Genomic DNA, 72,089 nt, shown 5'->3' with positions numbered 1-72,089 from the left:
AGCATGCTCTTCTTCACTCTTGGAGTACACCAGAATGTCGTCAATGAATACAATGATGAACTTGTCTAACACGTCATGGACTACTCTATTCATCATGTCCATAAACGTTGCCGGGGCATTGGTTAACCCGAACGATAAAACCAAGAATTCATAATGTCCGTATCGGGTTCTAAACGCCATTTTGTGGATATCACCACTCTTGATCTTCAATTGATGGTATCCGGACCTAAGATCAATCTTGGAGAAAACTCTCGCTCCTTACAGTTGGTCAAATAGGTTGTCGATACACGGCAACGGATATCGATTCTTGATGGTCAGCTTATTCAGCTCGCAGTAGTCGATACACAGCCGCATGCTACCATCCTTCTTCTTTATGAACAGCACGGGTGCTCCCCAGGGTGATACGCTGGGTCGTATAAAGCCTTTCTTCAGCAGGTCTTGCACTTAAACCTGCAACTCCTTCAATTCAATAGGTGCCATTCGATATGGTGCCTTGGACACCGGTGTTGCACTAGGAATTTGGTCAATCGCGAGTTCTATCTTGCGATCAGGCGATAGTTGAGTCAAATCTTCTGGAAAAACATCAGGAAATTCCCTGACGATGTCAAGTTCCTCCAAAGGCTTTATCTTTGCCTCGGTATCTATTACTGTGGCCAGAAAGCCTTGACATCCTTCGTCTAGCAACTTTTGAGCCTGGAAGGCGGATAAGGTTATCCTTTTGGGTTTCCTCGTTGGCTCACTTTGACAGGTAAAAACTGACCCATCATCCAACTTGAATATTATCTTCTTTTCTGCACACATGACATTTGCTCCATAGGTAGACAGCCAATCCATGCCTGATATCACGTTAAAATCCTTCATATCGAGCTTTATTAGTCGTGCGGTTAAGTTCTTCCCATAAATTTCTACCTGGCAGGGGTCATAGACTTCTTTCAAGCTAACAACACTACTCGTCGGTGTGTTGACTACTAAGTCATGCCCGATATCTCTCGGTTGATCTTCCATCCTACTCGCAAAGGTGGTAGAAATGAAAGAGTGGGATGCGCCAGAGTCGAACAGTACTCGTGCAGAAATGGTTAAGACACTCAGGGTACCTAGGGTTTGTATACAACTTGAGTTATGAATACATACTGATTATTCCCTACAACTTAGCAGTGTTTAGTAGACTTACCTGTCAATACATCGGGATTCACCTCAACCTCCTCATTTGTCATTGTGAACATCTTTCCTCGTGTTCGATTGTCTCGTGGCTAAAAGGGTCTAGCGTAGGGCTGGTTCAGTGAGTTATTGCTGTACCCACACGATCTACATTCTTTGGCCATATGCCCTTCTTTGTTGCACACGTAACACTTATAAGGTGGAACAATAGGTGTTGAGGCTTGGCTCACTTGACTTGTAGTTGGTCGGGCTGGCGAAGCTGTTGTTGTAGCTTGACTCGTAGCTGGTTGAGCAGGTCGATTGATAGTAGGACGGAAAAGATTCTGACCCACTTGTGGCCTAAGGTATGGAGTCAGATTAGGGCTTGAACTTGTTCCTCGATACACTTTATTTAGCCATCCAAAGGCCTAAAAGTTGTTCGGCCTTTTGTTCAGCCAAGGCGACATCGTAGCCTTCTCTTTTTCCTTCTCTTTAAATTGTCTTCCATGGTCTTTGCCTTGTCGACCATTTGAGCATAATCCCGGATGTCCATACTTGATAATACTGACCCGATCTCGAGTTTAACTCCTTTCTCAAACTTCTTCGTCTTACTAACTTCCCCTTTCAAGTGTTTAGGAGCGAAATGGAACAGATCTTCAAATCATTGTTGATAATCAAGCACTGACTTGGTCCCCTGTACCAGTGCAGAGAATTCAGCTTCCTTCCTGTCCCTAAAGCTCTCTGGGAAGTAGTTCTTGAAGAAGACTTCTTTAAATTGCTCCCACGTGGGATTCGGATGAGTGGCTTCCAAATTTGGCTTTGTGGCCTTCCACCAAGCTTCAGCCTCATTCTGTAGTTGATAACTCGCACATATCAACTTTTGCACATCTGTGCACTCGAGTACATCAAATGCCTTTTCTAATGCACTAATCCACCGCTCTAGCTGCATTGCCTCAGAGTTCAATTTGGAAAACACGGGTGGTTGGAGTTTCTTGAATCTCTCCATCACCTTAGCGGTAGAATTTTCCACCAAGTGTTGAGGCCCAGGTGGTGGAAATAGTACAGGCCGGTTGGGTGGTGGAGGTGGTGCTGCACGCTCATGTATCATGGTTGCAAATTATGTAGACATCTGGCCTAGCAATTCTTGTTGTTGCTGCATGGTTCACATCATAGTGGTCATGAACGCAGTTACCTCGTCAACTGCCATGCTTGGCTGAGGTGCAGCAGCAGTGGCTTGTGCAGCCGCTGGTGCCTCTGACGAAGTAGCCGATGCTTCAGAATTTTAAGCCTCAGTTCCATTCGGCAGTTTAACTTTTTCTTTGAAGTGTTTCTCTTTTTTTTTTTTTTTTTTTCTTTAGGTAGTTTATGCGATGACAAACTATGCATGACACTATATGATAGATTTTAAAATTTTAATCATAAAGCTTTTAAATATTATTTGAGTCTAATTGGCAAGTAATTCCAGCTTCTTTTCAAGCATAAATTTTAGTACGTGCAGGTATTCTATGTCACTCCTAACTCCGTCAGCCAAGGATAGGTATATAACTCGGTCCTCTACTCCACTATTTGCTACGAGTCCTAAGAGGAAAGCCAAGTGGTTCTCCGTACGAGGCAATATCTTTTGTATCCTAAATAGCCTCCTCCATAATTGGGTAATGTAGATCATGCTGCCAGGGTCTCCAGGCTTGGATGGGGTAATATCGTCCTGTCATGAAGAGATTATAAGCATCAAGTCACTATAAATACTTAATTAAAAGAATTAAGTACATGGCTGTAGGTATAACTGATGAGCAAGAGAAAATAAATGGGTTGGCTCGAGGCATCTTAGCATCTAGGGTTTCAACTTGACTGGACAACCTATTGAACCCTATTCTTGGTTAGTCTAGGTTGTGGGTAGGGTAAGATCTACGTTCCCTAACCTCATAGATACGTATTACAACATACCTAAATATCTAAGTTCAGTTTTGCATAGCATCAAACCACTCGGTTCGTACACGCACAGTGTTAAGCACATAATATTAAATATCCATGCACACTAATTTCATATAGGCGTAGGCATATTTATCTATCAATATTTATTCACATACAAAAAGAAAATTCTTAAATCCCCAAGCATTGGCTAGACTTCCCTAGATAGATTATTAGGTAATATTTGGATTCATTTAATTAATTAAATTAAATGATTAATTATATATATGTTTAATTCCCTGATATGAATATTTTATAAAAATTCATGTTTTTTATGTTTATTTGAGTATTTTTGGCAAAGTACCAAAGTTCCATAAGCTGTTATGCAAAAACAGCAGCAAATTAATCTCTGGGCGATGTCTCTGGGCATTAGATGCATCGCCCAGTGCTATCACCCAGAGAATCGGGGCTCAGATATAATAGTCTGAGAGGGCCCCATTTCATTCCATATCTTTTCTAAACTTTTCTAAACACCTAGGGCAGAGCTTTGGAGGTTAGTGTGACCTTTTCCACACCAAATCCTTCCACTTTCACGGGTCCCCTGCAATTCTACGCAAGCTTAGGTAAGATTCTTTACTCTTTTTCCTTACATTAGGTCATTTCCTTTGTTTTTCTTGTTTTGGCTAGGGTTTTATCAATTTCCTTTGCCCTAACCACTTCTTTTCTTTCCTTTTTGCAGCCTAATGCCTACTAGTCACCGAATGGCAAGGAAATCCGTAGCACGCAAGAGGCTATGGTCCGAGAGTGAGCATTCTTCTTCTTCTTCAGTGCCACCTACTTCTCCTAGGGATGATTCATCATCAGAGGAGCCGGAGTTCGATTGGTTTCTATTCTCTAGGTATGATGAGCATGCTAAGGATTGGGACAAGTTTAGGTCCCTAAAGATTGTGAATGGCTGGGTAGTACAGGTGGATGACTTCCATCAGTACAATTTGTTCACTAGGTTCAACATCTTAGGTTGGGCCTCTATGCTATCACCTATAGAACCATGTCATCCTAACTTGGTTCGTTACTTTTACTATAACCTAGTGCCATCTGGGGCATGGGAAATTTGGGTTGGAGAGCAGGGTCAAGGGGGTAAACATTAGACTGACCATTGCTACCTTAGCAAGAACCTAGGGCTACCAGATACTGGTGAGAGGTGTTACTACAAGCCCAGGGTCGACATTTCTGATATGTTCTCTTTGGAGACCAGGAGGAGGGTCTTCAAAGCATTGACTGGTTCTGAGAGTACTCCTAAATCTGAGGCTTCCTATAAGCCCAGTGCTCGAGTCATTAGTAGATGTGTCTCATATAATATCTACCCAAAGGGTGAAAACAGAGGCAGTATTTCTATGCTGAGAGCCTATATTACCTATTGCCTACTGGGAGTGGGCAAGGGGGGGTCCAATTATAAACCTCCCATACTTATTGCTTCAGGCTATGTTATATCATGCCCAGAACCCTTCAGATGGGAACCTTCCATATGGGAAGTTCCTTACTTAGGTTTTTCGACACTTCGAGGTTCCCTTAGGCGGTGAGTATATGGAGAAAGATAGGTCTAGGCCCATCAACAAGCCCTCGATACTGAAGATGAAAGTGCCAGGGGAGCCAGGTGATGATCCAGAGGAGGAGGATCAAATGGAGATGCAGGGAGATGAGCAGGGTGATGAGCAGAGAGATGAGCAGAGAGGTGGGCGACTTTGAGGGGATTGATACACAGTTTGTAGATTTGCCCTCATTTGAGGCGACAGGTGCCACTAGCTCACATGTGTCAGAGTCATTTGAGTGGGCACAGGTGATGTCTTAGTTCCAGGGCCTCAGCACTCAGCTCACTGATATGGCGACCAGGATGGATCGGGGCTTCTCATCCCTTGAGAGTAGAGTGGTATCTGTAGAGTAGCGTTTAGACTTTTGGGATACCTTTTACCGAGTTGACTTGCACCAGTCTCAGCCTCTATCGGGTGACCTACCATCGACAGAGAAGTACTCCAGACAGTTCCTACATGTTCAGCCTATCTTGACATTATATAGTTCTGATTATTATCTCACTTTTTTTTTATAGTTTATGTATTTTCTTTTGGGTGTGGTGTATATATTTTTTTTAGCTTATGTAAACTTGAAGGTAGTACCTTCAGTCAAACTTCTTGTAGTGGTTTGGCCACAGTTATCTTTAAATTAATGTAATTATTGCATCTTTATCTTTTAATTACATCTACCTCCCCTGTAGCTTTTACTTTATGACATGTTTTAATGTTAGTAGCTTATTATTCCCATTCTGCATCCCGTGAATGTAAGAAGAGCCTCACGCTCTGATACCAAGCTCTGTTACATCCCAAACCACCCCCTGGGAGGATTAGATAGGTGACCCCAATTGCATAACGGCAATCTGCCAAACCCCACGGATCTAGAAGCAGTTAATACATTCATGGTCCCACATTCATCACATTACTACAAGTAAGATCAGAGTGCTACAGATAAACTACAATTATAATAACAAAAGAGGAAACGTAGCGATACAGGAATGATGGTGATATATATATACATATATAAGTTCCAAAACATTCCCCAGTACAACCCACAACTGAAAGTAAGATTGGCATATACATAAGCAAAAAAAAAAAATACATATATATATACAGGGTGAGATAACTCAGCCCCAAAACGAAAAAAAAATACTACACCAGAAACAGAAAAGGGGATAAACTCCTATCAAAAGCAAAAAGGAGTCCCTAAGATAAAAAGCATTAGAAGCGCCCCTCACTGGTCTTCATCCATAACCACTAAGAATATCATCATAATAACCAGGGCTCTCCTCCTCGTAATGAGTCGCCATGCCACAGCGGCATCCACCTGCAGAATCATCTAGAAGAAAAACATATATAACAGAGTGTGAGCCCCACCGAGCTCGTGAGCAAAACATATCATCATGCATGCACATGCAACCACATTCCACATGATCCTACATGATATGCAAGTCCAGATTATTTATTAGCCACCTAACAATACAACTAAGTCTGGTTAGTGCTACTACAATCTCCAATATATGTATCCCAGGTGTGAGCTTGGTTACCCCTTCCCGCGATATACCCATTGAGTTGTCAGAGAGAACCAGCCGGCTCCAGCATCTCCCTACCCAGGTCAGCCCGACCGGCCCTCTAGATTGAACATGTGAGGTAACTAACGCAATATCATTTCACCTTACCGGTGCATAAACTTTATATGTGGCATATAGCCATGATTCACCTTTCGGTGCTTCCCAAGCTTGTAGCCCGAGGCTTCCCGATAAATTTTCCCTGGGGCATCCCAGCTGTGCTGAGGCTTCCCGGGGTAAACGCCCAAGGTTTTATAGTAGTCCTCACAGTCATCCAACACCTTAACCTATTGGCAAGGGTGCGTAGCACGGGTGATGAAACTCTAGCCCCATGTCTATATGGCATCGTATGAGTCGGGAGGTGTCAATCATATCCTATACTACGGGCTACCACCGGCCTCATTTCCAAGCCGACTACCTAACAATCACATTCATCATGATATATTCAAGCAGTGTTGATCAACAGTCACACGGTGTGTAATAATTGAGAAATTTTAATTGAATAAGTAACACAGCATCATAATTAAAGAATTTAAATTGTCGGCATAATTAATGTTGTTACACATACATACATTATAACATTTCACTCACCTGGGTCTGGTTCTAGAAATTCAGTTGTAGTTTCAGTTCTGACTACAGTTTGGTTATAGGCCTCAAGCGTGGGATCAAATCCTAGATATAAATTTGAAATTTATCATTTAATATTCCAAACTATTTTTGGATGTCTTAGGGTTGATCTAAGCTCATTGGGTTGACTCGGTGTATAATTGATCATCACTTGGAATTCTTCGGGCCTTGCACTGGGCCTTAGGCTTATGTCTCGGTGCATCATCCAGAGATGGTGGCCTAGGGGCAAATTGGTCATTTTCCATAGTGGTACATGTTCCTAGGTCATATTGGTCTCACAGTACAGTCACCAACTTGACAGTGCTGCAGGACCATCACAAATAGGGTTTCCAAGTCCTGCGGGGCCCACTTGGGTTCCCAAGGTGTTCATACATGTGGACAGATGTGGGGAGGGGAATTTTGGTCATTTTCCACCTCCCTACACAGTTCCATGGCCTATGGGTGAAGATCCCCAGGTCAGTTCATCAATCCAGCAAAGTTTCATTCACTGGGCGATGCCTCTGGGTGATGTCTGCATCGCCCGAAGATTGCAAAACCGGAATCAGGATGAGATTCCAAGGTTTTGAGCAATGGGTAGTGCATGGATCCTCTCCCCATGCATGTTAGGTGATCTTGGACCCCTAGGGGCATACTTTGCACTGGTCCTTGTGGATTTTCACTTGGGCCCACCACTTGCCTGCCAGGAGCTGCTCGGACAGCCCAGTATATAGTAACCCAGCATAGCTTTGGTTGCAAATCAGAGTTTTGACAGCATGCAAGGCTGGATTTAGGTGTAAATTAGTAATCCAAGGCTTCTACCACCTAGGGTTAGGTCTCATGCAGCCAGGGCATACAATCTGGACCTCAAACTGTCTGTTCTTTGTGTCACAGGACAGTGCAACTAGGTATAGCCCAGGTTTCGGTCTCAGGCTTGTAAGACAGGTGTGAAAAACATCATAAAACACTTAGATCTTCCATGCATCATGCTTGCATGGTAGATCTGAGATGGTACATGGCAGCCCCCAGCTGTTTTGAGTTGCCAATGGCCAGAAATCCATCAAAACTCAGACAATATAAGGATGAACAGTAGCAGCAAGGGAGCAGGGATATGAGTTCAGATTCTATACCTGAACAAGTCTAGGGCTGCTCGAATCCAGGCCTTGGAGGCAAGGCTACTCTCTTCCTCCTTCTCCTTCTCTTTTCTTCTTCCTCTCCTTCTCTTTTCTCTCTTTTCTTTCTTCTCCTTCCCTCCACCATTTCAACAATGCTAAGGGTTCTAAATGAACCCAAGGCACCCCTATTTATAGCCCAACCCTTGAGTAGGGCCTGTTTGGTTGCTAAGGTCTATTTTGGGAATGCATTTTTGACTGCATTCACAGCCATTCTGGGCACTCATGTGGGGTCCACAGTGATTCACGGGTATGAGGTGGTCCCTCAGACTCCCCTCAACCTATGGGGGGTGCCTATGTCAAATATGGATGGTCCCCACAAATCAAATCATAGAAAAACAACAATTTCCCACTCTGGGCGATGTCTCTGGGTGATGTCTGCATCGCCCAGAGATTTCAGCAAGGCTGATACTCTGTGAGCTTGCACAGGGGTTTGACCCAGGGTCAGGGCCTTGCACCCACATGCCACTCAGGGTCTTTTGCACTCTTTTCCAGGTGTGGGACCCATATTCATGGAGAGGAGAGAGAATACCTAGAGTTCAAGCAATACATTATGCTGTGGGCCATGCAACTGCAGGGATAAGCTGTCCATCTTCTGACAGGTATGTAGGAAGACATCCTCAGGGTTTCTTCATCAAATTCAACCACTGGAGTGATACTCCACAGTGTGCTTGGATTCCATGTCAAGGGTTCCTGTCCTTCAGTCAAGATTCCAGTCAGTCAGGGGTAGGGTTTGGTAATAGGGGTGTGACAGCGAGGTATCAGAGCGTGATGCTCTGCACCAAACATCATCCACCAAGGGCTCTTGATTTACTCTACACAATTGGGTCTAAATTAAAAACTTTTAACTCTCATAATTGGAATGTATGCAAAACATAGGGAGAAGACTAGCTAGGGTGAAATCCGGGAATCATAGAAAAATAATAGGGACAACATTTAAAGTAAAGAGTAAATATATATATAGCTATATGGGTTCCATATACATCTAGCTGTCATGTTTACTCAACCTCCTGTGGAGGTGAGCAAACCATACACAAACCCAAAAAGAGAATCTCCAAAATTACAACTGGAAGAACTGTAATTACATGCTTAGAAAAACAAAACAGAGAGAGAAAAGACAAAGAAAAAGTCAAATTAAAATATTGTTCATAAACAACCATCCAAATCATAAAGACATCAAACAGAGAAAGAAAAAAGGGAAACTCCAGAAGCCTCGGGGTCTAATCCCCAATCTCATCATCGCTGCCCTCATCCTCTTCATCGTTGCCTTCATAATATAGGTAGGGATTGATGTCATGAATGTCCTTCTCCACCCTTTCGAAGCGATGGTTGTAAGAGGCAAACTGTCCATGGATATCTGCAAAACCTTGTATCATGTTTGAATTGAGCCTGGCCATGTTAGTGTTTAGCTGGCCAAGGGCATCTAAAACAGCACCCATATCTGAGATTTCAGAACTGGAAGCTCTAGCAGCAACCTGCACTGGAACTCCTCCCTCATCATCACCATCACTTTCCTCTATACCCACTTCTTCACCACCCTCTGGGACCACTGGCTCCCCATCGCCGAATGTGTTGCATTCGATCTGCATTCGGGCCAGGGAATTACGCCCAAAAGGTTCTTTGTAGCTCTCGCAGGGTGGTTCATCCTCCAGGTTAACCTAGAAATGCTCAAAGATGCGGATGAGAAGCCTTCCATAGGACAGAGTCTTCTGTATTCTAGACTTAAATTGAATCTGCTCCATGTGTTTGTCCATGATGAAGGGCAGACTCACTTGAACACCTTGATGCAAACAGTAGCCTAAAGTTGTAGCCATGAGAGATGGTTCTGTGTTGTGCCCCTTGACAGGAACCAGGTTGGTCTTAGCTACCATAGTCAAAATCCACTGTGACTTGCCAAAGGAAGTCATATTCACCCGGTACTCATACTTGTCATTAGTCATGGTGGTGTACAGTATTTGTACTCTGCCTTGGACATACAAGTCAAAGGATCCCTTCCCAGTGGGTGACAAACATGGTTCCCAATAGAACTGATCCCAAGGATAACTCCCAATTCTACCTCTTTGAATGATATCCTGACTCCCTTCACAAAAGAATTAATTCGAAGCCTCCCTGTATCCTCCTGAATAACTGACATGTTGGAGTAGAAATGCCCAATTAGTTTGGGGTAGTAGTACCTGGGCAAGGCTAGCATGTTAAACCACCCCAAGTACTCAAATCTCGGCCCCAGTTTGAAGGCGACCAACTCCTCCATTATGACATCCCTTCCCGCCTCAATCTTCCTATTGCAAAGCTTCCGAGTGTATAGGCTTTCCGCCTCTGCTGACACAAAGAAGTTGGCATCAAAGCCGATTGAGGCTGGAGTTGGTGCTGCTGCTACTGCAGAAGCCCTGTTTCCCCTAGTTTTGGGAGCCATTTCACTTTAAATTGCCTACACACACAAACAAAAGAGAAAGGAGACAATGTGAGTGCTTAGTTACTCCAACTTTAACAAAATATAAAGATTGAGAGTAAAACACAACAACAATTGATCCACGTTCATTAGGACATTAAAAAGGGATTGGTAGGAAAAAAATCCCGATAATCTTCCATAAAACCAATCATGACATTGAAAAGATCAAACACAAAGGCACAATTAATATGATGTAAGTGGATAATAGTACATCTAAAATATAAAAAAAAAATAAAACTCCCTCTCAAATGGCAAGAATTTGGGAATTCCTTCAAATTTCCATAAAGGCATTACAATGGTGCTAAATAAGTGATAGTACTTCTAAAATTATGACAAACTCATGTAAGGTGGGGAGAACAAGAAATGCATTCCAATTCATAGGATTAATTAACCAAAACAATGGGAAATTTTGGTTGTGACAAGGGTTTGACTAACCCTAACCCTAATCGATGGGTGTATACATGGAGAGGCATGTTCACAAATAGATTGGAACTTAAGGAAACAAGAAAAACAAGATTTCAACATTCTTTAAGCAATTAAACCCAATATCATGAGAATAGGGAAGAAAAAAAACCTAACTAAAAACCATAGAGAAAGGCTAAGAACAAATTTAAGAGACCAAAGATGGGAAAGGATCTCATACCTTGCAGTAAGAAGCTTGAATTTGAGGGTGAAGGAGTCCAAATCCGCAATCCTAGGGATAGAAATCTCGAGTGGACGAAGTTAGGGCTCCCTTACTCTGTGCCTTCGTCTTCTCCAAACTACCCAAAATGAAAGAGAAAGGTGCGGTTTGTATTCTCATTAAAATTTTTCGAGTGGACGCACGACCGGACTCACTATCGTGATTCCGCCCATAAATCTGTTGAGTATAAGATCTTGACATTTTGTTTGTTGAACTGCACGGATGAACGAACGGAACCATGATCTAAGGATCCGTTCGTAGTTCCGTTTGGCTCGGTCTTTAGGGCCAAAATGAATACCCTGAGAATGGACGAACGAACAGACTCACGTTCCACATCCGTCCGTTAGTCCGTTCAGCCTAATTTTGTGATGGAGTCACAAACGAACTCAGAAGATAAGATTCGTGCGTGAGTCCGCCCGTGTTCTAAAGGGCTATTGGCCTATATTTTTGGCTTGGCCTCACTCTTAGGGCCCTAGTTTCTTTTGTGTGTTGTTGCACACACTTTGTATAAGATTTTGTGCTCATTTCCCTTGAGGCCCCTTACCTTGCATTTATTTCCCTTATCCTTGTGCTAATATGTGAAGCATCTTAATTATATCAGGTGCTAAATTATGGTTAATACCCGCAACCGAAATCGTTGCCCTCCTAGGGATGATGCCGGTGACATTTTTGAGGATGGTTTGCCTACACCGCCTCCAGTGAACACTAATGAAGATGTTGCCACACTCTTAGGAACATTCTACGAGATATGCAAAGGGAACATTGGGAATCTCAGGATGAGCAGCGCACTTTTATACAGAATGTGATTGCCCAACTTTAGAATGTTGGTCGAGAGGGACCAAGATTGCCACCTCTGGTGCACAAAGTCCCTAATCCCACAACTAATACCACTCTTATCATTCCTCCTCCTAGACCAGCTGTAGTTGAAGTCCCTGCAGTGCAAGTGTTCCAAAATCCACCTCCTCCTGCTCCGGCTGCCTTACCAGTCAGAAATGTGGTGCCGGAATGGGCCGATGCCTCTAACCTCTCGGAGAAGTTCCAAAAGCATCATCCTCCTACTTTCTATAAGTTAATCCATGACTCTATGTTCCCGGCCACTTGGATACGGGATCTAGAAAGGATGTTTGAGGTACTATCGTGTAGTGACCTTGAGAAGATTCGATGTGCCATTTTCCAACTTTGAGGTGACATTGATGCATGGTGGCATTCGTCAAAGGAACATTTATGGGCCAAGTACCTAAATGCAACTTGGGCTCAGTTTACTGAAGCCTTTCTCGAGAATTACTTCCCAAGGAATTTTTGAGAGAAGAAGGAAATCAAATTCATGAGCCTCAGTCAGGGATCCAAGTCGATCCTTGAATATTAACAGATCTTTGAGGAGTATTTCTACTTTGCTCCGACACACTTGAAAACTGAGGAAGTGAAAGCAAGAAGGTTTAAAAGGGGGCTTAGAGCCAACTTGAGTACTTCTGTGGTACTACAAAAGTACCCTACCTATACAAAAGTGGTTGAAGCCGCCAAGTTGATAGAAGATCAGCAGAGGGAGAATTATAGAGCCATACAAGCGGGTAAGAGGTCAACGCCATCTCATGACTTTAGGGGACCTAACAAGTTCCAGAGGAGAGGGGCTTACACCAATGTAGCTCCAATTCAGTCCCGTAGACCTGATGTGGCCTAGGTGCCTAAAGCTATATTTGCACCTTATTATGGGACTCAGACTCTTGTTTGTTACAATTGCAAAGAGTCCGGCCACATGGTCAAGGATTGCCCACAGCCTCGACAACCGGGTTCATGGCCAGTTGTGATTTCCAAGGCACCCCAAGCAAAGACTGTTGTTCGCCCACTTATTTCTCCTCCAGCGAGTAAGACTCAGGGGTGAGTTTATTCTGTCACTCATGAAGAAGCCCAATCTGACCCTGGTGTCATCACAAGTATTGTACTCAACCACCTTAGTAAAATTCTCTATGTTGAGTTTATCATGTTTGGCTATTCGGTGTTTGTCAGGCATGATTTCTGTGTGCTCCTTACCTGCATATATGTTATTTGACTTGGGAGCGTCGTACTCCTTTATATCACCTTCGTTTGCTGAGAAATTACCAATTGAACCGGCCAGTATGGAATAGAAACTGATAGTTTGTACGCCGACTGGAAGCAAGGTCGAGCTTGACCAAGCCTTCCACTCTTGCCCTGTTCGAGTAAGCGACCATGGACTTGAGGCCAGTTTGATAATCCTAGACATGAGGGAGTTTGATATCATTCTAGGGATATATTGGTTGTCCACTCACAGAGCCAGCCTGATCTACGCAGAGAGAAAGATACTCTTCAAGTCAGAGGAAGGCAATGAATTTGTGTTCAAGGGCAACAAGAGTAAAAAGCCTAAAAAGACAATCATTTCGGCTCTCCAAGTTCAAAAACTCTTAGCACAAGTTTGCCAGTGTTACTTAGCCTCTGTGTTGGATACAGAAGCCAATGTTACACCTATGGAAGAGATAAGTGTAGTAAGAGATTTTCCTAATGTCTTTTTGGAAGACCTTACACTATTACCACCGGACCGGGAGACAGAGTTTATGATTGACTTGGTGCCCGATGGTGCTACCCCAGTGTCTAAGGCACCATACAGAATGGCCCCATCAGAATTGAAAGAACTTTAAGAACAGCTCAATGATCTATTGAAGAAGGGTTTCATCAAGCCAAGTGTTTCCCCGTGGGGTGCACCTATTTTGTTTGTAAAGAAGAAGGATGGTAGTATGCATATGTGCATTAACTACTGTGAACTCAACAAGCTTACGGTCAAGAATCGGTACCCGCTACCTAGGATCGATGATCTATTCGACCAATTGTAAGGCCCAAGGGTATTCTCCAAGATTGATCTTCGCTCGGGGTATCACCAACTAAAGAATAGAGGTAGTGACATCAGCAATACTACGTTTAGATCGTGATATGGACAGTAAGAATTTCTGGTTATGTCTTTCAGGTTGACTAATGCCTCGATAGCATTTATGGTATTACTGAACAGGGTGTTTCATGACGTGTTGGATAAGTACGTCATTGTGTTTATCGACAACATCCTGGTCTACTCTAAGAGCGAGGAAGAGCACGCTGACCACCTTCGCCTTGTGCTGCAGCGCTTGAGAGAAAAGCAGTTATATGTTAAGTCCAGCAAGTGCAATTTCTGGTTACAATAAGTGGCTTTCCTAGGTTATTTGGTTTCTGCGAAGGGTATTGAAGTTGACCCCGGTAAGGTACAGTCCATAGTTGACTGGGAGACACCTAAGAATGTGGCAGATATTCACAGTTTCCTCAGTCTAGCCGGCTATTATAGGAGATTTATTGAGAATTTTTCAAAGATCTCTGCTCCTATGACTTGACTAACTCGGAAGGGAGTGAAGTTCAAGTGGTCAGACGCCTGCGAGAAGAACTTTCAGGAATTGAAGCAACTGTTGATTTCGGCTCCGGTACTTACCATTCCAAATGGTACGGGAGGGATGGTAGTTTATTATGATGCTTCAAAGATGGGCCTCGACTGTGTTTTGATGCAGGGTGAAAAAGTGGTAGCCTATGCTTCTCGTCAATTGAAGGATTACAAGAGAAATTACCCAACTTATGACTTAGAGTTGGCGGCTATAGTCTTTGCCCTGAAAATCTGGAGACCCTATCTGTAAGGAGAGAAGAGTGAGATCTACAGTGACCATAAAAGCCTTAAAAATTTCTTTACTCAGAAGGAACAAAACATGAGACAGAGGCGTTGGCTGGAACTCATAAAGGACTATGATTGCACCATCCATTACCACCCGGGTAAGGCAAACATCATGGCAGATGCTCTTTAGTAAAAAATCCCAGACCTTATCCATCGCATCCTTGGCTGTCAGTAAGGAACTTGTTGCAGAAGCTAGAAGGATGGATTTGGAATTGTTGGTAGAGGGTGTTACTCTATCTCTAGCAGCCTTTTCTGTGCAATCAACCTTGGTGGAAAGTATTCAGTCAGCTCAGGATTCAGATGAACGCTTTCAGGAGATCATTGAAGCTATCTAGGGTGACACATAGTGAGATCTAGATTTTACATTGACAGATAGCGGTGTTCTCATGTTTAGGGATCGCCTACGTGTCCCTAAGGACGATCAGTTGAGAAAGGAAGTGTTGTTAGAAGCACATGATTCTCCCTATTCTATTCACCCAGGTAGTACTAAAATGTACAAGGATCTGAAAGGACCCTACTGGTGGAGTGGAATGAAGAGGGATGTAGCTGAATTTGTGACCAGGTGTCTCACTTGTCAGCAAGTGAAAGCAGATAGACAACGGCCCCATGGCCTTCTACAGTCATTGCCCGTGCCAGAATCGAAGTGGGAACATGTCACTATGGACTTCATCATAGTACTGCCTCGTACACCTAGAGGTGTTGATGCCCTATGGGTTATTGTGGATAGATTGATGAAGATAGCTCACTTTATCCCAATCAAGGTCACCTATCCGATGGATAAGCTAGCCCGCTTATACATTGATAAGGTTGTTCGCTTGCACGGAGTTCCAGTTAACATTATCTCATATCGGGATCCTTGGTTCACATCCAAGTTTTGGGGCGGATTCCAGAGAGCTATGGGCACCTTATTGAGTTTTAGCACTTTCACACCCCAACCCACCCCCTGGGAGGATTAGGTAGGTGACCCGAATTGCATAACGGCAATCCGCCAAATCCCACGGATCTAGAAGCAGTTATTACATTCACGGAACCACAGTCATCACTTTACTACAGGTAAGATCAGAGTGCTGCAGATAAACTATAATTACAATAACAAAGAGAAAGCGTAGCAATACGGGAAATGATGATAATATATACATACATGTGTTTATCCTGATACATTCCCCAAATTACCCACAATTTGAGAAGTAAAGCTGACAAGAACAAAAGCCAAAGAAAATACATACATATATATATATACAGGGTGAGATAACTCAACCCCAAAAAGAAAGTAAGAAAAACTACAGTAGAACCATAAGAAAAAAGGGGATAAACTCCTAACAAAAGAAACAAGGAGTCCCCAAGACAAAAAGCATCAAGTGCACTCTTCAACGGTCTTCAGCAATGACCACTGAGAATGCACACATCATCGGCACGACCTCTGTCGGGGTCCACACCAATATCATCATAACAACCAAGGTTCTCCTCCTCGTAATAAGGCTCCATGCCACAGCGGCATCGATCTGCAAAATCATCTAAGAAAAACATATATAATAGAGTGTGAGCCCCACTGAGCTCGTGAGCAAAACATATCACCATGCATGCACATGCAATCACAATCCAAATGATCCAACATAATATGCAAGTCCAGATTGATTATTAACCACCTAGCAATACAACTAAGTTAGGTCAGTGCTACTACAATCCCCAATACATGTATCCCTGGTGCGGGCTTGGTTACCCCTTCTCGCGATACACCCATTGAGTTGTCAGAGAGGACCAGTCAGCTCCCGCATTCATTCACCAAGGTCAGCCCAACCAGCCCTCTGTGATTAACCTGTAGGGCAATCCATCACTTTTCTCTTTTCTTTTCTTTTCTGGCTTATAGCCCATAATCACCATTCCTGTGCAAACACATTTCTTTTCTTTTCATTTCTTTCTTTTCTTATATACACATATGGTCACCCTCACAGGTATCCAACACCTTAACCCCTGTTGGTAAGGGTGCGTAGCACGGGTGATGAAATTCTAACCCCATGTCTATACGGCATCGTATGAGTCGGGTGGTGTCAACCGCATCCCATTCTACGGGCTACCACATGCCTCATTTCCAAGCCGACTACGACATCTAATCTAACATGCACATTCATCAGATAATAATCACAGTGTTGATCAACAGACAGTCAATGTGTAATAATTTGAGTAATTGAACAAAATTAGATAACACAACATTTATAATTTAAGAATTTATTTGCCGGCTTACAATTACACATGCATATATGATAATACTTCACTCACCTGGGTCTGGTTCTAAGAACTCGGTTGCAATTTTAGTTCCAATAGCAATCTGGTTGTAGGCCTCGAGTGCGGGATCAAATCCTAGATATAAATAAAAAATTGTTATTTTAATATTCCAATCTATCTCTGGTGATCCTAGGGTTAACCTAAGCTCCCTGGGTTGACCTGGTGTTCAGTTGGTTTTCACTTGCAATTCTCTGGGCCTTGCACTAGGCCTTAGGCCTATGTCCTGGTGCATCATCCAGAGATGGTGGCCTAGGGGTAAAATAGTCATTCTCAATGTTAGTACCTGACCCTAGGTCATAATAGACTTACAGTGCTATCCTCAACTTGACAGTGCTGCAGGACCAAACACAAGGAGGGTTTCCAAGTCCTGCGGGGCCCACTTGGGTTCCCAAGCATTCTCTCATATGAACAAATGTGGAGAGGGGCTTTTAGGCCATTTTCCACCTTCCCACATAGTACCATGGCCAATGGGTGAGGTCCCCAAAGTCAGAATGCCAAAATAATAGTGTTTCACACACTGGGCGATGGCTCTGGGCATTGGGTGCATCGCCCAGAGTCTTCAAACCGAGATTTGGCTGAGATTCCTAGGTTGTTGCTTATGGGCAGTGACCAAAACATCTCCCCATGCATGTTAGGGTGTTAGGTACCCCCAGGGGTGATCTCCATTTTGGTCCATGTTGATTCTCTATTGGGCCCACCATTTGGCTACCAGAGGCTGCCCAGACAGCCCAGTGAATAGTATCACATGGTTTTTCTCAGTACCAGATCTGAATTTCAGTCACATGCAAAGCTGTAAACAAATGTAAAATAGTGATTCAAGGCTGCTAATACCTAGGGTTAGGTCTCATGCAGCCAGGGCTTGCATCCAGGACTCCAATCAATCAAATAACAGTGCATCAGGCAGTGCAGCCATGCACAGCCAGATTTCGGCTCCAGAACCAGCATATCAGACCTGTATTTTCACTAAAAAATGTCAGATCTGGAGCAGTTCTAGGTGGTTCCCAGCTGTTCTGGGTTGCCAGAGAGCTGATACACTATCAAATATATGAATTTAAAGGTAGCAGCAGGTAGGAGCAGTATTGTTTATACTTGCTCAGGTCTGAGAATGTTCGATCCAAGCTTGGATGCAAGACTGCCACCCAAATCCTTCCTTCTTCTCTTCCTTCTTTTCCTTCTTCCTCTCTTTTCCTCTCCTTTGTCTCTCTTCTGTCTCTTCTTTTCTCTCCCACGAAATGAGCAGTAGCAGAGGCTTAAAATGAGCCCAAGGCTCATCTATTTATAGGGCCAGCCCATACTCGGGTCTGTTTGGCTGTTAAGGCCCTTTTTCAAAATGAGTTTTTAAACTGATTCTCAGTGATTTTGGGCACACTGGTGGGGTCAACAGTGGTCCAAGGGTATGAGGTGGTCCCTCAGACTCCCCTCTATCTATGGAGGGTGCCCATGTCCGTTATGAGTGGTCCCCATAATTTAAAATCAATTTAATATGCTATTTTGCACTTTGGGCGATGTCTCTGGGCCTTGTCTGCATCGCCTAGGGATTTCAGCAAGGCTGAATCTCAGTGGGGCTTGCACAGGGGTTTGACCCATGGTTAGGGCATTGTCCCCATATCCCAATTGGAGTTTTTTACACACTTTTTTAGGGGTGGGTCCCACAGTTATGGAGAGGAGAGAGATTACCTGGAGTTCAAGCCATACATAATGTTGTAAGCTGTATAGCTACAAGGGTCAGTGATCCATCTACTGACAGACATGTAGGATGATCCACACAGGGTTTCTTCATCAATCTAAATCACTGGAGTAATACTCCATAGTGTTCTTGGTTGCCTGGTCAGGGGTTCTTGTTCTTTAGTCAAAATTTCAGCCAGTTAGGAGCAGGGTTTGACATTTCTCCCCACCTTACAAAAATTTCATTCTCAAAATTTGCTTACCTTACAATTCGAAGAGCTGGGGATATTTCTCCTTCATTTCCTCTTCACATTCCCATGAAGCTTCTTCGATCGGGTTGTTTCCCCATCGAACCTTCACAAAGGCGACTATGTGGTTACAGAGGTTATGCTCCTTTCTGTCAAATATTTCTGTAGGTTGCTCTTCGTAGGTTATATCCACGTCCAACTATTCAGGTTCAGTTGATAGTACATGTGTTGGGTTGTTAATGTACTTCCTCAACATCGACACATGGAAAACATCGTGGACGCCTGACAAAGATGGTGGTAATGCCAATCAGTATGCTATAGGTCCCACTTTGTTAAGAATTTCATAAGGACCGACAAATCTCGGGCTCAACTTGCCCCTCTTGTTGAAACGTAGCAATCCTTTAGTTGGAGATACCCGAAGGAATACTTTTTCTCCGATTTCAAATTCAATGTCCTTCCTTCGACTATCCGCATAACTTTTCTGTCTTGACTGGGCTGCCTTGATCTTTTCTCTTATAACATCCACCTTGTCGCAAGTCGCTTGTATCATCTCAGGTCCGAGATATTTTCGTTCACCAACTTCATCCCAATATAGCGGAGTTTGACATTTCCGTCCATAAAGAGCTTCGAATGGTGCCATGCCAATGGTGGAGTAATAGCTATTATTGTATGCAAATTCCTCCAGAGGTATGTGAGCATCCCAACTATTGTTCATTTCCAAAACACAGGCTCGGAGCATAGCCTCCAGAGTCTGAATAGTTCTTTCTGACTGTCCGTCCGTTTGCGGATGGAAAGCTGTACTAAGATTCAGTTGAGATCCCAATGCCTTTTGTAAACTCCTCCAAAACCTTGAGGTAAACCCAGGATCTCTTTCAGACACAATACTGATAGGCACGCCGTGTAAGCGGACTATATTTTCTATATATAATTGGGCAAGCTTCTCCATAGAATAACTTATCTTGATTGGTACGAAGTGAGCTACCTTTGTCAGTCCGTCTATGATCACCCAAATCACATTAATGCCATTCCTGGTGTTGGGCAGATTTATCACAAAATCCTAGCGATCCTTTCCTACTTCCATTCAGGTATGGGAAGTGGCTGCAATAATCCATACGGTCGGTGTCTCTCTGCTTTTATCTGTTGACAGGTGAGGCACTTGGACACGTATATAGTTGTGGTTTCTTTCATTCCCATCCACCAGTAATACTTCTTCAAGTCCTTGTACATCTTCGTACTTTCGGGGTGGATTGTATAGGGTGAGTTGTGCGCCTCCTTGAGGATTCGGTCTTGGACATCAAAATCATCAGGCACGCACAATCTGTCATGAAACTTCAGTGCGCCGCCATGGGCCAAAGAAAAGTCTGGGTCCTTATGGACACCTTATTGTACTTCCCAAATGATCTTGGCCAGCTCGGGGTCCAATGGTTTCTTCGTAATTATCTCTTCTTGTATCGACGACTGTAGATCCATGGCTACTAATTGCATAGCTGTTCCTTCGATTACGAGTTCCAGATCAAACTTTCGAGCTTCTTCTACCAACTGCTCGCTTACGACTAAGGAAGCGAGAGATGCAGTCTGAGATTTTTTTCTTAATGCATCAGCTACAATGTTAGCCTTACCAGGGTGGTACTGGATTTCACAGTCATAATCTTACACCAGTTCTAACCACCGCCTCTGTCTCATGTTCAGCTCTTTCTGGGTAAAGAAATACTTCAGACTTTTATGATCGTTGAAGATTTCACTCTTTTCACCATATTGGTAATGCCTACATATCTTTAACGCGAAGACCACCGCTGCCAACTCTAAGTCATGAGTGGGGTAGTTCTTCTCATGTTCTTTTAATTTTCTGGAGGCGTAGGCGACTACTTTACCTTTCTGCATTAGGACGCCACCCAATCTTGTCCTGGATGCATCGGTATATACTACCATTCCTCCGGTGCCATTCAGAATGGTCAAGACTGGAGTTGTTACCAATCGGTTTCTCAATTCCTGAAAAATTTTCTTGCAGGCTTCATTCCATTCAAATTTGGCTCCCTTCTTTGTAAGTTTTGTCATGGGTGCCGAGATGCGCAAGAAATTCTCAATAAACTGTCGGTAATATCTGGCCAATCCCAAGAAACTTTGAATCTCAGTGGCACTCTTCGGAGTCTGTCACTCAAGGACTTCTTTCACCTTGCCTGGGTCTACTTTGATGCCATCCTCAGTGATGATGTGTTCCAAGAATCCAATCTGGCGTAGCTAAAATTTGTACTTACTGAACTTGGCGTAAAGTCGGTGTTCTCGCAACCGTTGTAACACGAAAGTAAGGTGTCGAGCGTGTTCTTTCTCATTCTTGGAGTACACCAGAATGTCGTCAATAAATACAATGAAGAATTTATCCAACACGTCATGGAATACTCTATTCATCATGTCCATGAACGCTGCCGGGGCATTGGTTAATCCGAACGACAAAACCAGGAATTCGTAATGTCCGTATCGAGTTTGGAATGCCATTTTATAACTATCACCGCTTTTAATCTTCAATTGATGGTATCCCGACCAAAGATCAATTTTGGAGAAAAGTCTTGCTCCTTGTAACTGAGCAAATAGGTCATCGATGTGCGACAATGGATATCAATTCTTGATAGTCAGTTTATTCAGCTTGCGGTAGTTGATACACAGGCGCATATTGCCATCCTTCTTCTTAACAAATAGTATGGGTACTCCCTAGGGTGATAAGTTGGGTCGTATAAATCCCTTCTTCAGCAGGTCTTGAAGTTAAACTTGTAACTCCTTTAAGTCAATTGGCGCCATCCGATATGGTGCCTTGGATACCGGTGCTGCACCAAAAATTAGATCAATTGCGAACTCTATATCGCGGTCAGGCGGTAGTTGCGTCAGATCTTCTGGAAAAACATCAGGAAATTCTCTGACGACTTCAAGTTCCTCCAAGGGTTTTGTCTTCGCCTCCGTGTCTATCATAGTGGCCTAAAAGCCTTGGCATCCATTGTCTAACAACTTTCGCGCCTGGAGGGCTGATAAGGTTATCTTCCTTGGTTTCCTTCTTGGTTCACTTTGATAGGTGAGGATTGACCCATCATCTATTTTAAATACTATCTTCTTCTCCGCACACAAGATGTTTGCACCATAGGCGGATAACCAATCCATGCCTAGGATCACGTCAAAATCCTTTATATCCATCTTTATCAACCGGGCGGTTAGATTCTTCCCACAAATCTCAATCTGGCAAGGGTTGTAGACCTCCTTCAAACTCATGACACTACCCGTCGGTGTGCTGACTACTAGCTCGTGCCCGATGTCTCTTGGCTGATTTTTCATCCTACTCACAAAAGTGGTAGAAATGAAAGAGTGGGTTGCGCCCGAGTCGAATAACACTCGTGCAGGTATGGTTGAGACATTCAGGGTACCTAGGGTTTGTACATAATTTAGGTCACATGAGGTAAACCAGCTATTCCCTATAACTTAGTAGTGTTCAGCAAACTTATCTGTCAATACATCGGGGTTCGCCTCAGCTTCTTCATTCGTCATCGCGAACACCTTTCCTCGCGTCTGATTGTCCCACGGCTGAAAAGGTCTAGCGTAGGGCTGATTTCCCGAGTTGTTGCCATACCCACGCGATCTGCAATCTCTAACCATGTGTCCTTCCTTATTGCACACATAGCATTTATAGGGTGGAACAACAGGTGTTGAGGCTTGGCTCACTTGACTGGTAGTTGGTCGGGCTGGCGAAGCTGCTGTTGTCGCTTGACTCGTAGTCGATTGTGTAGGTCGATTGAATGTGGGGCAGAAAGGGTTTTGACCCACGTTCGGCCTACGATACTGAGTCGAGTTGGAATTTGAATTAGTTTCGCTGTAAGCTTTATTTGGCCAGCTATAAGTCTGGAAATTATTTGGCCTCTTGCCTATAGATGACGTCACAGCTTTCTCCTTCTCTTTTTCTTTAAATCTATCTTCCATGGTCTTCGCCTTGTCGACCATCTGAGCATAATCTTAGATGTCCATGATTGCCAATATTGATCTGATCTCAGTCTTGAGTCCTTTCTCAAATTTCTTTGCTTTACTAACTTCCCTTTTCAGGTGCTCTGGAACAAAATGGAACAGGTCTTCAAACCGCTGTTGGTAATCCAACACTGACTTGGTCTCTTGAACCAGTGCGATGAATTCAGCTTCTTTCCTATCCCTAAAACTTTCTGGGAAGTAATTCTTGAAGAAAACTTCTTTAAATTGGTCCCACGTGGGATTCGGATGAGTAGCTTCCAAATTAGGCTTAGTAGCTTTCCACCAAGCTTTGGCTTCATTCTGCAACTGATAACCCGCACATATCAGCTTTTGTGCGTCCGTGCACTCAAGTACTTCAAATGCCTTCTCTAGGGCACTAATCCACCATTTCGGCTGCATTGCCTCAGAAGTTATTTTGGAAAATGCAGGCGATTGGAGTTTCTTGAATCTCTCCATAACCTTGGTGGTAGAGTTCTCCGCTAAGTGTTGAGGCACAGGTGGTGGAAATAGTATGGGCCGATTGAGTGGTGGTGGTGGTACCGCACGTTCATGCATCATGCTTGCAAACTGTGTAGACATCTGACCAAGCAATTCTTGTTGTTGCTGCATGGTCCGCATCATAGTGGTCATGAATGCAGTTACATCGCCGACTGCCACATTTGGCTGAGGTGCTGCAGCAGTGGCTTGAGCAGCCGTTGGTGCCTCTGACGAAGCAGCCGATGCCTCAGAATTTTGAGCCTCGGTCCCATTTGGTAGTTCAACCTCCGGTATAACACGAGGTTGTTTCCCTTTGCAACCACCATGAGAACTTCTTCTTGTGTTAACCATTGTTGCTTCTTTGAAAAGAGGAGCATGTTCAATATTCCAATATCTCTCATCGGGGTCAACAATTATTTCCTAGTTAGTGCAGGTATAAACCTAGTCCATAGTTTCAGTGAATTTCATTAGTCGCACCAGTAAGGTAGATTGTCAGATATGTTATCTTTGTTTATTGTGAGGTGTTTTTTTCACTTTGTAGCTCATTTCTCTTTCTTAAACATTTTATGTAATAATGTGCTATGCATGACACTATATGAGTGACTTCAAATTTTTAAATAGAAGGCATTTAATTATTTACCTGGTCTAACAGGCAAGCAATTCTAGCTTCCTTCTGGTCACAAACTCCATCGCAAGTAGGTACTCTATGTCGGCTCTTAATTCTTCAGCTAAGGACATATAAAAGTCTCGCTCCCCTAGTCCACTAATGGCAGCAAGGGCCAAATAAAAGTCCAACCGGTTCTCGGCTCGGGGTAGTACTAGTCGTATCCGTCTTAGTCTCTCTCGTAGTTGTCTAATATAGATCATGATGCTGGGGTCTCCAGCCTTGGCTGAGGTAATGGGTCCTGCCATAGAAAATGGTTCTAAGCATCCGGTTATACTTAATTAAAAGAATTAAGTACATGTCTACTGGAATTTACATAACTAAGAATCAATAAAAATATACTTGGGTTGGCTCGAGGTACCTTAGCGTCTAAAGTGTTTTGATTGGCTAGACAACCTATTAGATCCTATTCTTGGCTGACCTAGTCTTGGGATAAAGTAAGATCTACGCTCCCTACACGTCGTAAATACGTATTACAACATACCTACATATCTATGTTCGGTTTTGCATAGCAGCACTCTACTCAGTTTGTACATTATAATATCAAACACATAATAACTAAATACTTTACACGCACATCAATTCTCATATGTATATATATATTTATCTATGTTTAGGTACTTACATTAATAAGGAAAACAATTTACATGTGTTCCACTAAAATCCCCAAATAGGAGTCATATTCTCTTAGTCTCATGAAATTTGTGTTTGTTTAGTTAATTAGTTTAATTAATTAATTACATTTTTTTTTATAAATTTCATAAAACATTTATGAAAATTTATATTTCTATGTTAAACAAGGTTATTACAGGTCATATCCAAGTTCCATGCATTATAACTCAAAAATCAGCAAAATACATTCATTGGGCGATGTCTCTGGGCGTTGGATGCATCGCCCAGTGCCATCGCCCAGAGAATCAGGGCGCAGGTATATGAGTCCGAGAGGGGCCCATTTCACTCCTAACTCTTTCTAAACTTTCCCCAAACACTTGGAGAAACTCTTTAGAGGGTAGTGTGACTATTCCCACACCAAATCCTCACATTTCTTCTAGTTCTTTACGAATCCACGCGTGCCTAGGTAAGGATTCTTGGTTATTTTTACTAGATTAGGTTTTTCCTTTTGTTTCTTCTTACTTTGGCTTGGGTTTGCTAAATTTCTTGCCCTAACTACTTCTTTTTCCTTTTCTTTTGCAGCAAAATGTCCACTAGTCACCGTTCGGCTATGAAATCGGTAGCCCAGAAGAGACTACGAGTTGAGAGCGATCATTCCTCATTATCATCGTCCACGATACCTCCCTCTTCACCTAGGGACGATTCATCTCATTGATATTTCTGAGATGTTTTCTTTGGAGACTAGGAGGATGGCCTTCAAAACACTGACAGGGTCACAGGACACTCCCAAGTCAGAGGCTTCCTACAAGCCTCATGTTCGAGTGATTAGTAGGTGTGTAACCTACAACATCTACCCCAAAGGCGGTAACAGGGGTAGCATATCTATGATGAGGGCATATATCACATACTGCCTGTTGGGAGCTGGCAAAGGGGGTCCAGTCATAAACCTCCCATACCTATTACTCCAGGTTATGCTATATCACTCGTAGAACCCATCTGATGGGAACCTTCCATATGGGAAGTTCCTTACCTTAGTCTTTCGGCACTTTGGGGTTCCTTTGGCGGATGAGTACATGGAGAAGGATAGATCCAGGCCCATTGACAAGACCTCAATACTGAAGATGAAGGTGCCAGGGGGTGATCCACCGGAGGATGAGGAGATGGGGATGCCAGGTGATGAGCAGCATAGAGATGAGGGGCAAGATGAGGTGCTGGGTAGTGATGAGCATGATGAGGAGGTGCAGGGTGACATCCAGGGCGAGCATGGAGAGGAGCAGGGTGATGGACATGATGGCATTGAGGGCATTGGTGCACAGTTTATAGACTTGCCTGCTTATGAGGCGACGGGTGCCACCAGTTTTCAGGTTCCAGGGCCTTCCGAGTGGGCACAGATGATGTCACATTTTCAGGGCCTCAGTACTCAGCTTTCTGGCATGGGGACTAGGATGGATCGGGGCTTCACATCATTGGAGAGTAGGGTAGGATCTGTTGAGCAGCGCTTGGACTTTTGGGATAGGTTCTATCATGTTGACTCGCACCATTTACAGCCTCCTTCGAGCAACTTACTTCCACCGGAGTAGTTCTTCTGACTAGCACTGGTGTCTATGCTACGTGATTCCGACTTATCTCGTTTTTTTTTTAGCTTATGTGCTTTTCTTTGTTCGGGATGTATTTAGTTTTAGTTTAGTTTAGTTTTTTTTTTTTTTTTAGACCTATTTAGTTTTTTTTTTTTTTTTTTTTTTTGTCCGCTTATGTAACTATTGAAGTAATACTTCCAATCAAACTTATGTAGTGGCTCAGCCACAGTTGTCTTTAAATTTAATGGTAATTATGCAGCTTTTATTTAATTGCATCTACCTCCCCTATAGCTTTTAATTATTACTTGTTTCAGTGTTGGTAGCTTATTAACCCTAATCTGCACCCCGTGAATGTAAGAAGAGCCTCAAGCTCTGATACCAAGCTCTGTCACACCCCAACTCACCCCCTGGGAGGATTAGGTAGGTGACCCGAATGGCGTAACGGCACTCCGCCAAATCCCACGGATCTAGAAGCAGTTATTACATTCACGGAACCACATTCATCACTTTACTACAGGTAAGATCAGAGTGCTGCAGATAAACTATAATTACAATAACAAAGAGAAAGCGTAGCGATATGGGAAATGATGATAATATATACATACATGTGTTTGTTCTGATACATTTCCCAAACTACCCACAATTTGAGAAGTAAACCTGACAAGAACAAGAGCCAAAGAAAATACATACATATACATATATATATATATATATATATATATATATATATATATATATACAGGGTGAGATAACTCCGTTGGATCAAGCGCTTGCCAATCCCCCAAAAGACGCCTTGTGAGCGAAGGTGCAACTTTATTTTCTTATTGCACACTAGCCAGCGCGCATCATTCTGTGCCTGAGCCAGGATCTGGGCGGGCGTTGGATTCCCTAACAATCCCCCCCAACGCACGCTCAGGGACCACTTGCAAGTACAGTCTGCTCCACTATATGTCACGCGCGAGGAGACTCAAATTCGTGACCACCTGCTCTGATACCAATTGTCGGATCAAGTGCTTGCCAATCCCCCAAAAGACGCCTTGTGAGGGAAGGTGCAACTTTATTTTCTTATTGCATACCAGCCAGCGCGCATCGTTTGGCGCCCGAGAAAGGATTTGGGCGGGCATTGGATTCCCCAACAAACTCAACCCCAAAAAGAAAGTAAGAAAAACTATAGCAGAACCACAAGCAGAATGGGGATAAACTCCTAATAAAAGCAAAAAGGAGTCCCCAAGACAAAAAGCATTAAGTGCACTCTTCAACGGTCTTCATCAATGACCACCGAGAATGCACGCATCATTGGCACGACCTCCGTCGGGGTCCACACCAATATCACCATAACAACCCGGGCTCTCCTCCTCGTAATAAGCCTCCATGCCACAGCGGCATCGATCTACAAAATCATCTAAGAAAAACATATATAACAGAGTATGAGCCCCACTGAGCTCGTGAGCAAAACATATCATCATGCATGCACATGTAACAACAATCCACATGATCCTACATGATATGCAAGTCCAAATTGATTATTAACCACCTAGCAATACAACTACGTCAAGTTAGTGCTACTACAATCCCCAATACATGTATCCTTGGTGCGGGCTTGGTTACCCCTTCCCGCGATACACCCATTGAGTTATCGGAGAGGACCAATCAGCTCCCGCAGTCGTTCACCAAGGTTAGCCCGACCAACCCTCTGTGATTAACCTGTAGGGCAGCAATCCATCACTTTTCTCTTTTCTTTTCTTTTTTGGCTTATAGCCCATAATCACCATTCCGGTGCAAACACATTTCTTTTCTTTTCATCTCTTTCTTTTCTCATATACACATATGGTCACCCTCACAGGCATCCAACACCTTAACCCCTGTTGGCAAGGGTGCGTAGCACGGGTGATGAAACTCTAACCCCATGTCTATATGACATCGTATGAGTCGGGTGGTGTCAACCACATCCCATTCTACGGGCTACCACAGGCCTCATTTCCAAGCCGACTACGACATCTAATCTAACATTCACATTCATCAAATAATAATCACAGTGTTGATCAACAGACAGTCAATGTGTAATAATTTGAGTAAGTGAACAAAATTAGATAACACAACATTTATAATTTAAGAATTTATTTACTGGCATACAATTACACATGCATATATGATAATACTTCACTTACCTGGGTCTGGTTCTAAGAACTCGGTTGCAATTTTAGTTCCAATAGCAATCTGGCTGTAGGCCTCGAGCGCGGGATCAAATCCTAGATATAAATCAGAAATTGTTATTTTAATATTCCAATCTATCTCTGGTGATCCTAGGGTTAACCTAAGCTCATTGGGTTGACCCGGTGTTCAGTTGGTTTTCACTTGCAATTCTCTGGGCTTTGCACTAGGCCTTAGGCCTATGTCCTGGTGCATCATCCAGAGATGGTGGCCTAGGGGTATAATTGTCATTCTCAGTGTTAATACCTGACCCTAGGTCATAATAGATTTACAGTGCTGTCCTTAACTTGACAGTGCTATAGGACCAAACATAGGCAAGGTTTCCAAGTCCTATGGGGCCCACTTGGGTTCCCAAGCATTCCCTCATATGAACAAATGTGGAGAGGGGCTTTTAAGTCATTTTCCACCTTCCCACATAGTACCATGGCCCATGGGTAAGGTCCCCCAAGTCCGAATGCCAAAACAGTAGTGTTTCACACACTAGGCGATGGCTCTGGGCACTGGGTGCATCGCCCAGAGTCTTCAAACCGAGATTTGGCTGAGATTCCTAGGTTGCTGCTTATGGGCAGTGACCAAAACATCTCCCCATGCATGTTAGGGTGTTAGGTACCCCCAGGGGTGATTTCCATTTTGGTCCATGTGGATTCTCCATTGGGCCTACCATTAGGCTACCAGAGGCTGCCCAGACAGCCCAGTAAATAGTGTCACAGGGTTTTTCTCAGTAGCAGATCTGAATTTCAGTCACATGTAAAGCTGTAAACAAATGTAAAATAGTGATTCAAGGCTGCTAATACCTAGGGTTAGGTCTCATGCAGCCAGGGCTTGCATCCAGGACTCCAATCAATCAAATAACAATGCATCAAGCAGTGCAGCCATGCATAGCCAGATTTCGGCTCCAGAACCAGCATATCAAACCTGTATTTTCACTCAAAAATCTCAGTTCTGGAGCAGTTCTAGGTTGTTCCCAGCTGTTCTGGGCTGCCAGAGAGCCAATACACTATCAAATATATGAATTTAAAGGTAGCAGCAGGTAGGAGCAGTATTGTTTATACCTGCTCAGGTCTGAGAATGTTCGATCCAAGCTTGGATGCAAGGCTGCCACCCAAATCCTTCCTTCTTCTCTTCCTTCTTCTCCTTCTTCCTCTCTTTTCCTCTCTTCTTTCTCTCTTCCTTCTCTTCTTTTCTCTCCCATGAAATAAGCAGTAGCAAAGGCTTAAAATGAGCCCATACTAGGGTTTGTTTGGCTATTAAGGCCCTTTTTCAAAATGAGTTTTTCAACTGATTCTTAGTGATTTAGGGCACACTGGTGGGGTCCACAGTGGTCCAAGGGTATGAGGTGGTCCCTCAGACTCCCCTCTATCTATGGAGGGTGCCCATGTCCATTATGAGTGGTCCCCATAATTTAAAATCAATTTAATATGCTATTTTGCACTTTGGGCGATGTCTCTGGGCCTTGTCTGCATCGCCCAGAGATTTCAGCAAGGCTAAATCTCAGTGGGGCTTGCACAGGGGTTTGACCCATGGTTAGGGCATTGTTCCCATATGTCAATTGGAGTTTTTTACACACTTTTTTAGGGGTGGGTCCCACAGTTATAGAGAGGAGAGAGATTACCTGGAGTTCAAGCCATACATAATGTTGTGAGCTGTACTGCTGCAAGGGTCAGTGATCCATGTACTGACAGGCATGTAGGATGATCCACACAGGGTTTCTTCATCAATCCAAATCACTGGAGTAATACTCCACAGTGTTCTTGGTTGCCTAGTCAGGGGTTCCTGTTCTTCAGTCAAAATTCCAGCAAGTTAGGAGCAGGGTTTGATAAGCATTGCCTTCCATCCACAGACCGATGGACAGTCGGAGAGGACAATACTGACATTGGAAGACATGCTCCGAGCCTGTGCAATTGATATGCAGGGCAATTGGGATGAGCACATCTCGCTTATCAAATTCGCCTGTAATAACAGTTATCAAGCTACCATTGGGATGGCTCCATTTGAAGCTCAGTATGGGAAGAAGTGGCATACCCCATTGTATTGGGACAAAGTAGGTGAGCGGCGTATCCTTGGGCCGGAATTGATCCAAGCAACCTGCGAGAAAGTGGACTTGATCCGCGAGCGAATCACGGCTACCTAGTCTGGGAAAAAGGGCTATGCAGACCAAAGGCAGAAGGATCTAGAGTTCCTTATTGGTGATAAGGTGTTCCTCAAGGTGTCGCCTACTATGGGCGTGATGCGGTTCAGCAAGAAGGCCAAGCTAAGCCCGAGATATATTAGGCCCTATGAAATTCTTGCTAAGATTGGACTGGTGGCTTATCGGTTAGTGCTCCCACCATCTTTGGATGACGTGCATGATGTTTTTCACGTGTCTATGTTACAAAAATACGTGCATGACCCCAGTCATGTTCTATCTCAAGAACCACCAGAGCTGGCAGCGGACATGTCTTATAAAGAACAATCGGAGAAGATCCTGGACAGCAAAGTGGTGAATCTCTGCAATAGACCTATTCACTATGTGAAAGTGAAGTGGTGCAACCACCCAGAAGAAGAAGCGTCCTGGGAAGCTGATGAGCACATTTATGTGTGAAATCTTAGGGCATAAAGCATACATTTTACCACATTGGACAGAGTTACTCGGTGCTTTCTTGTGCTTTTCAGGTTTTAGGTGAATTCTTGTGAAAATAGAGGAGATGATGCTAAGGAAATGTTTTTAAGCTGTTTAAAGGTGTTAATGGCTTGGATACGTAGCCCATCGAGTCAGCTTCGTAACGGTTCAAACGACACTTGATTCCGAGTTGAAACGAAGAAGTTACACCGTTTGATGAACGAAGCACCTAAAATGGTCTATAGGGGTTTAGTTATAATTATTGACAGTCGGCTGGGGACAAAGTGAAGCGAAAGTTCAGATTTCAGGAGCCTTAACGCAATTATTAGAAGTTATATTTCTTGTACCCGAAAGATTCCATTTGGAGGGCTCTGGACAGTCCAACTTCAACTTGAGATATCTTGGGCTCCCGAACTCCAAATTGGACGAAATTTGGGTCTATTTTGGGTGATTTTTCGCAAGGAACACAATGGTAAGACCTATATAAGCACCCCATGCTCCACGTTTTCTGAAAGATAGAATGGGTAGTTTATTTATTCTTGAAGGAATCCTAGTCATCACCCTTATTGTCTCTCTCCTCCAACTTCTCAAGGGCACTTTTGGAACTCTACTTGGGATAGATTTATTTTGAAAGATATTTTCTCATCTATGGAAGGTTGAAAAATCAAAGATGCTTTGATTTTATTGCTTGGAGAAGATATCTATAAAGAAAAGGAAGCACAAGTTAGAATTAGAAATTTACTTTTCTAAAAATAAAAGGTCTATGTAAATAATCTTCTCTTCTTCTTCTTTCTATTTTTTTCTTTTTTTCTTAGGATTCAAGGCATTGTAAAAGAGGAAGGAGAAGAGAATATTCTCTTTTCTTAGGGAATATTTCTCCTACACTTCCCCCTTCTCTCTTCTCCTCTCTTCCCCTATAAATACCCCTTGCTCTTTGGATTGTAGGAAGTTAGTTTTTAGTTCAGTTTTTAGTTAGTTTCTAGTTCAATTTTAATTCAGTTTTTAGTGTAATTTTTAGTTCATTCACTTAAAGAAATTTCTTCTCTTCCTCTTCTTCTAATTTGTGATTTTTGGCTTTTCTAAGTTCTAGTTTACTTTTATGATTTTTAGTTAATGGTTATAATAGGTTTAGTTTATGCTTTAATTTCAATTTAAGTCTTCAATTGGGTTGTAATTTCTTAATTCTAGTTTAGGTTTTAAGCCTTCTAATCTAAGTTCTTAAGTTGATGACAAGACTTGAAGATTTAGAAGAGGAGGCTATGGTAAGTTTATGCAAGTATTCAAGCTTTTCAATTACATTCATGCAAGCACATCCAGGTTTTACTATCTAAACCCTCAATCTCATTCTCCATCTCCTCTATCTCTCTCTATCTTCTTCTTTTTCTCCCTCTATTTCATCTCGTCGTGTTCGACCCGTAGCTACGATTGACCCGTACGCTTGCAGTATAATTTTTAAACTCAAATAAGTTTTTGGCGCCGTTGCCGGGGAGATTATTGATCACTTTATTTTTTTGATTTTTAAGTAATTCGAAGTGCTTTAGTTTCTTCACTTTTCTTCTTCCTTTTAAAAAAAAAAAAAAAAAAAAAAATTTGAAAACCTCCTCTTATTTTTCGTCTGTTTCAAAGTGTGCGCCCAATCTAAAGTCCTTCATATGCCCAAACCCAGCCAATCTTGGTGCCCCTTGATTCATTGGGTGGTTTGGATTGGCATGTGACTTATCTTTGGAGGTGACCACTCTTGATAACAGGAAAGCGACATAGTGAGAGCGTTGGAAACATAAACGTATAGTAGTCCTCCACCCTACATCAGAATCCATTTGGAGTCGTCCGTAGGTGGCTCGTGAAGACTATACGAGTTCCCTTGCTGTCAACCTATATGGCAACCTTACAGCTTTGGAACCATTGTTTCGATTTCTTAGGGATAGATGCACTATCTACCTTGGGCTCCCTCTTGTTTTTAGTATTTTTTTTTCTAGTCTTTTATTTTTCTTTAAACTTTTTTTTATGGGAGACCTCAATTTGGGATAGGTGGTTAATTTAGAATAATGGGAGATACACTTCCTTATAAGACTTTGGGGGAAAGATGGACCTATGCTAAGGCAACCATGATTTTGGAGGAAATGTTTAAACAGGTTAGGAAAGCCAAAAGTAGTGAGATAGAGAACAATTTTGCACCACCCTAGTACAATTTTGCTCCCCAACCCAACTATGGGCTTTCGAGAAATTTTGATTGGTCACATCCCCAGACTATCCATGTTATGGAAGGATGCCCTAATCTTTATGGGGGTAGCAATGGTGATGAGAATGTGAGTCCTAAATTTCAATATAATTCTTTTGGCACTTACAATCACGGGTGGAGTGATCATCCCTATTTCTCGTGGGATCAATGGAATAACCAAGCTGGACCATCCAATTTCCAATATCATGGTCAGTATGGTCCTCCAATGCCCAACCCTCCATTGAATCTCAATGTGCCACCTCTCTTTGAACCATACCACCAACCCCCTGAATTTCAGAACATGGGTGAGGAGGCCAGGCTGAATGAACTTGAGAAATACATAGATCTTCTCACAACAAGCCAAAATACCATGGAGAAGCAACTCTCTCAACTGATCACCATGGTGCAGGAGGAGGAAATGGGTACATTATCTAGTCAGCCTAAACCTAGTCTATGTTACCAGATTCATGTTTAGAATGAACCACTCCATCCCCAATTTAATGATATTAAAAGTCCACCACCCCAATTTGAGGTTAATGAGAGTCACTCCCAACAAGATGCTTTTCATGACAATTTATTTGTTGAGATTGAGTCTCCTAAAGATATTAGTGAAGCGAGGTTTGATGAGCAACCTGGGGAAGTCCACCTTTTGCCTGAAATTTCTGATTTTAGTGAGCCTAGTGAATTTATTGATTTAGAATCAGATTTTCATGATAACATAGAAAGCCAGAAAATTCGATCTCCTCCTCTCTCTTTGGAAAACTTAGATAATTGTCATTTTGAGGATTTCATTGTCTCACATGTTGATTTGTCCAAACCTCCTAGGTTTGACGATTTTATTGAGGAGGACAATGTCAGTCATAATGCCTTTCAAGCATATTTTCATGATCCTTATTTGGCAAATCAAGTTATGCAAAGAGCGAATAGTTGTATTGCTAGGATTGATTTGAGTAAACCTCCAATTTTTGATGATTATTTAGATGAGGTTATTCATAATCCTTTTTATGCTTATTGTGATCCATTTTTGATTGGTTTTTCAAAGACTGATAGGTGTTCTACATTGCAAACGGGAGAGGAGGGATGGATTTATGGTCTGAGTTTTAATGCCTTCATTTTTCACTGTCCCATGAGGATAGATTTTTCTATTGGATATTTCTCAGTTGTGCTTAACTTCCATATTATTTCTCGCTTTACTAAAATTCATGGTCTAGTGTTTTCTGGGTCTGAAGCTATTTCTCCATTTACTGGCCATGGATTAAGATTTCTGTTGCTGCTCCTAGCACTTTTGGTAGAGCTCATCATTCTTCATGATCCTTTTTTTTTATTATATCTGGTAAGCGCCTTCATCTCCTCCCTTGTCCTTATTTTTTTCTTTTATGCATGCATTGAGGACACTGCATGAATTAAGTGTGGGGGGGATGTTGGGCTTAATTGGTGAATTTTGATTGTGACAATAGTTTGGTTTTGTGCATATGTCTCTTTGATTGCAAAGCGAGAGAAAGAGGGAATTAGGTGTCCTAGCATGCGAAATAATAAAAAATCCCTTTTCAAGGACGGTAATTGGTTTGTATCCGGTGAGAGGGATTGAATTGGAAAATATGAGCGTTATTTCATTTGATGGCTAGATTCCTCTATGTGTTTTATGGACCCTTTGATCTTTTGGCTAGTAGTTGAGACCAATTTGTTTGTGGTAAGGCAAGGTATGAAAGTGGAAGTGAATGAAAAAAAGAAAAAGAAAAAAAAACAAGGAACAGAAAAAAAAGTGGAATTCCTTGGGACTAGACAGGGCACTGTGCCTCATGAAGCAGGGTGACTTGATTGAAATTCCTTGGAAGGAAACTCAAAAAAAAAAAAACTCTTGCATCAATGTCTCAATGTCTTATGGATATATGCAAAAAGCGAAGCTACCAAGTATTTGGGTGTCTGGTGTATGCTCCACCATGTCATTCCGAGAACAGTAGTGGAGTAGAAATAGAGTTTGTGGTTGAGAAAGAAAAAAACTTTTGCCTTAATGCCTGAAAAAAAAAAGTATGGTCTACAATACTCAATGCCTAAGTCTTTGGTTCCATCGATGCTATGGGGGGTTTACTTGAAGGTGAGTAGTGTTCAGAAAATATGAGGAGATCCCTTGAACTCGATGCATGCTTGTTACTTAAATTGATGTGGGGTGATAAAATTCAAGTGTGGGGGAACCTTTGGCTCCTTGATCTTTAGTTGAACATTTTTTGGGATTATGTGCACTGTCCTCCTTATGCTATGATTAAAATTTACAGCATTCATTTACAATTGAATTTTGGGTGTATATTCACTGCAAACACCCACGAGACACAACTCGTCCACTAGGGGTAACCTAGGGGTTCAAAGGCTTGTTGCACATGCTAAGTGCAACCGTGATTCCTACGAAAGTGAGTTAGGATTTTCTGCATTCTAGATTAGTTTTTCTTTTGCTTTACTTGAGGACAAGTAATGTTCAAGTGTGGGGGAATCTGATGAGCACATTTATGTGTGAAATTTTAGGGCATAAAGCATACATTTTACCACATTGGACAGAGTTACTCGGTGCTTTCTTATGCTTTTCAGGTTTTAGGTGAATTCTTGTGAAAATGGAGGAGATGATGTTAAGAAAATGTTTTTAAGCTGTTTATAGGTGTTAATGGCTTGGATACGTAGCCCATCGAGTCAGCTTCGTAACGGTTCAAACAACACTTGATTCCGAGTTGAAACAAAGAAGTTACGGCCGTTTCAATAACGAAGCACGAAAATGGTCTATAGGGGTTTAGTTGTAATTATTGACAGTTGGTTGGGGACAAAGTGAAGCGAAAGTTCAGAATTTAGGAGCCTTAACGCAATTATTAGAAGTTATATTTCTTGTACCCGAAAGATTCCATTTGGAGGGCTCTGGACAGTCCAACTTCAACTTGAGATATCTTGGGCTCCCAAACTCCAAATTGGACGAAATTTGGGTCTATTTTGAGTGATTTTTCGCAAGGAACACAATGGTGAGGCCTATATAAGCACCCCATGCTCCACGTTTTATGAAGGACAGAATGGGTATTTTATTTATTCTTGAAGGAATTCTAGTCATCACCCTTACTCTCTCTCTCCTCCAACTTCTCAAGGGCACTTTTGGAACTCTACTTGGGATAGATTTATTTTGAAAGATATTTTCTCATCTATGGAAGGTTGAAAAATCAAAGATGCTTTGATTTTATTGCTTGGAGAAGATATCTACAAAGAAAAGGAAGCACAAGTTAGAATTAGAAATTTACTTTTCTAAAAATAGAAGGTCTATGTCAATAATCTTCTCTTCGTCTTCTTTCTATTTTTTCTTTTTTTCTTATTTTCTTAGGATTCAAGGCATTGTAAAAGAGGAAGGAGAAGATAATATTCTCTTTTCTTAGGGAATAGTTCTCCTACACTTCCCCCTTCTCTCTTCTCCTCTCTTCCCCTATAAATACCCCTTGCCCTTTGGGTTGTAGGAAGTTAGTTTTTTAGTTCAATTTTTAGTTAGTTTCTAGTTCAATTTTAATTCAATTTTTAGTGTAATTTTTAGTTCATTCACTTAAAGAAATTTCTTCTCTTCCTCTTCTTCTAATTTGTGATTTTTGACTTTTCTAAGTTCTAGTTTGCTTTTATGATTTTTAGTTAATGGTTATAATAGGTTTAGTTTATGCTTTAATTTTAATTTAAGTCTTCAATTGGGTTGTAATTTCTTAATTCTAGTTTAGATTTTAAGCCTTCTAATCTAAGTTCTTCAGTTGATGACAAGACTTGAAGATTTAGAAGAGGAGGCCATGGTAAGTTTATGCAAGTATTCAAGCTTTTCAATTACATTCATGCAAGCACATCCAGGTTTTACTATCTAAACCCTCAATCTCATTCTCCATCTCCTCTATCTCTCTCTATCTTCTTTTTCTTCCCCCTCTATTTCTTTTATTTTAATTTTATATGGTTGTGGTTTATGGATGCATTTTTATTCCCTTATTTCTTTTTATGTGGTTAGTATGTGTAGCTGCATTTTTATTCCTTTCAATTCGCTTTAGTTTGATAGGTTAGATGCTCATGTGTTAGGACGTCGATTTAATCCCTTAATTTTGTTAGATGCTTATGAGTTAGGATGCATTGATTTTCATTAGTTTCATTAGTTTAATTTAACACTTTAGTTTGGTTCACTTTGCATTACTTTTAAGTTAGTTAAATAGAGTGTCGTATATCTCCTCGTGTTCGACCCGTAGCTACGATTGACCCGTACGGTTGCGGTATAATTTTTAAACTCAAACAGAAGCCGAGGTGGAGATGGGAGCAAAGTACCATTCCCTTGGATTCTTACAAGGTAAGACGAATTTTAAGGATAAAATTTTTGTAAGGTGGGGAAGATGTTGCATCCGCGCCCGGATTTGCTATTAATTATGATTTCTCTCTCTTGTGACGTGTAGATTCTGCTATCGTGTACGCTGGTGAGCTGTTTTCACTTGTGGTCAAACCTAGCCATAAGATAGTTGACCAGTTCACGGGCCTGCCTGTGGAGGAGAGGTTCCTTAACCAATAATGGGGAAGATTTATCGATGGTGATTTCATTGACCATCCTCCTAGCACGAGTCCCCGGAGTGAAGAATACTGAAAGGTGTTCCCTGTGTCCCTACACCTAGACACCTCTTTGGGTGATGAGCTTAGTATTGCGATCAAAAAAATCTTTGGGATCACGAAGGACACATCGTGACAGTCGAGGAGTAAGATACTACCCTTGTGAATGTTAGTGTACCTTCCCCTTGTTGGCCTTGAAGTGTGGGCCAAAGCCCAATCAAATTCCTTAGTGTTCTGCCCTTTACAGCAGCAACGGACGCACGAACGGACTCATAAAGACCACATCCGCCCGTTAGTCCGCCCGTGCTGTTTAAGGCTTTTAGGTGTTTTCCTTGTGTGGGACCCGCACCCCGTGCCCCGGACATCCTATCTAGGCACCTAGACAATGTGGGCACCACCCTTGGTCTCCTTTGCTTGTGGGTGTGCCATATAGGTGGACCCATTTTCATAGTAGGCTTTTAAATGAGTTTTGACTCATTAAGGCCCAAGGCAAACAGGCCCTAAGTGGGGATTTATTAGGAGGCAAGGCTTGGCCATTAAGGCTCATTTGTTTCTCCTACCTACCCAAAATGTTGGGTGCTGAGGAGCATTGAAGGCCTTGGAGAAGAAGAGCTTGGAGGGAGCTGTGGAGGTGGAAATCACCCATTAATCCATCCTTGAGGTGAATGTCCTGCGGACTCACTTAGTGAATCTGTCCGTAGCTCAGTTCGCTCTCGAGAATGTCTTAGGGTTTGGACGGATGCATGAGCGGATTCATGCTCCACATCCGCCCGTGAGTCCGTTCCATATATTTTCAGAGTATGGCCTGGACGGATCCAGGGGCGGACTCACCTGACTGCCTCCGTTCTTGCATCTACCCCTGCTGTCTTGACCCAGACTTTAAATAAACTGTTGGGACCCCTTATGGGACCCACCTATACACTTCTAACATTGTTCTCACGCATCCTTAGACTTCAGAATCTGTACGGTAGTGTGTGCATCAAGGCAAACCTTACCAAACATATCGAACGACAATTAAGCGAACTGTGAGTGGGCTTTGGGTGATGTTTGGGCTTGATATATAAAATATAACTATATAGATTACATGATGGTTTTATGCTTGCATTCATCTTTACCATGTTGCATCTTTACATATAAAACCTTGTTGGACTTCATAGAATGAGATACAACAGAATAGGATACAAGTACACAATTTATCCAATACATTAACTAATTTTGACGTGCTTAGTGGATTGAAAAATGGTGATACTACAATAGCTCAAAGCTATTCCATTCAGATGCAAATTACCCATTAAACATTAATTCCTCATTTGCCCAAGTCATGTAATCAAATCAAACACTGAAATTAATCATGAAACTACGGGCACACAACAAGAAAGAAAGAAAGAGAGACAATGACAATGTCTTTACAGCCTAACATATAATTCAGTCAAATAGGAGGGTTTCTAAAATAGCCCACAAGTAGGCCTCAACTCTCGAACTCAAATATAGAGTGATTCAGGTCACATGTCTTGTCTTACTACTACTACTGCTACTACTACTTCTACATCTACTCTATTGTAATGCACATAATTAAGAAAACTTCAGGTCACATAATTTATGACTTGGGAAAACCATAAAGGCCAACCTACCACCATTTAGTATGTAGTACATACTATTAGCATTTATGTGGATAGGTTAATTGGTGGTTGGACTAGGAAAACCATAAAGGCCAAACTCACCGTACAGTCTTTCCAGGCCAACCAGAATAGAAATTGTCACCCTTACTTGTCTTGACTGAGTTGTCATCTTCAGACAAATCTGAGTGTCTCAGGTGTGAAGGACCTCATTACTGATCATTAAAAATGTCCTTGCAAATCTCACTGCACCTTAATCTAAAGCAAATTACACCTCCATTGGTTATGGAAATACTTGTTAGTTGTTCAACATTGATGAAGTAGAGGTCATTAAAGTAAATATTTCTAAAGTTACCAAAAAGGTCTTAAGTCACTACTAAAGGTCAACCAATTGCTACCACCCTTTGCTCAAAGGGCAAATTACAGCCTGAGGTCAGTTCATCTTTTATGGGCGACCTTTGATACATTACAGCTCCATGAAAATAATAAAAAATGCAATCCTCTAAGCAGGTAGCACAAACGAATTGTCTAACTCATACTAGTGTAACCATTCATTCACCTCAATCCTAGTCTATGTAATGTTGATTCTATGAACATTTGTTCAATATTATGCTCAATAAAGCAGGGCTGGTCATATATGAATGCCATCTAAGTATTTTCTTTTCAGTTCAACACTTCAATCCTATGGCCTATTTTAGTGGAATACTTCATAGTTTCAAGTCATCAATAAGGTTGGAAATAATATACCATCTAATAGCATCCAAAGTGTGATCCATGCAGAACCGAATACAAGATCAAGATATCGATGGGAGAAGTTATTCAATAACAGAACAATGTAGGGATCGATTATTACCTAAGCCTCACAGATGCAAGACCTCCAATTGATGATAGCATTTTCATGATCGTTCCATGCACCACACAAGCTTTACGTTCTCCACATGGTCAAGTTATCTCCTCCACACTTCCAAGAGCACAAAAGTTTGGACTATCTCTAAGATCAAACACTAAGAGAAGGGGAAAGGAGAAAATGGTTTTTGGAGGGAGAGGGAGAGCTCCACGATTTGGGTGCCTTGTGCATTCCTTGTGTGTGATTTTGCAATCCCATAATTAAATATGAATTACACCTCACACAATCCCAATTTGGTAGCTCACATAGGCAAGGCATATTGAGTTTTCTATTAGGACTGAATTGCTGGCCCATCTAATCTTTTCCCACAAGGAAATATATGCATTGCTAGGGGAATCAAAATTTGGGTTGAATATCCAATATTCACTCAATAAGTTTCCTTTTCTAACAATCTCCTCCATCCTACTGTAAGATCCAATCTTACAAGAGGATCATGAACAAGAAGCCATGATCAACCGTTACTGCGTAAATGAATGGAACCGAAAGGAAAGGGGTAGGATCGCAATGGGATTTCACTCAGCTTCTAAGATGTTCAACACCAAAGATGCCAAGCAGATGTAATAATCAACGCCCAAGGTAAGTAGTTAAAACGTGCATCAGTCCCCCCACAAAACAGTGTTGCATGGTTTAATATAAGGCATGTGTACGAGACTATCAAACCTCAATGAACCGATACGTCGATCGAGAGATTCAATTACCTTGATTAGACCGAGGAAAAATATTTCAAATAAAATGTTGAAGAAAATAGATAATGTTTTTTTATATATAAATATATATCTAAAAACATTTCAAAAACATTTGAAAATGCTACCGGAACCGGATTTGTGTCAAATCCTGTATAGAATACTCTCCTCAACATACTCCCAACGTATAGGCTGTGGGTTCCATGTTGGGCATCTCTTTCGAGTACAGTCAGACACTGAGAATCCAGTGCACTGATATATAGTCAGAGAGAGACATCAACCGTTGGTACACCAAAACTCTCAACATATGAATGCATCGATAAGGACCCCTCAGATCAAGGGACCAATCATAAACTACTTAAGAAAATCTCATTTTCTTTATAAACTGATAGTACACCACATGTGAAATTCTCAAGTGATCCAGTCAAATGTACACACCGAATGTACACTCACATTTGTGTCTTGGAAAAATATCCTCCCTAAGCACACACAATGTGACCACCATGCCGGATGGGATGTCTAGTCCCAACCCCAGTGGTGAACAGTTTTAGGTATGGATGCCTAAGGACAATGACTGAGCTCAACAAATGATCATGCTAATCAAAATCAAAATTTATTAATTCAAATAGAAGGAGTTTTGTACATCAGTGCCAGTTACCTATGGACTTCACCCCCATATTCCCAACATGTTCCTAAAAAACACTAGGAGGCAATGCCTTAGTCATGGGGTCAGATAAGTTATCTGCAGTGTCAACCTTAGCTATGGCTATGTCACCACGCTAAATAATCTCACGAATCAAGTGATATTTTCGCTCCACATGCTTGTTCCTTTGATGAGCTCTTGGTTCCTTCGCTTGTGCTATAGCTCCCTTGTTGTCATAAAATAATTATATGGGTCTCTCCACTAGCTCAGACACCACCCCTAGGTCTGTCAAGAATTTCTTGAGCCAGACACCTTCCATAGCTGCTTCACTAGCTACCAAGTACTCAGCTTCTATTGTGGAATCAACTATTGACTTCTGTTTGGCACTCCTCCAAATCACTGCACCCCCATCGATCATAAAAACCATCCTAGAGGTAGACTTTCTTTCATCCTTGTCAGTTTGGAAATCCGAATCTGTATATCCAACTACTGACAACTGATCACAACCATATACAAGGTAGTAATCTTTGGTCCTCCTCAGGTACTTGAGGATCCCCTTGACAGCTGTCCAATGTTCTTGTCCTGGATTGGACTGACATCGACTCACAATCCCACAACATGACAAATATCTAGCTTGGTACACAACATGACATACATCAGACTTCTTACTGCAGAAGCATAAGAAACTCTCTTCATAGGCTCAATTTCCTCAGAAGTTTGAGGACATTGTGACTTGAATAAATCGATTCCATGTCTGAGAGGCACATTACCTCTCATTGAATCCTGCATGTTGAACCTCTCAAGCACTTTGTCAATTAGGTGGATTGTGACAATCCCAACATCCTCTTATTGTGATCTCTCACAAGCTTAATTCCTAGGATGTAGCTGGCTTCATCCAGATCTTTCATTGAGAATGTTTTGGATAACCACATCTTTACAGATGAAAGTAACTCCACATCATTCCCAATGAGTAGTATATCATCCACATATAGGACAAGGAAACAAACGGCACCCCCACCGATTTTCTTATACACATATGGTTCATCAATGTTTTGTTCAAACTCAAATTCCTTGATAGTTTGATCAAAACGGATGTTCCATGATCTGGAAGCTTGTTTTAGTCCATAAATGGACCTCAACAACCTGCATACCTTGTTTTTCTCCCTTGGGGAGACAAAACCCTCTGGCTGATTCATGTATATGACCTCATTAAGATAACCATTAAGGAAAGCGGTATGTACATCCATCTGCCAGATCTCACAATCATGGTATGCCGCAATTGACAATAGAATCCGAATGGATTTAATCATCGCTACCAGTGAGAAGGTTTCATCGTAGTCAATACCCTCTTTCTGAGTGTATCCCTTCGCCACCAGTCTTGCCTTGAAATGTTCCACCTTTCCATCCACACCTCTCTTCCTCTTGTAGATCCATTTACAGCCAATGGGTTTTACCCCATGCGGCAGATCTTCAAGAGTCCAGACATGGTTAGAATCTATGGAATCTATTTCACTACACATACCTTCCTGCCATTTCACCAAGTCAACATCCTTAAGAGCCTCAGCGTAAGTATAAGGATCTGTGTCTGAACAATCAGACACCATGTGGAATTCTTCCACCTTTTGATCCTCCTCAATGAGAAGGTTGAAACGAGTTGGTGGTCTGATAGACCTCCCACTCCTCCTAGGCTCTTGAGGTTGTTGCTCAACTGTGGGTACATCAATTGAAATTTTTGTCGGCGTAGAGGGCACTTGGTCATTAGTTATTTCTTTAATGACCACTGGATCTGATCTTGGTGAGATCATGTCATCCTTAAGAAATGTCGCATGCTTACTAACTATGACTTTCTGATTAACAGGATCATAGAAGTAGTAGCCTATTGTAGTCTTAGGATATCCCAAGAAATAGCATCTATTTGTTCGGGATTCCAACTTATCTGTCTATTGTTTTCTTACATGTGCTATGCAACCCCACACCTTAAGATGTTGAAGACTAGGCTTACGTCGATACCACAACTCAAAAGGTGTTTTGGTCACAGACTTTGTTGGTACTTTGTTCAGTATATAGATGGCAGTTTTCAGTGCGAAACCCCAAAAACTCAATGGCAATTCTGAATAACTTAACATGGACCGAACCATGTCCAACAAGGTTCGATTCCTCCTTTCTGAAACTCCATTTTGTTGAGGTGTTCTTGGGGCAGTCAACTGAGTTATAATCCCAGCTTCTTTCAGATAGTCCTTGAACACATCTGATAAGTACTCTCTTTCTCTATCAGATCGGAGGCACTTGATGCTATTACCCAACTGTTTTTCAACCTCTGCTCAGAATTCCTTAAATTTGTCAAAGGTTTTCGACTTGCAGTGCATCAAGTATATATAACCATAGCGAGAGTAGTCATCAGTGAAGGTTACGAAGTATTCGTAACCATACCTCGCCTGAACGTTAATGGGTTCACACACATCAGAGTGTATCAATTCTAACACAGCTTCGGCTCTTCTTCTTTTGTTAGAGAAGGGTTTCTTGGTCATCTTTCCTTGTAGAAATGACTCACAGGTTGGATAAGTTTCTATCTTCAATGAATCCAAATGTCCATTCTTCACCAACCTGTTTATCCTTTCTGCTCCAATATGACCTAACCTTAAGTATCAAAGATATGTTGAATTATCTTGGGCTGATTTTCTTTTTATAGAATTATTGAAGATCTTATTTACCTCTAGTACCGGTTTTACGAGATATAATCCGTTATCTAGTTGGCCAGAAGCAAGAAAAGAATTACTAAACCGAATAGTTAACTTATTACCAAAAAGGAACGTGTAACCATCCTTGACAAGCCTATTAACAGAAACAATGTTCCTCCTAAATAAGGGAACATAAAAACAATCTCTCAAAATTAAAGTACTACTACTAAAAACTAAAGTGAAATCTCCAACGGCCTTAGCACCCGTACCCGTTCTCAAAAGAACTTCATCCTTACTCAGCCTTCTTGTCAACTTGAACCCCTACAACAAGTTGCAAATATGGGCTGTAGACCCCGAGTCCACTAACCATGTGTTAGTAGGTTCCTCTGACAAATTAGACTCATAAAGGACTAAGGTTTTAGAAATATCTTCTTCCTGTTTCTCCTGCTTCTTTTTCTGAGCAGCCAGGAAAGCACGACATTTCTTCTTCCAATGTCTGTCCTTCTTACAATGGAAACAAGTCCCCTTGCCCTTATTCTTCTGAATTCCCTTGTTGCCGACCTTAGGGTTTTTGTTCTTGGGCTTAGAGAAAGAAGACTTATCCTCTGTAGTTAAGACCTCCACTTTCTACTTCTTTGATGCAACTTCCACTTCTTACAACATGTTACCCAGCTCAGGGAGTTCTACAGAGAGTTCATTCATGTTATAATTAACAATAAACGATCAGCAGATCTCCTGAGGCAAAGAGTAGAAGATGACATTCGTCTTATAATTCAGCTTGAAGGATGTCCCAAGGTTCTCCAGTTCTTGGAATAAGTTTTGCATTTTTATCACGTGATCTATAACCGGAGTTCCTTGAGCCATCTTCGTGCTATGGAGGAGTGTCATCAGTTGATGATGGGCATGTCTTTCTTCTCTTCCATACTTCTCCTTCAACTCCTCCATCATGTCCTTGGTCAAGTACAAATCCTTGACCGAATCAGCGATGGTCTTTTCCAGAAAACTTAACACGAGGAGTTTGGCCTTAGAGTTTTTCTGTCAAAATAACTCATAGGCCGGCTTAGATTCAAGGTTTTCCTCATTTGAAAATTCAGGCTCTTCTTCATCCAGGACAGACATTAGACCTTTTGCAGACATGACTAACTTGATGTTCCCCCTCTAGTCAACATAGTTTAGGCCAGTCAAAATATGGTCTTTAGTAAGGGCGGCATAGTTGATTTGGGTTGACATTTTTAAATCTACATGATGTATAAAAATTAACAATTAGCATGATCTACAACCATTGAAATAACTGGGGTAAGAACAATCAATGGTCAATTATACCCTAAGCTTCCCTCTAGCTATAGGGCATAAATTGGAAACCATCAACCCTTATGCTCCTGACTTAGCCTATCGGAGTTCATCATTCGCATCTTGGTTGGGTGGACTATTCTGTCCGTCACTTAGACTTCCAATGTGATTTGGCTACCTGAGTGTCATGCCCATTCTTATTGGCTGGCACACTCAAGTCAAGTGTTTACCCTTAATTTTGGAGGGAACTATGGTGTTTGTGGGTTAATGCCTTCTATCACAGTACATATACCACTGACCACATTCTCTACCTATCACATATGAGATGAATGCAGAAAATTTCACCAATTCACCCAAATATTATCCTATCAGCATCTACGAGGGTAGATCGATGAAATTTCTACACCCACCAACTAAGGGAGGCCATGAGAATCCCACCAACCAGGGTTTCCCATATCACACTTGTATTAAAATTGAGGGATAACGGGAAAGCATAAAAACCATAATCATACATCCAATGTATAAACATAATAGCACATCCATCCAAGGAAAAATATAAACACCAATGGTTATGGGATAGCATCTTTAATCAACATGAGTTCATATTCATGACAAACTCACTTTGATTAAAAGATGGATGAGAGCAATCAAAGCCTTATATGTTACTCCCACTCATGGCAATAATACTGTGATAATGCATATGCAACTAACTATTACAGGAAAATTACAAAACTGTAATACACTTAGATGCTTCAAGTGAGCAAATCTTTCCTTCAATCCTCTCTCCAACAAATCGGTAAGATCCTTGATCCACGATCCAAAATCACGATCCCGATCTCAACACGATCTCTAAGCGGTTACAATGAATAATTTTAAACTAATTCAAAAATTATTACAACCCTTTCCAAATAAATAAAATTACATAACAGGAAACCAGTCCACCAAAATTGGACTGTCTGGAGGATAAAAAGGAAATTACATATAAAACCACATCCATGCCATGCTTAGCACATACATACATCCAATGCATGTGCTTTTTAGATCTCATAACCATGGTCCTCATTACTTCTATGATGCTAAAAAAATTAATATTCTAATATTTTATGTGAAAAATAACAAAAACACATAAAATCATCATTATCATGACAAACCAAGTCATAATGATCATGTGCATCCAATGCACCCAACATATAACCATTACCATGACAATTTATGTCATAATGATTATGTGCATCACATGACCATTACCATGACACCAATGTCACAATGATCATATGCATCACATAGCCATTACAATGACAATTTATGCCACAATGGTTATATCACATGCCCCCACAATATAATCACATACATGCTTAAAATAAAATTAATAAACCATAAAATTATGATAAACCATTATGCCTATTGGGGAAGGTAGGTGAAGGAATGAATCTCTCCACCCATCTTCTCCAAAGGATCTCCCTTCAATAAGCAAACCAGAATTTTTAATCAAAAAATTTTTTTTTTTTTTTTGAAAAACTGCTACTTAAAGTAACCAAAGGAAAAAGCATAAAGAAGGGAAGATCACAAGGGCACACAAAGCGGCATCGCACGCGGCTGGCTGCCAGACCGTGCACACGGCAGGCAGCCATGGTGCGCGACAAAGGGGAAGGGGGGGTAGGCCGTGGCAAGCAAGAGGGGGGTTGGGGTGCATGTGGCGGGTGGGGCGCCTGCAGGGCAGCAAGCCCGCAACCCCTCCTTCCCATGCATCTCAATCCCCAAATTTTTTTTTTTTTTGATAATAAAAACTGAATAAAAATTTTTAGAGCATCACATGCATGATGGAGAAAAGAAGACAACCCCATCGATAACGAGGCTCTGATGCCACTGATAGCATCCAAAGTGCGATCCATGCGAAAGTTAATACAAGATCAAGATATCGATGGGAGAAGTCATTCAATAATAGAACAATGCAGGGATCGATTATTACCTAAGCCTCACAGATGCAAGACCTCCAATCGATGATAGCCCTTTCACGATCGTTCCATGCACCACGGTAGCTTTACGATCCCCACACGGTCAAGCTATGTCCTCCACACTTCCAAGAGCACAAAAGCTTGGACTATCTCTAAGATCAAACACTAAGAGAAGGGGAAAGGAGAGAATGGTTTTTGCAGGGAGAGGGAGAGCTCCACGATTTGGGTGCCTTGTGCATTCCTTGTGTGTGATTTTACAATCTCATATTAAATATGAATTGCACCTCACACAATCCTAATTTGGTAGCTCATATAGGCAAGGCATATTGAGTTTCCTATTGGGACTCAATTGCTGGCCCATCTAATCTTTTCCCACAAGGAAAGATATACATTGCTAGGGGAATCAAATATTGGGTTGAATATCCAATATTCACCCAATAAGTTTCCTTTTCTAACACCATTCAAATTTTCTTACTTGAGAACACAACGAAGAAAATTGCTAAAAGTTAAGGAAGAAACAGGAACATATAATACAAAAAGAATAGTCAAGTTGTCAAGGTCTATAAACGAATCCTCCCCCACCCCCCCCCCACCAAAAAAAAAAGTCTCAATGTTCACCTCTAATGCCAATCAATCAGACTCGCTAAAAGCCTTCCAAGGGCTGACCAAATCCAATAGGGATAAGCCAATTGCCAAGAAAAACATTAGCATGAACTGAATACCATTCTCTAAAACTCTGTCCCCTACTTCAATAACTCCTAACATACCATAGCACCAATAGGTTTCAAAATTTAGGCAATTACACTACAGAATATGTAATTATCATGCCAGTATAATCCAACATCTTCTCTGACATCATCTTTTGTCTGTTTAAGGATCCTATTTTTCCTTTCCTCCCAAAAGGTCCACATACTAACCAACATTGCATTTCTCCAAAGCAGTTTCCCATTTACCTAAGGGTATCACATGCCAAGCCCACAGAAATGTGTTAGGATCAACAGGGACATCCCCAGAAACTCCAAAGGTGAAGAAAATAAGACTCCAAAAATCTCCAGATATGAGCAACTATATCATCTACTATATAATAAAAGAGGACTACAATTAGTTTGTTTTGTACTTTTGTTGGTACTAGGAATGTAGGATAAATATAAGGGACCTAAGAGGTAAATACTCGAATAGAATAAATTTCATTGGGGATTCACTTATTAGATTTCATAGGACAAGAGTTACCTTCAACCAATGCTTATGGTTGTAGACAAGGTTTATAGTTTTTAAGGATGACATGGTTACTATGTGGAAAAAAAAAGAACAGAATATGTTTATCTTAGGGCACTGATCCAAAGCTAAACAAAGTGCCATTGGACGAAAGGAAAGAAATGACAGCATTCTAGAGAATAGAGATACCAGTTGACTAGGTACTTCTGAGAACAACAACATGAAAACAGAGAAGCAAAAAAAAAAAAAAAAAAAAGGAAATAGAAAAGAGAAGAATGAAGAGCCAAGGAGAGAGACCAGCATGTTGACATAGATCCATACCTGTGACCTGATCGACAAAGCCCTAAACCCAAAAATTTCTGCTCCAAAAAACCCTGCAATCCAAAAATAGAAAACCTTAAAAAACAAAAACCCTAAATCGTAGAGAGGAGAGAGACCAGGTAACGAGAGAGATAGAGGGACAGAGAAGAAGCCATACCTTGTTCAACGATTTGTAGGTTTCGAAGGAGCGACGGCGGCTGAAGGATCGAGTGTTTTTCTCAAAAATCTCTTCTCACGATTTCGAATTAGGGCAGCCCTAAAATCCAAAAATTGAAATCTTGAAGAAAACCGTACCATCTTAATGTAGAGAGAGGGAGAGAGATCAGATAGAGAGGGAGATAGAGAGACAGAGAAGACGCCATACCATCTTCAACGATTTGCAGGTCTTCTTCGTCGGACAAGTGTTCTTCGCGTTTTTCGAATATGGCTGAAGGCTCGAGTGTTCTTTGCGTTTTTCGAATTAGGGAAGCCCATATGGCTGTTCAAAGTTGGACAACACTATTTATATTTAAGCTTTGAATCATCATCCATATCTAAGTGTTGTGTTTAGTTATAAAATCAGAATTATGTAATTCTGGCAATCCAATGGAATTAGGCAACCAAACAGTTTAATTTTTTTAGAATTGCGATCCAATAGAATTGCGTTCTGTTGATTTACGCAACCAAACTCAACCTTAAGTCATTCAGGAGGGTGCGCCAAGGTGATCCTTTATCGCCTGCTCTATTTATTTTAGCGGAGGAAGTCCTTAGCAGGGGGGTTAAAGACTCTGTTTGTTGAAGGCAGAGTTGCCTACTACCAGGTTCCCAGAGGGTGCTCATGTATTTCTCATAGTTTGTTTGCAGATGATACTAGTATTTTCACGAAAGGGCTGAAAAACTCATTAAAACCAATTTTGGGATTCATTAGTAGATATGAGTTCTCTGGTCAACTTGTTAATCGTCAAAAAAGTTGCTATGTCATGAGTGAAAAGACTCTTGAGGCTAGGGTGGTGTTGGTGGTTAATATTACAGGTTTTGTAAGGAAAGCCCTGCCGATTACATATTTAGGGGCGCCGCTTTACACTGGTAGACTCAAGATCAGCTTTTTCAATGATTTGTTGGCAAAAATCAGAAATAAGGTGGCGGGTTGGAAAGGGAAGCTCCTCTCTTTGGGAGGTAGACTTGTGCTGCTGAAACATGTGTTGCCAATCCATGTTTTATCCACGTTGGATTTTCCCAAATCGGTCATGTTGAAGTTCTATAGTATATGTGCTGATTTCTTGTGGGGATATTCAGAAAGGGACATGCATCATCATTGGGTGCGATGGCAAAAGATTTGTAGGCCGCTGGAGGAAGAGGGCCTTGGAATCAGGCTTGTTGAGGCGGTCGGCCTCTCTTTGAGGTTGAAGGGCTTGTGGCGCATCATATCTGAAAATTGTCTTTGGTCCTCTTTTTTTAGAGCCAAATTCCTAAAGAATGAACACATTGTGTTGGCAGGTAAAAGGTCTATTGGGTCAAAATCGTGGAGAAGGGCCTTACACCTCAAGGATTTTGTACTGGACAGATGTAGGTGGTTGATTGGCTTTGGTGATATTAATTTTTGGTTGGACAACTGAACTGGGAGGGGCCTTCTTATTGACTATGTTGATGGTGCTCTACAAGTGGACCTCTCCATTTGGGTTAGGGAAGTTCTTAGCACTGAAGGTGAATGGGACTAGGCGGTGGTTGATCAGATTGACTCCCCCGAGGTGCATGAAATCATTAATCAATGTAACTTTTTCCTCTCAAATAAATTGGATAGACTGGTTTGGACCCTGACCAGTGATGGCCTTTTCTCGTCAAAGTCGGCATGAGAGGAGAGTGCCATATTCGCATTGGATTTGGAATCAATCTTTACCGCCCAAGGTGGCTTTCTTCTCGTGGCAGTTGCTTAATGGGAAGATCCTGGCTGAAGATTCTCTCATGGCCATTGGTATTCCCTTAGCCTCTAAATGTGTGTTGCAGGTCCCCAAGCTGTGATTCGGCTATCCATTGTTTGATTTCTGGTGGAACAGCGGCTAAGGTATAGGTTTTTTCTCTGGTTTATTTGATGTGGAATTAATTCCAACATATGTAGCTAGGAGCAGAATTTTATTCTGGCATAGCCATGCTGCGAACAAGGGGCTGTGTCAATATATTGTTTGATTAATCCCTTCGATCATTATTTGGGAGCTTTGGCGGGAAAGGAATAATAGACGCCATGGGGAGGGCTGCCGTACGACTGCCACCATAATTGATAAGGTGAAAAAATGGGCCAGAGAAATTCTCTACTTGGTTAAGTGCAAAAAACCGCCCTCCCAGAGCGAGCAACTTATTCTCTCCTGTTTTGGCTTGGTTCACCTTGCTATTAAACTCAACCCCCCCTTGGCAATTTATTGGTGCCCACCTTTTAACTCTGTCAAGCTTAATGTGGATGGTGCTTGCAATGGAAATCTTGGTTTGAGAGGGGGTGGCGGTATCATTAGGTCTGGTAATGGTAATGTCTTGGCCGCTTCTTCAAATTTTTATGGTGAGTGCACTAATGAGGTGGCAAAATTAAGTGCGATGGTGGATGGGCTGAGATTTGTGTGCAGTAGTAGGACTGGTGAATTTTCACATAAATTCAGACTCTTCGACTACTGTCAAAATTCATCAACCGTAAATCGTGCACCATTTGGTCGTGTTGGTATTGGTTTCAAGAGGTGCTTCAGCTCTGTGATTCGATGCGGCCGCACATCTCTTTCTCCTTTCAAGAAAGTACCAGGGGGACGGATTGGCTTGCTAATTATGCCTGCATCTCTTCTTCAGACTCGGTGTTTTGGGCTAGAGAGGATCTTCTAGTGGTGCTACACCGTATTGTCCGGGAAGACCTTTCAAGGCTTCCGGTTATTAGACATTAGGTGCCCTCCCCCCTGGATTCGGTCTTATTGTTTGGGTGGGATTTTCTTTTTGTTTTTTAGTGAGGATCTTTCCCGATGGGGTTGGGGTAAGGCGGGTATGTGCCCCCCTTGTATTATCTATTTTTCCACTGATCATTAATAAAGTTTGGGGCTGCCCCTGTCCCACATAATATTCAAGTTTAAAAAAAAAACAAAAAAAAAAAAAATAGGTCCATGAAGTGTGGTCCCCATGAACCCCTGGTGGTCCCTTTCGCGGGCCTTTGTGTTGGCCCCTATTGTGGCTCTGGGCCCTTGAACTTGCACCAAAAAAAATAAAAAGATTTCTAATTCTGCCTTGGGTGTGAAGCCTTCTGATATTTTCATGATATTCTTGATCGCAGTAGGTTGACTGCTGTTGCACAGTTCTATTTATCAATTCTTAGCTCCACTAGACCCCCTCTGTGCTAAAAAAAAATTCCATCACTTGGAAATATACGATATTCAATCTGTAAATATACATATCTTTATATACAGCCACAGTACAAAAGAAATCATCTCTACTAGGTTTGCCTGTAGAAAGAAGAATCAGCCCAAGTTTATCAGCACCCAACCCAATCATGGGCAGGTCATGGATTAACGGTGGACTTTTTCTACCTTCGATAACATATAGGTGGTCGTTTCACTGTAGTCACGACACAGAAAATTGCACTAGAATGACAATATGATGGTCAAGCTGCAAGGGAATCTGCAAAATAAATAGGTTACCTCGACATTGACCAGGAAGAGGACATAGAATCTACTACTGACACCTAGAACTGATGAGCCACCCTATCTGGTCCCAATCCACAGAATAGGACAGTACACAGACCGACTACACCAGCAACCTCCAAAATTACAGGCACAATTTGCTTTAAGACCCAAAACGGATCACAATGCATGATATATCATCTTTACTCTTCCTAGCCAATGCCTCCATGGTCAAACGTTTAGCTGCCGCTTGAGGATCTTTAACAGATTTTACCAAATCAACAGCCTCTTGGTTCTTCATGACCTGGAACAAGAGCCAAAGTTTAGCTAATTTCATCTTTCACATGCATTGCATTTTTAAGGATCCTCCAGAAATGATACTCAAATTATCTAAGTATCAGCAAGAAAACACAAAAAATGAAGCACAAAAAGTATGAACTGGGAACTATGGCTATGTTTTGAAAGCCAAAAAATGAAAAAATTTGAAAGTTTTTGAAAAAAGTGAGATATAGATACATAAGCTCATCATTGTAGTCATCATGATTTTAGTCCTATTATGCTTTACTTTTCCTTTCTTGGCTACCAAACATACCCTATGAGAAGAATCTGACAGGGAGGATGAATAAAGGATCAAAACAAGACTAGCACCAAGCAATGATTTTAGAACCATTCAGGATGCCAGATTATTCATGACTGTTGCTTGACGATCCACCTGTCTGGTTGGTTTTACAGTGAGAAGGTAATGTAAGATAAAATATTTAATACGTTAGCAGGACACCGGTAAGGAGGCTGCAGTCCGCACAACTTGGTTTGGGTACAGGGATCGGGTATGGGTATGTGTCAAGGAGTTGGATCCACTTACCCCTTAAACTTATGAAATGGGGATGTGTCCAGAAATCGGTATGGTTACAGTGACTGCTAAAATGTATCAAAAAGGAGCATATGAATGTGTCAAAGAAGGAAGGTAGTGTCAAGAAAGAATAGAGTTAATCTTGTTCTTCACAGCCATATCCAAGTTTCAACTGTTGGATGCATCTGGACACATCCCCACACCCATACACATTAATGTTGACATGGGTACTCCAGGTTAAAGGTGACAGAGGTTATAGTTCATCGTTCATGGTCCTAGGTCTGCGTCTCCCCAAATTTGCAATTCTTCTCAAGTTTTGAAATATATATATATATATACATATATATATATATATAAAATACTCATGGCACGTACAGTCTAACCATCTGATTCAAATAATTCAACCAATTGAGATGGTCCATTAACCAGTCAATAGATTTTGACTGATGAAAGATCCTAAAGTTAGGAATCACTGTTGCAACCTAATAGTTAGTTGTTCAACTGGTTTCACTTTGGTCTGGCACTGACGGCTCAGTGTGGGTTGTAATAAAACCATCAAGGATATGCACCTGGAAAGAAACATAACATCCTCAATCCCCCCCCCCTATAATAGTGTACTCGAATCCAATCACAATGTGTTGCTACCTGCTAGAAATGCAATTGGCAGTCTTAAACTAGTAGTAAATGTCAGGTCAGGAATTAGGAAGGAATAAAACAACACACAACTATGGCTGGATGAAAACATACACCTATGTGTCTCTTCCCTGGCCATGGTATGGTCAGAAAACACTTGACTCCTATTAATTACCAACCAGTAACAGCAACGGAGACAAGTGCTGAAGAAACATTCGGAGCTACCAAATAAGAGATAAAACATCCAATGGGTAAAAAAGAATAATACCAACATCAATTGGCACCAAAGAGAGCACCATATTCCTGGCGTGCTGCAAAATTTCAGGTATATTTCCATATTGATAGTATGTTGACTTCATCTTTTCTGGGTCTAGGTGATGCAATCTGTGGTTCGAGAACCTCATTTGGGATCGCTATGGGCTCACCCAAAGAAATATAGCCAATTACAAGGAGGTAATGGCAATCTGGTAATTAACCAGAAATTTCAAGGGCCACTTTGTAAAATAAAAGAACAGGATTTGCAATTATTTAAGAGGGACAAACTTGGAAGGGATGATAAAACCAAGGGTTATGATGTTTAAAATAACATCTATGGGGAACCTTGCGAATGTGATCTCTCCCATTTAGTCATGGATAGACTCAAAACTTTTTTTTTTTTGGGGGGGGGGGGGGGCGGTGGGGGAGAAGGTTGCTGACACTATAGCCTATTGATTCCAACTAAGAGCACTCTATCATCAAAAAACAAAAAACTAAGAGCACTCCAAAACAGAGGTCAAAACATGAAATATAAATTCTGCAACTCAGGTCCGGTGATACTAAGAGTAGTAGTAGATTTGTTTGGTTCTCATGATTGTAAAGAAGTTAGGACTTAAGATTCCAAGGGTTAAGTCGACTAGAGGAAGTCCTTCGACCCAAAAACCAGGCTGAAAGGAAGAGGGAAGAGCGAGATTGAAGACCAGTTGTGACTGGTCGTAGGTGTAATAGGATGGGGCATGGTAACAGAAAAGATAAAAGGAATAAAGAAGGAAGAAAGGAGAACAGAACAGAAGAGGGGAAGGAAAGAAGAAGGTTTACCTTAGATGGAGAAAGAAGGAATCAATGGGAGAAAAAGAAGAAGCATACAGCCAACCAGCTGCTCAGCCATGCATGCAATACTAAAACTCCGTATTTTCATTCTCTAATCTCCATTGTATTACAAGCATATTCTAAAGAAAATAAATTACATCCAATAAGAAAACTAAAATCCCCATGTAGCTAACTATCTACAACTCCCACTCCCATATAAAACCAAGTAATTAGATGTTACAAAATAACCCCAATTACATGGCCTGGTTTGGGTCAAAATTTGGCTCAATGATGAACCGGACCATTTCCTTCGTCTACGATCTGAATCACTAGGTGCCTTGATACACAAGGCAACTGGTCACCTTGGACATCATGGCCTGCCTTAACATCTAGGTGAGACCTTGACAACTGTGATATGCATCTTTGTGTTATAGGTGGCCAACACTGAAGCACTTGAGATACAGTTCAAGATGAGCTAACTCATGGATGATTGTTGAATCTTTTCTCAATAAAGGTTAAGTGGAAACCAAATATCTTGAAACACTGAATTTGTAATAGATCACTGACTCTTTTGTTAGAAATAAGTAGTACCTTCAATAGCTTCAGCTTTGGCCCCAAAATCCTGAGCCTGCCCAAAGCTCACCCGGAACTAGGGTTAAGTGGAAACTGGAAACTGGAAACCAAATATCCTGAAACACTGAACTCATAATAAATCACCAACTCTTTTGTCGTAAATAAGTACGTTCAATAGCTTCAGCCATGGTTCATGTAGCCTTTCAATGAGGTGCTCATCGATAGGGGGTGCAACTTTGGCCCCAAAATCCTGAGCCCGCCCAATGCTCATCCAATTTTTTTTTCCATGCTTGGTCTGGGATTTCCAAACCATGGTCGGTGCGAGGGCTGAGAAATCTTAGCTCATGTTGAGCAAGGCTGGGTTAGGCTTGAAGAATCAAGCTCGGCCTGGCCATGCAATTCTAGCTAGCTAGTGTACGTGCGTACGTGTGCAAGTGTGTGTGTGTGTGTGTGTATTAGTACAGATGTGTCTGAAGAGACATCCATAGTACTCCCAAGATCAACGTTTGAATCTTCTCCTCACCCTCATTTTAGATTCCAAGAGCAAGAGCCGAATTTTTTTGCCAACTTTCTTTGTGTCAACTAGTTTGTAAGGGCGTAAGGCTACCCAAGACCATGGTTTCTATAGGATTTCTTTCCTTGTTTATATAATCTAATAAAATTCTTTCCCCCTCTATGTTTAGGCTAGCATTGAGCAAGAACAGTTGGATGAGCCCGGACTGGCTGGGGTTAAAGTCCCAGCCCTTGTGCTGGTTCAAAATCTGACAACCAGCCCGAGTTGCACCCCTCGTAACATTGGCCAATGCCACAGACAACCAAGGCTGCAATCTTTGCTAGCTACGGATTGAGGACATTATCAATGGCTATCAACTTCCTATTCTACTTAGAATTCTTGGTTGCTTTAATGAATTGACTATGAATACTTCTACTGAGAACATTAAATCAGTTTTCCGTTTCTTTTCTTTTTGGAAATATTCCCTTTACACGATCCAGCATAGAGAGTCTTCTCTCCACAGGACCCCTAGTTTTGCGACATGGCCGGATGATGTGGCAATAGGGGACTGTATGGATAAGCCACCTGTCAAATTTCAGACTCTAATTCAACCATGTAAACCCTGTGTATTTGCATGCATTCACATGCATGTCCATGCACACTAATGGTAGTTCAACCACTGCTGTTACTCTCTCCTAGTCCTGGATTTTCAAAGCTCTATTTTGCCAATTGGTAAACTCTGTCTGGACTAAAACTTGATATGTAAGCAGGGGACCAAGGATCTACCAGTGGTGGAGATGGTGGTAGTAGTGGCAATGGCAGCAGTGGTGGTTGTGGCAGTGGCGTTTGTGGTGGGGAGGTGATGTCGGGGTACTGGTTGTATCTATTTTATTTACTTTCTATTTCCATGTAATAGCTTTGGACCTTATTCTACAAGATCCTAAATAGATTGGCAGCCAAGTAACCTGTGCCCACGATAAGGGATTACCATTCTTGTAAAAGGTCAAATGCTATCATAAAATAAAAGAGGGGCTTGCTGCCCAAGATTTTGATGAACAATAATATGCCCTCTCTTGAGTTTTTGCTGCTGTGATGATTCAGTTGCAGATCTTAGGTGGTGATTCCTATGGTTGGTTGGTGGTGAAGCTGACCTAGGCTTGGTGGTTATACCAAGTCATAAACTCTCTACCCTTCTTCTATCTTTTCTCTTTCTTACTTCTTACCGTTCTATCGATTTTCCAGCAATCTTTCTCTCACCTACCATGGCCATCAATAGGTAAATTCCATCCTATCTTTTGGCCCAAGTACAAAGCAGGAGAGATGTATTTGATGGCTGAAACTACAGCTGGCGGAGGAGGGTAAGTCTGATCTGAAATTAGTTCCGCAAGTCACTGTTACAGCAAGGTTTGGGGATGGGAATCCACAGGCGATGACGCATAGGGAAAGTATTCAATCCCCAAAGTTTGAGACTAATAGCAGCAGATCTAGGAGAGATCGATGTCTCTCTTACTACACCCAGAACTTGCACCAGAACAGGGGAGGTTTCAGGGTATGCGACAGGATAAGAAGAAGCAAGGGAAGTGTTGGAGAAAAGAGAAACGAAGAGTGTACCTGAGATGGAAGAATAATGGAGAAAATAGATAAGGAGATGAAACCAGTGACCACAGTCACGCCACAGTACGATCACCACCAATGTCCCAAAACTTCACTCAATATTTCATTCCATTCTCAATCCACCTCTTCCATCATATTACATGCCAATAAATAAGTAAAAAATCAACAAGTAATAGAAACCACTCTAAAATAATGAAATTAAATTATGGAAACTATCCCTAGGTAATCTTACCCAACCTCCTAAATAAAGAGAATAAAATAAACTAAATATTGCATCCTATGTAGTCTACCAGCCCTTGCCAGACCAGAAAATTGGTTTAGCACCAGTTCTTGGTTTGGGCCTCCAAAGTGGTTCATGTTTGTCCAGCCAGGCAAGGGCTACTGCATCAAAAACACGGGATGCTAGGATTGTCGCAGGTCACTTATATTGACAAGGTTCTGGAAAGGTTTAGAATGCAAGATTCTAAGAAAGGAAATGTTCCTTTCAGACATGACATTACACACTTTCTAAGTTACAGTGTCCTCAAACTCCAGAGGACATAGAGACTATGGTTCCATATGCTTCGACAATTGGAAGCCTAATGTATGCAATGCTATGTACTAGATTAGACATATGTCATACAGTTGGTATGGTCAATAGATACCAATCAAGACGATAGGAAGTCCACCTCTGGGATGTTGTTCATATTAGGTGGACAGGCAGTCATATGGAGAAGTGCCAAGTAAAAGTCAGCTGCAGATTCCACTACTGAGGTTGAGTATTTGGCAGCTTGTGAAATAGCCAAAGAGGGGGTGTGGTTGAGAAAGTTCCTGACTGACCTTGAGGTTGTTCTTGACCTCGTTAAACACCCTATCCCTATTATGAGATAAAAGAATAGTCATAGCTCAAGCTAAGGAACTAAGAGCTATTTAGAGGAACAAGCACGTGGAGTGTAAATATAGATGACATTTGTCTGGTGATACTATTGCCAAAGTTGATTTTGCAGATAATTTGTCTGACCCTTTGACGAAGGGAGTCACTTGTATTTAATAAATGTTGAAAGCATAGATGTTAGAGTAGTTACACATTGGTTTTGATGTACAAGTGGGATTTTGTTGGATATTTTGACATTTGATGTGTGTCCATCAAACACAATTTAATTTGATTAAATTAATTACTTACATTTTTATTAGGTGCTAGTTATAATTGTTATATTTTGTGCAACAGCCCAATAGTACCGTTACTTGTTCTCAACTATGGACAGACTTGGCACTCTGTTCTAGGGTTACTGTATTGTATATTTTCCCCAATGGCAATTAGATGGAAATATCAATACGGGAACTTTATTATATTGAACATTGATTGATCCATTTAAAGTTCCTGATGGTTCATCGCCAATTGTGTTTGGCAATAAAAATTTCTAGTAGTCTCTTTTTCCCGTACTTGAGAGGCACTTAATGTTTCATTTATATTGTGCACTTGTGGTGAGCCAATGGTTGATGTCTATCGACAGGTATGACTATACACCAGCCGATCAGCGTACACAGAATGGATGGTACTGGGGGTGACACTCAATAAGGTTTCCACGGCCTATTTAGGAAGAACATCCAAGTTAGAGTCATCATACTGTAACTGGTCAAAGTCCTAGCCGAGTGTTTGTTTTGTAAAGAGTTTGCAAAAAGTTTTTTATATTATCAAATTATATTACATTTAAAAAGCGTTTTAAAATGTTTTGGCTCCACTCACTGGTCAAGACGCTCTTATTATTTACTAAAATGGACTTAATTACGTGGCGATGATTTTATTCCATGGTTCCTAGGTCCATTGTGGATGTTGATGTTGTGGGGGAGAAAATGTAATGAAAATATCTACCACTGAGGCTTTTCAGGTTGTCTTTTGTAGTGTCGTTCTTTTGTGCAATAAGGGCGACTTAAAGGCTACCCTTTAAGATGACACCACTTGGGGCGAACTTGTCCGTTAGATTGTAGTTTCCCAAGTCAGCTTCATCTATTTAAGAGAAGTTTTGCTGAAACCCTAATTGCACTAAGCATAATTTGCACAATATTATTCTTTTAAAAAAAGAGAGCTTGAGAGAGAAAAAGAGTATCTTCTGGCTCTTTAAGCAAGGTTTTAGCCATTGGAGGTAGTGCAATCGACGGAGATTGTGACCTCGTGTTGCATTCCTTTGGAGGAACGTGCCACTTGTCCGTTCTGGGTAACCTACAAACTCGGTTTGGTTTTGTTATAGCATGTGTTCATCGAGATCCTTACTCCATTAATTTTTATAATGGACTTTTGTATCATTGCACTTCTACCATCGCCGACAAGTGTTGCACACCCTCATGCATTTGTGTCTATTTACTAAGCTAAATGATCCCAATTCTAACATTAATTTTCTTCACCTTACTGTTGTTTTTCACTCAAATTTCTTTTACTTTATTTCCATTAGAACAGTTCTAAAGCTTAATTTCCTGCACAAAACGGATAGCAAAGAACTCTTTCTATGTCTGACCAATCAGCCTGTCAGCAGATCTTCCTAACACATGACAAGGAGAAAATACAACATTTAAATTGGAGCATTTAACCAGGTCAATTTTGATTCATGTTTTTTTCACAAATACTTGAGACTATAAAGGGGCAAGCATTATTAACCTTTCCCTTGGCGGACCAGAATTGAATCAAACAAATTCTACATTGACAGTCTTCAGTTAAGCTTTCATTTGCATTGAAACGATAGAAAGAGAAAATAATCCAAACATTCCACCTTTTTTTAATTGTAAGAAAAATGATAAAGGAAATGTAATCCCAGAAATCAGGAAAGCCGAATAGGAGGAGAAATATAAACAATGGAGAAAAGACAAGATCAGGAAGGAAAAGAGAAAGAATGCAACAGCAATGAGAAACAACCAAAGTTGATGTTGTTATCATAAATCAGATAAGAAAAGAACTAACCTTCCATAAGCCATCACTTGCCAATATAACAAACTCTATAGTTGAATCAATATTTACATGTCTTACATCAGGCTCTGAGCTCAAATGGGCCTTAAGGCTTTGGTCCCCAAATGCCCGTGCAACTGCAAGCTGGCCATTAACCCTGGGCACATCTCCTGAAATAAATGTTGATAGATAGAACATGAATGAAGCCTATCTATAGGAGAAGCTAAAACAAACACAATGAGATTATCTATAAATGATTAGCCATCTAACAAAAATGAAGTAAGGGTACCAGGAAGAGAAGTCACAAAACCACCCTGCTTCTCAATCCTTCTCCGTTCAGTGCGTGGTTCATGATCCACAGTGAGCTGATTTGCACAGCCCCTTTCACACAAGACAGCTCTGGAGTCCCCAATGTTTGCCACCCACAAGTCTTTACCATCCATAACAATTGCAGTAACTGCTGTTGAACCACCAGGCCCCAACCGAGTTGCGTTTTCAAGAATGAATCTATCTGTGGAGCGGTAAGCATTCTTTATTGCTGTCTCGGTGTTTTTCCAAAAATTTGGCTGTATCATAGATGCGGAAAAAGCTGTAAGTAGATGTAACTTTACATAGTTGTTAAAGGAATAGAAGTGGAAAGAAAACCACAACACAAAAGGCTAAACTATGTGTAAGAGATCATTTAAGTAAATGGAAGGCATGGCAGGCTTTGGTCCATTTCCTTAAGGGGTAGCCTGCTTGGTGGCCATCCAAAAGAACACAAAAGAAGTGAAAAATAAAAATGTGACAAGCAGCTTGCAAGGAAGCAAAAACAAAGTATACATTAAGTTTTTAGTTTCTAAAACCTTGAAATAAAAATGTAATTGTCATGAAGAGGGCAGCCAATTCAAATACAGAAAACCCCAATAAGATATTTTGTACACATTTTCCTAACAAATCACACTTCTTGAATGCCATCCCAGTCCCCAGAGCAATATCTTCAATTGTGAGCATCCACAAGCTAGAAGAAATTGACATATATAACTTCACTGTGAAAGGAAAAGTCCCATGTTTGTTTCGAAAACAAATTTGTTTCTTGCTCAGATGTAATAATCATGGATGATATTACAAAGTAGAATATCTAGGAATTCCCCATCTCCTTATCATGCTATCGTTTCTAGTTTTCTTCTCCACAATTAATTAATAACATGGGAAGAAAAATTAACAAAAGGGGGGGGGGGGGGGGGGAAATTGAAGGATAGGGGTATATGTTACCTCCTCAAGTATGTTGTTGAAAAGGTTATCTTTCAGATAACTTGGCACACGATCTCCAAGGTGCCCATCGAAGATGGCAAACAATCCAAGCTCGTGATTCTTTTTGTTCCTGTACTCCGCAACATGGTAGTCCTCCATGTCATGACCTGATTTTCCTTCCACCAGGTGGAATCCATGTGAGACTCTGTTACTCGACGACTTGCTCCGCCCTTTCCCGGTGTCAGATGATGATGAATTCAGACAAGGAACACTCTTTGTGGGAATCCCACAAACAAAATGGAAACATGAAATATCATCAGGAACATCCCAATTCATATACACCCAACCTATTTCTTATTTCTTAGTTCTATCCACCAAAAACTCACAAATCACACAGACACAAAAGCTGAGGACTTTTTTTTTGGGGGGTGGGGGAGGGGGTGAATAATTTGAAGTCTATACTATATTCTTATCCTCCCAAAAGAAATAGAAAAAAAAAATTGTTTAGTAACAACAGAAGAAAAGATTCACTAAAACAGGAATCTCATAACATATACAGAAGAAAAAAATTGTAATATTCAATCGGAATCTAGAAGTCATTCGGACTTAGAAGGTTTGCTACTCAGTATAGTTAAAGTAAATCAATCATTTGCGTCTTGTATTGAATCGGATTCTAGAATCATTCTTCCAAGCATCAACAAGAATTGACTTAATAACCATTACAAAATCTAGTTTGAATTTTGTATTGAATCGTATGTTTTGGATACCAGCAATCAGATAAACCCAATAAGAAAATCAGTAAAACGCCTGTGCTTAGCAGAAATAGGGAAGTCAAAATTGAATAAAATGAACAACGACAGAGGGAAAAGGGAAACGATTTTTTTTGGGGGGGGGGGGGGGGGGGGTGTGGAGATATGGGGTTTAAACATTAGAAGGTGTAAAGAAAGTACCCTGATCATATTAAGGAAATCGTTTCTCTTCCTTGTGTTTGTGGAACTGGTAGAAACCTTCTCCATATTCCAAACATAAGCTTCCCTGTCCTTCTTCCTCTATTTCTTCTTGTTCTTCCTTTTTTATAGTCTCTCAATCAATTAAGGGAAACAGAAACACAAGAGGATTGTTTTCTTATTCAGTAGTTATTGCTATGAATTATAAAAAGAGCAAAGAAAAATGAATGAGAGAGAGAGAGAGAAAGAGAGAAAGAGAGAAAGAGAGAGAGAGAGAGAGAGAGCAGGTAAGAACGACAGGCGAGTAATGAAGAATGAAAGAAGGCAACCACTGGCTGCCCCTTTGCTTGTTAAAGCTCGAGTTCAAACCGGTCATGATCAACTTTGATTGCTGAAGCTTAGAAGGAAAAGGAAGGAAGGAAAGAAGGAAAAAAAAAAAAAAAAAAAAAAGGCAGATGACGAGAGCGGGTGTGGGGTCCACACGGAAAGTTATGGGGACCACACGGAATAGGTTGTTTCCATGAATGAGTCCATTCTCTATCCAAATTTGTTGAGATATGATTTGTATGTATGATGATTCAGCAACTTCAAACTCTCTTTCAGAGTTTCTTCATCCACTTTGATTGATCTAGTCAAAGTTGGATTTTAAAATGTGGGATCGGATACGGAATCGGACAGTGAGGTTTCCGATCTGGATTGATTGAAATCGGTTGGAGTCAACCTTCAAGAACCTGAGAATCGGTCACAGATTAAAAAACAAGGGCATTTCCAGGGTTTTGAGTCTTAATAGATCATGTCAAATAATCCAATTCGGGATCAGTCATGACTGATTCGTATGTGAATTAATGAATTCAACGATCCAATTCTCGATTTTTAAAACCATTAGTGGTTTTGAGTTGTAATAGATCGTGCCAAATCAGTCGAAATCAAGATCGTTCACGATTGATTCTGATACAAATCGATGAACTCAATGATCCGATTCTCGATTTTCAAAACCATGAGTCCAATTAAACTCGATTTTTAAAACCATGAATCCAACTAATCCCTCTCCCGTTATCCTTCCTGCCTTGAATATTCGGACATCTTTGACTTAGCTTATCCGTACAGGAAACTTCCTTATTTTATATGCATATGAATACCTCGTTCCTTTTTTCCTCGAGCCTTCAGACGCCTTTGACTTGAATTTGTATCTTCTCCTGTACAGCATGGTGTTGTAACGCATCGTGTAATAGTTACAGAGGCCATGTGCATCATATGGGGTCCATTGTGTCACATGGCCTCTGCAGTGCCGTATGATGCATTACAGCACTGTGCTGTAACAAGAGAGGATAACGATTGCTTTGACTTTCCTTGTCTGAAGTCTGAACAAAGAAATGCTTTTTATTTTTCCCATCTGAACAGGGAAATGAATATCAACGATTTTTAGGATTTGAATTGAAATGCTATACAATTTAAATATTGTTGGCAGTGGGCAGTATCCAACAAAAAAAAATAATATCCTCAAAAACATGCGATATATGTTTGAACAAAAACACACAAGAGGGGTTTAAGTTTCTCTCAAAACCCAAAGTGCAGATTCTTTGAAGGATTGCAACACTTAAATTAGCTACTCTACACAAGCAACAAAAATATCAATGTAACGGAAATGTTCTTCTCGAATTAAGATATCACAAATCCTAGCTCTCAAAACTTTATAAGAGAGAATTAGAGTCCAGAAAACTCTAAAAATTGTGAGGATAAGAATGGAGTATCTTCTCTCTCTTTCTCTTCCCTAGCTGTGTGTGTGTGTTTGTGCGTAATGCCATTTAGCAATCTCACTCGTGCTAAGTTTATCAATCACATAGGATGTTCCCATTAAGGTTGCATAAAGTGAGTCAAACTCAACTACAGTGATTAGTATTATTTACCTAGTAAATAAAATTATTTAATAACCAGTGCATCAATAATTGGAGATAATATATAAACTCCTCATGGATAGAAAAATATATTACATTTAAGTCTATCCATTTTAACATCGCATAATGGATTTTCGTGTATGAAAAATGGAATGCCCTGCATTTCCAATACTGTTAATTACATGGTTTTATTCATGTGCCGACAGGTTCATTGTGGGATTTCAGTAGAGGCTGATTCGGGAATAATGTTACCTACGGGTAAGTTTGATATGTTCTTGCTTAATTATGTTTTTAAGGTGAATTAAAATTATATTATTGTTTTATTGTGTTGTTCAGATTATTAAGTTATTATTCTTGTGTTGGGTGTATTATCTACATTATTTTAATTTGACTGAATTACTTATTTAATATTTTAGTCTAAGTTGGGCTATAATATATTTTGGGGAAAGTTTTCATACACGGTCGTGTAAACCGTGTATGTGAGAGGGTGGGAGTTTCAAGACATTAATTAATAGGTGGGGATTTATGACTTTTCCAACTCTTTATGAGAGACCCTCTCACATACACAGCTTACACAGCCGTGTATGAAAACTTTTCCCATATATTTTTATATGCTATATTTGGATCAATTAAATATTATTTGAATGATGACGGAATTATAATATTATTGTATTGTTTTTTAGATTATTTAAATATTTATTATGGTATTTTGATTCAATATCATATTTTGTTGAAGTATAACTATGTGTGTACTATAACTATATTGATTTTGGTTTTTTTGGTTCCATGGTTCAATTTAAGTAATTTTGTTCAAAGGGGGTTCATATGGTTTACATGGTTCATTGGTTCAAGAAGATTATTGGTTGCAATTAATGTAATTAGAGATGTAGGAAAAGGCAGTTTTGGGAACTGAAAAAATTAGGTAAGCTTGCATGGATCTCTATTGGTGGAAAAGCAAGGGAGTATTTTGGGGAGTTCACTATTGAGTTAGGTAGAATTAGTTAGTTAGTTTTCTAAGTTTGCAAAGTAGTTGTGTTGCTCCCAAGGGAAGAAAGAAGAGGAAACTAAGGGAGAAGAAAGATTGGATTGGAATTTGTAGTGTGTGTGGAGAAGTCTTTAAAGATCTGGGTTATACGAGGTAGAGAAAGAGGTAGGTTACTTTGTAACGATAGACCGGTTCGCGGAGGCGGTTGACCTGTTGTTGTTGGACCCATTATCGGTCGACCGGATGATCAAAAGTGAGATTTTTAGATGTTTTGATTGGAATGTTGGGATTTTTCCAAGTAAGCTTGGATTACGACCCATTTAAACCCTTATGTTTGTGGTCTATCCTTGTGTAGGGTGGACCTTGTTTGCACGATTGTATTGAAGTTTGAAAGTGCTATTTTCCCAAAAACAATAAATGTGAGTGTGACTACCATTGAAATGATGCCTTGTGTATGCTATTCAGAATTGTGGGCAATGGCGATGCACTTGTTTGTATAATATGCACTATTACAAGCTCCAAGAACTATGCATGATGAATTATTAATGAATGCCTAAATGCATTGTATTGATAATTATGAATGACTGGTTGTATGTTATGTAAATAACATGTAAATTGCTATTGAATGCAATGAACATAATATAATGCTATTGACTGAATGACTCTTAAATTATTAAACAACTATATGAGGTGGATGAAAATGGAAGCAAGAATTGAAATATACGATTATGCATTTTTCCTCAGTTAGCAGGGGGAGGAGTGAGATGTAATGTTTTCTCACTTAGCAGGTGTGGAGGGTTGAGATGTATTGTGTGTAACTCACTTAGCAGGGGATGAAGTGAGATGTAATATTTCCTCACTTAGCAGGGGGAGGAGTGAGATGTAATGTTTCCTCACTTAGCAGGTGTGGAGGGTTGAGATGTATTGTGTGTAACTCACTTAGCAGGGGATGAAGTGAGATGTAATGTTTCTTCACTTAGCAGGGGAGGAGTGAGATGTAATGTGTCTCACGTAGCAAGGGAGAAGGCGTAAGATGTAATGTTTGAAGTTTTCCTCACTTAATAAGGGGGAGGAGGAGTGACATGTGTATAATGAAGTTTTTATCATGAAAACAAAAAATCATTATAGATCACTAACCCCTCTAAACCTGAAGGCATGGTAAGAACTGGTGTTGTAGTCAGTCTCTGCTTCAACTCTCTAAAGCTCTCTTCACACTCCTCGGTCCATTCGACCGAACGTTCTTCCTTTTCAAATTCGACAAGGGTAGGGGAATACTGGAGAATTCCTCTATGAACCTCCAGTAGTATCCGGCTAACCCCAAGAAACTTTGGGTCTCTATAACACTAGTTGGTCTGCTCCAGTCAATCACAACCTCTATCTTGTTGGGATCCACTGAAATACCATTTTTGAAATCAAGTGAGCCCAAAAGTGTACCTGGTCCAACCAAAACTGGCACAGTAGAAGATGGGTGGGCTAGATATCGTTCTAGCATAAACGATTTCGAATCCACAAGGTATGAGAAAATGATGAAAACGTTAATTTTTCAATAGATTTTGGAATGCTCCTTACAAACCCTAAAACAACCTTTTATAAAGGTGAATACAATTCAAAATTAAAAAAGTGTGCCAATAATTCAAAATTCAAAAATTGCACCAAAATTCAAATTGAAATTCAAATTTCAAACTTCGACGGGCCTTTCCGCTTTCGAAACATGCCCGAATGGCCAAAAAAGGGCATACATTAGCACAAAGGGCAGTGAGTCCTGTAGAGCCCCTCGAAATCTTTGATTTGATATATGATTCGACCAATCTTGTTTAGTACCTCCGACCACTCTGGGTGAATTTTTTCTGGTCTAACTGGCTTAAGTATTCTTCTGATATTCCCTCTACATTAAAACCTCATACTTGGTGAGCTTAGAACAACTGATGCTTTCTCAAGCTCTGAAACACTAACTCCAGATGCACCTCATGGTCTTCTACACTCTTGGAATAAACCAAGATGTCATCAATGAAGACAAGGACAAATCAATCCAATAACTTATGGAAGACCCGGTTCATTAAGTCCATAGATGTTGTTGGGGCACTTGTTAACCCGAACGACATCACTAGGAACTCATAATGTACATAGCGGGTCCTGAATGCAGTCTTTAGAATGTCCTCTCTCCTAATCTTTCACTGATGTATCCCGACCTAAGGTCAATTTTGAAAAAGACCCTAGGACCCTACCCTATAGCTAGTCAAATAGGTCATCTATCCTTGGTACGTAGCTAGTCAAATAGGTCATCTATCCTTGGTAGTGGGTACCTTGTTCTTGATAATGACCTTGTTAAACTCTCTATAGTCAATTTACAACCGCTTCGATCCATCATTCTTCTATAAAAGGCAGTATAGGTGCTCCCCATGGGGATGAGCTGGGGCTGACAAATCCCTTGCTCAAAAGCTCTTGTAACTGCTCTTTCTCAATTCTCTCAACTTGGCTGTTGCCATTCTATAAGGCACCTTGGAGATAAGCATTTTACCCGACACAAGCTCGATCGAGAACTCTCTCTCTGTAAGGTGGTAAGACCTCTAGGTCATCATGGAATACATTTGGGAAATCCTTAACAACCTCTATGTCTACTAATGTTGGTCTCTTCACCCTCTCATCCACTATGTTGACTAAAAAGCCCTAACATCCCTGGTAAATCAATCATATGACCTATAGGGCCGATATCAAAGGCAAAGGCGATGCCCCCAAACTCACTCCTGCATAAGTGAACTCATCATCATTTGTGGGTCTGAAGATGACCTCCTACTCAAAACAATAGACACTGGCATTATAGGCAGCCAACTAATTCATACCCAGTATCACATCAAAGTCCCTCATGTCTGGGAGCACTAAATCTGTTGCTAAGTGTCTACAATTTATGTAGAAAAGATACCTCTCATATATTATGTTTGTCAATAATACTCCATTGGATGGAGTGGTTATGCACAACTAATGGCCAATAAGCTTAGGGGCTACTCTAGCTCGTGCCACAAACAAGTGGGACAAAAATGAATGCATAGACCCCGAGTCAAATAACGTATACGCAGGCTGCCTTGAAATACTTAACATACCTATCATACACCATAACAACTTAGCAATAACTTTACTTTACTATTCATGCATAAACTACTAGCATGTTGTGAGGACAATGACATGGCGGGGGATTGTCACATGTCCTCCACCTCATTCCTCTTTAAGGAGAAGAGAGAAGTGAATTGAATGTTGAAGTCGCCACCTAGAGGAGGGTCTAGGACTCATAATATAAATTTGACTCTCTTGTGATGCCCTTTGGAGACTGATCGACTGGTTTGGGTATGGGTCAAGTTATGGTCCGAAGAAGGTATTAAGTACCTCAGTCCGTCCGATCAAGCCGATCTTCCTATCACTTGGCTAGGCAATGGTATAACATAAATTTAGAAAGGAATGTAAAGTACAAGAAAGGGTAAAAATAAAGGTAAAAGTACAAGTGTGAGTTTTAGAAACATACCTAGAGGTTTGGCTACAAGTACCTTAGTCCGTCCGATCAAGCCGGTCTTCCTATCACTTGGCTAGGCAATGGTATAACATGAATTTAGAAAGGAATGTAAAGTACAAGAAAGGGTAAAAATAAAGGTAAAAGTACAAGTGTGAGTTTTAGAAACATACCTGGAGGTTTGGCTACAAGACAAGGATTAGTATACATGAAAGTAAAATAAAGGATAAGAGTTGAGGAAAACATACCTAAAGTATTTGGCTGCATGGTTAGTATATATAGTGTAAACGAATAATATGCAAGAATTGAAATCAGTAATGCACGAGGAAACTAATCCAAAATATACAAACTCTAAACCTAGGATGCATGAATGAATGGTAAATGAAGGGGATACATTGAGAATGCAAAGATGTCAATGAAAACGCAGCTAAAACCCTAAGATACATAGCTAAATGATGAAAACATGCATGAGAATCCACATACAAAGTGTGAGGAACCGTTCCTGCGGACGTGTCGCGACGTGCGCGGAGGTTTCCCTTTCGGGATGGTTTTTAAATTGAGTTCCTTTTTTGGAAAGAGAAGGAATGCGTCTTCTCCAAGGGTTATGATATCAGGGGATGGGGTTCATATAATAAAATAAAATGAAGTCGCCACCTAGGATTATGGACTAGGATCCATTGGTCTAGCCCTATTAAGGGCTATGAGATTCCATTTTGGTTTGGTCAGAGATTCAGGGTAAGTGATCAAGTTACGAGAGTGGGAAGGTGTTAGGCACCCACCTCACCAGAGTAAACCGATCTTTCTACTAGATGCAGGTTTTCGAATATTCTCCCTTTATAAATGTTCTATATCCACATGTATGGCTAAATAATGATGCACAAGCTGTTCAATTAAATTAAACTATGTTATACTAACTACTGTACACTACACGAGAATATTTAAAAGTCTACATTGTGCCAAAATTGAAAGTTAAAGGAAGAAATGTATACCTGTGCACTTTAAACAAATACAATTATGCAAGACGGACAATGTCCCCTAGCTTAGCTGGAGGCAAAAGACTGGCTTTGTCCTTCATCGGACAGAGTAACGGCTTGCGAGTATCGGATCTTAGGATCTTGGGCAGAATAACGACGTTCCAAGGTTTTGGAAACCAGGGACTCAAGTATCAGACAGAGTGGCTACGCCATGGGAGATTTCCCAAATCTAGGCAAAAAGAGGTCGGGGAAGCCAAACTCGGATAGCCCGGACTTCGGACAAGGGAGTGAGGCTCGAAGGCTCAAAATCGGGTTGGGGGAAGGCCCTGAAGCAAAGAAACTAGGGAAAACTAGAGCTCTGGGGGTGCCCCACCTCCCACAAACTTGGAACATGCAAAAGAAGGGAGGGAACCCCCTTTTATAGGCACATTTTGGGTCCAACGGTGCTGCGAAAAAGTGTGCAGGCTACACGACGGAACTGCAAGAATCAGAAAAATGGGTTTGGGCCCTCGTGGCGCTACCGTCCGGGGCCGCACAAGGCTTGCGATGCTGCCTTACGGGGCCGCGTAGGGCAGGTGTCCCTGCCTTGAGGAGTCATGTAGGGCAGGCGACGCTGCCTTATGGGGCAACACCAGGTGGCATAGCCTTGTGGGGCCTCACAAAGCACAATGCTGCCTTGCTGGGCTGCACAGAATGCAATGCTGCCTTGCAGGGCCTGTCCGTCTGTGGTGGTGTCACATGCATGGTATGCGTCCTTTTTGGGGGGTATTTCTATGATGTTGGTGGGTTAAGGGGGGACAAGGCTAGTCATTTATGCACGGTTGTCGTCAACGCTGAGGGATGACAAAATTCAGCGTCTATAGTTTTCCTCTCTTTGACCGAGCCCTGTGCCAACAACTGAAGGGAAAAGACAAAAGATTGCTTGATTTTGTCACCAGGAGCATGTATTATCGCTACTTTGCTCAAAGGTGGCGGAGTTGGACGATAAAATCGTATTTTGACAAATCATTTGGTAAATCGTCTAGGTTGAGCTACTACTACCGTCACTTTGCTCATAGGTGATAGAGTTTTGAATGATAAAATCTATTTCATAAAACCATTCAAAAAGCATGAAGTTTAATAAAATTCGATAAAAAATGAGGACCATGGATCACTCATAAGGGTTATAAGGAACCATTCAACCAAATATGAGGGCCATGAAGGCCACTCATGAGGGTTATAAGGAACCACTCGACCAAAGACGAGGGCCATGAAGGCCACCCGTGAAGGTTATAAGGAACTGCTCGACCAAAGATGAGGGCTGGGAAGGCCACCCGTGAGGGTTATAAGGAACCACTCGACCAAAGACAAGGCTGTGAAGGCCACCCATGAGGATTATAAGGAACCACTCGACCAATGAGAATGAATTGGTATTACCTGGCCGGCTTTTACCTATTGAGATGGCATCACTCGATCGTGCTTTGATTTTTGAGCATTGCTGAGCTGAATTCTGATTTCGAGCATTACTCAACTGGATCATTCAGTTGGATTCTGATGAGGTGGCGTAGCTCCCCTGTGCTTTT

At 41.2% G+C, this 72,089-nt stretch overlaps 1 protein-coding gene across 2 annotated transcripts; it reads right to left on the bottom strand.

Moving 5' to 3' along the window:
• Window positions 1–52,607: 52,607 nt before the first annotated feature.
• On the bottom strand, window positions 52,608–63,279 carry LOC122660499 (probable protein phosphatase 2C 44). 2 transcript variants are annotated; one of them, XM_043855831.1, is made up of 6 exons: window positions 63,178–63,279; window positions 62,249–62,500; window positions 61,284–61,560; window positions 61,010–61,164; window positions 60,014–60,015; window positions 52,608–52,986 (listed from the first exon to the last, which is right to left on the bottom strand). In XM_043855831.1, the coding sequence occupies exons 1-6, from the start codon at window positions 63,241–63,243 to the stop codon at window positions 52,974–52,976; spliced, it is 765 nt and encodes a 254-aa protein (XP_043711766.1). In that variant the 5' UTR covers window positions 63,244–63,279; the 3' UTR covers window positions 52,608–52,973. The 2 variants fall into 2 exon arrangements, with proteins under 2 accessions (XP_043711766.1, XP_043711765.1); XM_043855830.1 differs by lacking the exon at window positions 60,014–60,015 and having other exon boundaries at window positions 52,608–53,153.
• Window positions 63,280–72,089: the final 8,810 nt, after the last annotated feature.

This window comes from Telopea speciosissima, chromosome 4 (assembly GCF_018873765.1).
Source record: "Telopea speciosissima isolate NSW1024214 ecotype Mountain lineage chromosome 4, Tspe_v1, whole genome shotgun sequence".
Classification (NCBI taxonomy): Eukaryota; Viridiplantae; Streptophyta; class Magnoliopsida; order Proteales; family Proteaceae; genus Telopea; species Telopea speciosissima.
Note: the sequence above shows the minus strand (reverse complement) of the source record. Positions and strands in the feature narration are given on the sequence as shown.

Coding starts and splice junctions, on each gene's coding strand:
- LOC122660499 (XM_043855830.1), bottom strand. CDS start 63,243: ATGGAGAAGGTTTCTACCAGTTCCACAAACACAAGGAAGAGAAACGAT. Junction 62,501..63,177: donor ATTTCCTTAATATGATCAGG/GTACTTTCTTTA, acceptor ATTCCCACAAAG/AGTGTTCCTTGTCTGAATTC. Junction 61,165..61,283: donor TTTTGTGACTTCTCTTCCTG/GTACCCTTACTT, acceptor CATTTATTTCAG/GAGATGTGCCCAGGGTTAAT.